General features: G+C 41.6%; 1 long non-coding RNA gene across 1 annotated transcript; it reads left to right on the forward strand.

Annotated features, from left to right (window-relative positions):
* The first annotated feature begins 13,348 nt into the window (after nucleotides 1-13,348).
* Nucleotides 13,349-47,240, forward strand: LOC138765876 (uncharacterized). The gene is made up of 3 exons (XR_011358639.1): nucleotides 13,349-13,609; nucleotides 32,919-32,997; nucleotides 47,171-47,240. It is a non-coding gene; the product is annotated as an uncharacterized lncRNA (long non-coding RNA).
* Nucleotides 47,241-72,089: the final 24,849 nt, after the last annotated feature.

The following is a 72,089-nucleotide window of genomic DNA, read 5'->3' on the forward strand; positions in this document are numbered from 1 at the left end:
GGAACATAGCCTTAAAGGGGTAATCCAGAGAGAATTTTTTTTTTCAAATCAACTGGTGTCAAAAAGTTAAACAGATTTGTAAACTTCAGCCTTCCAGTACTTATCAGCTGCTGTATGCCCTGTGGGAAGTGGAGTTTTTTCATTTTCATTCTTTCTGACATGGTGCTCTCTGCTGCCACCTGTGTCTGTGTCAGGAACTGCCCAGAGCAGTAGCAAATTCCTACAGAAACCTCCTACAATCCCTGACACGGACAGAGATGGCAGCTGAGAGCACTGTGTCACACTGGTAAAATACACACTTATTGCAGGGCATACAGCAGCAGAGAAGTACTGGAATAATTGAGATTTTTAAAAAGATGTAGTTTACAAATTTGTATAACTTTCTGGCACAATTTGATTTAAAACATGTTTTTCTCTTTGGAGTACCCTCTACACTACTGCACTAGTCTGTATATATCAGTGTAGGTAATTCATGCTAATAAAACAAATTTATGGAAATAAAGGAAAATAATTACAGTAATACCTCGGTTTTCGAACGCTTTGGAACTCAAACTGCTTGGTATTCGAACGACAATTTACCCAGAAGTAGTGTTTGGAATTCGAACTTTGCTTGGTTTTCGAATGTTTTTCGAAGGTTTTTGCGAGCGTGGATGGTGGGTTGTACCTGGCGAGTTAAGCAGTGGTGAGGCTTCACATACAGTACAGTGCTATATAAGACTGCTGGAGTGCATATACAGTGCAGTAGTAGTACAGGCAGTGCACCACCATCTCCCATACATTACAGTGCTTAGATGGGGGGGACGCTATACAGTAAAGGATGGGTGAGGAGTTGGTGACTACTGTAATATAATTGCTGGTTCTGATGAACATTTCTTATGTTTAATGTCCTGTACAGTATAGTGCTGTTCTGTACTGTACTATACTGTAGTGATTATACTGAGCACTTATCAGTGTAATAAATGAGTTTTGTAGGTAATTATTGGTGAGTGCTGGAACCAATTAATCACATTTACATTATTTCCTATGGGAAGACACTGCTCGGTTTTCAAACTGCTCCGTACCCAAACTGCCTTCCGGAACCAATTAAGTTCGAGAACCGAGGTACCACTGTATTCTAAAATAAACGTTGGCTCTAAAATTTTCATAGTCAATATAAGGATCTTATTCATTGAATAACAGAGGCATAGCTTACAGAGGTGACCCATATAGGAGGTTGTTCCTTTTAACCAACTGTGCCTGGAAATTACCCAAATGCAGCATCTAAGGGTGCATTTACACAGACATACTTAGATTGTTGAAGCCAAAGCCAGGAACAGACTATAAACAGAGAACAGGTCATAAAGGAAAAACTGAGGTTTCTCCTCTTTTCAAATCCTTTCCTGGCTTTGGCTTCAAAAATCTGTCAGATAAATCTGTCAGTGTAAAAGCACTATAACATTTCTTCACAATTCTTTAGGCCACAGTCTCTTGCTATGAAGTCTGTCATATAAACACAGACCACAGGGGCACCAGTCCTGTGGAGAGTCACTGAGATGCATTTGAAGTAAATTAAGGCCGTTCTCTATATTTAATAAGGAGGAGACTAAGCTAGCCTTGTAGCCTGTCTGAAAGCATCCCAACAGGGTACCACCGCATTTCCCCGAAAATAAATCGCCCTCCTAAAATAAGACACCCCTAGTACCCTACCCTCTAGCGTAAAGTAAGGCATTCTCCGAAAATAAGACACCCCCTACCCTAAACCAGGGCACCTCCAGAAAGTAAGCCCCCCCCTGAAAGTAAGGCCGCCCGTTGCCACCCAGGACTCACCTAATCCCCTTGTGGATCTTCACTGCTGGCGCCACAGGCAGCTTGGTCCATGCTCCACGCGTCCCGATGCACAATGCTGCTGCACGTTCCTGCTGCACGCTGCCGCCCGTCCCGCCTGCACTTCTTACTGCATGCCGCCCGTCTGCCTGCACTTCTTGCTGCCTGCCGCCTGTCCTGCCGGCACGTTTTGCTGCACGTCGCCACCCGTCCAACAAGAATGAGTATTCCGGGTAGGTCCGGGGGGGGGGGATGTCTTATTTCTCTCTCCCCAGCCGGGGGAAGAGAAATAAGACATACCCTGAAAATAAGACATAGAGCCTGTTTTTGAGTAAAAATTAACATAAGGCGCTGTCTTATTTTTGGAGAAACACGGTAGAGCTTCCTTTCAATTGCACAGTTTTCCCCAACAAAGGTATGCTTTTTCTCTATTATTGTAATCACTCACAGATATCATTATTACATTCACACATTAATATTGTTATTATTTTTATTATACATTAGCAGCAATAAAATCTGTGGTTATGAATGCAACTTTTTCAAACTAGTCTTCATAAATAAACTCCACTGGGGATCATGTATAAAGTCTATTGCCGAGGAAGGACCATGGAGCGGTAAAATGGAAAAGATTGGTAGCCATGGACGACAGCACTCCTCTTATTTGCTCTTGTTCTGTGCGTGACCCCTGATGTGTTTAAGCAATGTGATTAGGTTATTAAGTCAATATTGTGCAATAAAGCGGCCACTTGATCATCTACAATTTGAAGATTGCGAGCCGTTTCTTACGATGACTCACTTTAAGCACACATGCTAAGTCCTTAATAAATGCATATTATGGCATTAAGAAATCTTTTACAAGCGATCAAACCATTGATAGAAATGTAAATGAAATACTCCAGAGCTATATTATATGATGTCCCCTAAAGGACAAGTATTTAATGATTGCTGAAGCAGGTCTCAAGTGTTTTATGTCAGAGCACATCTTCAAGCTGGGATAATAGGACAGATTTTTATTTTCCATTGTCTTAAGATGCAAGTGACAAAAACTGGAATGTATTTTATATTAAAAGGAAATAAGCTTTAAAAAAGGAAGGATTCTAAGGGATGCAGTACCATTGTTTTACCTTTAGTAGACTTCAATCTTTTCCCCAATGTCAAATGCTCTTTGAAGCAGAGCTGAGTTTGTCATTGAATTATTACTTTTTCATTATGGAAATTTACTAAGTTCAGCTTTTTAGCCTCACAGAAATTCTACTCAGGGCCAACGTCAGCACAGGGCTTACCTGGACAAGTGTAGGGGCCCAGGGAGGGAGAGGGGCCCGGTGCTCTTATGTTTAGCCTGCCCACTGTATTGCAGGGTGAGCAACCTGAACATCAGAAGGACCTGCACAGAGAGAGAAAAGGGTGAAGGACCTGATCACATGACCCACAGGTTCTCAACCTTACAGTGTGGAGAGCAACCCAACAAAGAGGAAGAGGGAGAAAACTGAGCCTTAAGTGCTGTGTGTTAGTGATTGAGTGTGTCAGTGTTAGTCAGTCAATTTCTGTGTCAGTCAGTCATTCATTATCAGTGTGGGTCAGTCAGTGACTGTGCCAATAATGTGTGTTTGTGTATGTTAGTGGTGTCTCAAATGAATGTGCATAGTGTGTGGATGATGGATGCATAGTAGATGAATGAGGGACCCGCTGGGGCTCAGAAACCTGGAGCTGGCCCTGAATCCACATATACTGTACATATCCATCTCTATATATCTACAGTAGTTATCTCTCCCTTGTCACATATTGACTGATATTAAATGAGCACTCTCATTATAAAAAACCTTTGAAATGTTATGCAATGTGTTTTTATCTGAGATCATCGGCTGATCTTTGGTTTAGGTTTGGACCTAAAATCGCTGGTCTCACATGGCTATGTAGTATATCGATGGGCTGCCAGCGATTCCCCAAACACCTGACAGCTTACCTCTTCCGGCTCCCGGTCTTTTCTCCTGTGTTCTGCAGCTTCCCGGCGGCTGCTGCTACCGCAGGGACCGGGTAGCTGCGGAACACTGAAAGGAAAAACGGGAGTGGGGAGAGGTAAGGTGTCAGCTGTTAGGGCAAGGGCTGCATGGACATTGATAACAATGTCCATGCAGCCCTTGCTGCCCGATTATCGCACCAATAGGTCCAGTTAACGAGCACTGATCTAGTAGTCGGCCCGTGTAATAGTACCCTCAACCTTTGTCAGATTATATTTGACAGCTATTTTTAGAATTCTCCAGAATCCTTTGCTCGGACCCACTTCTGTGTTCTCTTAGCTGTATGCTTCGGGCCGTTGTCTTGCTGGAAAGTGAATCTTTGGCCAGTATGAAACCCAGAGCACTCTGGATCAGGTTTTTTTTAAAAATATCTTCATGTTCCAGCCTCTGCCCCCCCCCCCCTTTCCCAAAAGCACAATGCTGCCACTGACATGGTTCACTGTAGGGATAATAGAATCAATGGAGCCGCGTCACAGAGGGGAGTGTTTCATCACACTGGGGTCTGGTCCATCTCCAGTGCGTTAGGCTGTGCCGGTGCCCACAAATAGACTGGTGCCGTGCGCGAGAATCGGGCTGTGGTTCAAAAAAGGACCACGGCACCTGCATCCCCGCACTGAGGCCAGTCCAAATTTTGGTTTTATCCAACCAGCAAATCATGTTTCTTACAGTCTTAGATTCCATCACTAGGCTCATGTCATGACTGGATCCAGCTTTTCCAGGCGCTCGGAGTGGAGCGGCATGCAGTTCAAAGGCAGGTGGCTTTGCTTGTACTGCAAGTTTGCTTATATATTCCCTAATATTTTTATATATATTATATTTTTTTAATCATAATACTCCAAAACCCATTTTCTCTACTATAAACCCTTAATAAATGCAAATTATAGTATTAAGTCCTTTGCAGGCTTTAATAGAAATTTTCATTAAATTGTTCAAACGGAGTTATATTCTGACAATCATTGCTGAGGCTGGGCAGAAGTGTTTATGAGGAAGGTCTGCAAGCTGTGATAATAATACAGATTGAAGCACTAAAGAGGAAATATAGATTGTATTAAAGAAAATGCTGCTAGTGAATATATATATATATATATATATATATATATACACTCACCGGCCACTTTATTAGGTACACCATGCTAGTAACGGGTTGGACCCCCTTTTGCCTTCAGAACTGCCTCAGTTCTTCATGGCATAGATTCAACAAGGTGCTGGAAGCATTCCTCAGAGATTTGGGTCCATATTGACATGATGGCATCACACAGTTGCTGCAGATTTGTTGGCTGCACATCCATGATGCGAATCTCCCGTTCCACCACATCCCAAAGATGCTCTATTGGATTGAGATCTGGTGACTGTGGAGGCCATTTGAGTACAGTGAATTCATTGTCATGTTCAAGCAGAAATCGAGACTCATCAGACCAGGCAACGTTTTTCCAATCTTTTACTGTCCAATTTCGATGAGCTTGTGCAAATTGTAGCCTCAGTTTCCTGTTCTTAGCTGAAAGGAGTGGCACCCGGTGTGGTCTTCTGCTGCTGTAGCCCATCTGCCTCAAAGTTCGACGTACTGTGCGTTCAGAGATGCTCTTCTGCCTACCTTGGTTGTAACGGTTGGCTATTTGAGTCACTGTTGCCTTTCTATCAGCTCGAACCAGTCTGCCCATTCTTCTCTGACCTCTGGCATCAAAAAGGCATTTCCGCCCACAGAACTGCCGCTCACTGGATGTTTTTTCTTTTTCGGACCATTCTCTGTAAACCCTAGAAATGGTTGTGCGTGAAAATCTCAGTAGATCAGCAGTTTCTGAAATACTCAGACCAGCCTTTCTGGCACCAAGAACCATGCCACGTTCAAAGGCACTCAAACCACCTTTCTTCCCCATACTGATGCTCGGTTTGAACTGCAGGAGATTGTCTTGACCATGTCTACATGCCTAAATGCACTGAGTTGCCGCCATGTGATTGGCTGATTAGAAATTAAGTGGTAACGTGCAGTTGGACAGGTGTACCTATATATATATACTGTATACTTCTAATCACTGAATTCAGTTTCATTTAGTCCTTTTACCACAGGTATATAAAATCAAGCTTCTACCAATGCAGTCTCCCTTTACAAGCATTTGTGAAAGCATATGTCATCCTAAAGGGCTTCCTGAGTTCCAGTACATTAGTAGGATTAAAGGGGTTGTCCAGCAAAAATCTTTTTCTTTCAAATCAACTGGTGTCAAAAAGTTATATAGATTTGTAATTTACTTCTATAAAAATTCTTCAGTCTTCCCATACTTATTAGCTACTAAATGTCCTGCAGGAAATGTTTTATTTTCAGTCTGACACAGTGCTCCCTGCTGACATCTCTGGCTGAGACAGGAACTGTCCAGAGCAGGAGAGGTTTTTTTTATGGGGATTCATAGAGACAGAGTTCCTGTCTCGGCCAGAGATGTCAGCAGAGAGCACTGTGTCAGACTGAAAATAAAACAACATTTCCTGCAGGACATATGGTAGCTATCAAGTATGGGAAGATTTAAGATTTTTAACAGCATGAAATTACAAATGTATATAACTTTCTGACTTTCTGATTTGAAAGAAAAACAGAACCAAAATAAACAAACTGAGCTCAGGAAACAGTGGGGTACAGAGTCAGGAACACAATGAGGAAACACGCCTAGGTCAGGGTACACAGAAAACATAAAGGAGAAATGCTGGCAATGTAGGGCAAATCCCAAACAATCACTGGCGTCTGCTAGGTGCAGTTTAAAGCGACTCAGTACCCACAATCTGCCCCCCCCCCCCCTTCCAAATCGTACCTTTAGATAGCTGCTTTAAAGATCTGTCCTGGGGTCCGTTCGGCAGGTGATGCAGTTATTGTCCTAAAAAATAACTTTTAAACTTGCAGCCCTGTGTCAAACTGATGTGGCCTAGAGTGTCTGAGCCCTGGGCCTGCAAAGCTTCTCCGTCGTCCCTTCTCCCTGCCCTGCTCCTCATTTAGAATGTCCCGGGTAGGATTTCTCCTAATGATTACTTAGGGATCCAGCACATGTGCAGTGTTCTGACAAGTAATGAATAGGAGAAATCCTGCCCAGGGGCATTCCTATTAATGGGGAGGGTGGGGAGGAGGGACGTAGGGGCGTTGCAGGCCTAGGGCACGAACACTCTAGGCCACGCCAATTTGACACAGGGCTGCAAGTTTAAAAGTTGTCTTTTAGGACAATAACTGCATCACCTGCCGAACGGACCCCAGGACTGATCTTAGATTAAAAGCAGCTATCTGACAGTACAAGTGGTTTATTTATTTATTTATTTATTTATTTTTGGGGGGGGGGGCAGATTGTGGGTACAGAGTCGCTTTCAATTTCACACCAGTACTCTGCAGACAGCGGGGCCAGTTGTGATTGGCCTGACGCTCCTACAGTATGATTGTCCATCCAGGCCCTCAATCACTGGGATTGGCTAAAACAGTGCTGTCCCACCTTCTAATTAGCCGTATGATCAGCACCAGCAGAACACATGGATACAGCGATGTCACCTGCCTCCGTCAACGCGATGGAGGAAAAGCGGCCACTTCTGGAGCTCAGACAGATGAGCTCCTGACAGTTCTATTATGTAGTTACATTGATCTCTGCAGCATCAAATCTGCTGGTAAATGTAGAAACTGTAGTTGGAGACACCAAACCTTTTACCGCCCCTAAAATTAAATAAAACGGTTTAAATAAGATTTCCCAATATGGACTTGTCCTGGTCAGACCTTGATTGTCTTTTACTTTCATGGAAGATTATGACCCGCTGTGCCGCTCTGCCTCTGGTGCCTGGAAAAGCTAGATCCAGTCCTGGGAGTCCCAGGACTTGTTTCAACTTTTCCAGCCACTTCAAAAACAGCAGGTTGATAAGCAGATTGTTGAGCTTACATAGCAATTTGCTTTGTTTGTACTGTACATTTGCTCATCTCTACTGCTGAGCGTAGCAGGTCTGGTATAAGCGGTTAACCTTGAAGAAGTTGGAGGGGCCCTGATTTATAGACCTGGGGAAGATGTGACCCCTATAGCAATGCCACTGATGAGGAGGACTTACACAGCATTAGGAAGGTTGTTTTAAAGCGACTATGTACCCAAAATCTGCCCCCCCCCCCCCCCAAACCGCTTGTACCTTTGGATAGCTGCTTTTATTACAAGATCTGTCCTGGGGTCCGTTCAGCAGGTAATGCACTTATTGTCCTAAAAAAATACTTTTAAACTTGAATCCCGTTCCAAACGGGAGTATCTGTGCCCTAACTTTGCGCAACCTCTCTGTCCCTCCTCCCCACCCTCTTCATCATTAGGAATGCTCCAGGCAGATTGCCTCCTATTCCCCACCTGTGTCAGCCCGGCACATGGGCTGGATCGTTAAGGACCTGCAATGTTCAGCATGGAGAAAATGTTTCAGTAGCATTCCTAATGCTGAAGAGGGTGGGGAGGAGGAACGGAGGGGAGGTGCAAAGTTAGGGCACAGATACTCCCTTTTGGCACAGGCATGAAATTTAAAAGTATTTTTTTTAGGACAATAACTGCATCACCTGCCGAACGGACCCCAGGACAGATCTTGGATTAAAAGCAGCTATCTGAAGGTACAAGTGGTTTGGGGGGGTCAGATTGTGGGTATAGAGTCGCTTTAATGTTGTGACTTATCAGTATATAGTGTATAAAGCACTGTGGAAACTTGTGTTTGACTGAATATTAAAATTTCATTTTGACCTATAAGTCAGAAATACTTTGAAAGGAAAATAGATGGCAACGAGTTTTCGGTAGGTGTTTTATCAGAGGTTTCAGCCAGAAAATGGAAATGTAATAACGTTCCAACTTGTTCTGAGCAAATCAGTTGATTACACGTCTGTCATAGACGGAGGGAAAAACACTACAATATGATTAGGGAAGTATTTCTGCGCCGATTACATACAGAGTTGAACCTCCATTTATGAACTAGTGTGACCTGAATCCAGGCAGCTAAGAGGTAATGTTCCACTCTCAGCTAAACAAAAGGACAAAATGGCCCCACACTCCACATGACGTTAACACAGCACTCTCTGATGCCCACACAATGCAGTCTCTTCAGAAAAACACTGGCCGTGATTGCGTGTTCTCTGTTGAGTAAAAGCCGGAATTAAGGCAACCAACGTTTCAGTGCGAATTATATAAAGTAAATAAAAAGAATGTTCCGACTTTGTATTTAGAATAGTAGTATTGTGAGAATTAATGATACAAGTCATGGAGCTAATGTAGTTCCTTGCGAGAAACCTGTTGATACTATGTATATATCTCGGCGGTGTAGCTTTCTTTCCAGCAGGTTCTCTCTGATGTGAATGTCTCTAGAAGAACCACAAGTTTGATTTACAATTGATAGCGAACAGTGTGGGATCTAGGAATTTTGTCAGTTGCCTGAAGTTAAGTAGGTGTTTTACTGAAAAGCCTCTAGCTAATCACACTGTCTATAGAGAGCACGGAGGGAATGCTAAACATAGTCAAAATGGGGGATACTCGCTAACATTGTCAGCAAAGGAACTGATTTTTCCTTGATTCTTATTTCTAAAGACTTAAATATAAATGACAATAGTTTGGTATAAACCCCCGCAGGAAAACAATTGGAACAAAAAGGATATTTCCTACAAAGCGATTGGCTTTTAAACTGTATAAAATAAACCGAGCTGTTTATCCTTGAGCTCTGTGGTTATTGATTTAGCTTTTTTTTTATTGTTATACTTGTATGTATGAAAAATAATTTGTGTCTTGTTATAAAGAATCTTTTTACTGACTTAAAAAAGTTAAGTATTACACCAAGATTGGATACAGTGCTACATTTCTCAGTATACATTACAGTTACATATAGGGTGAGCTTTAGAGTTTAGTCTCCATTGTTGAGGGTAGAAAAACGACAAAGGATCTGTTCACATCACAGTTGCCAAATTCAATTTGAATATACTGTACATTAGTAATAACAAAATATACACTGCAGATATACAGTATGCATCTGTATACCTTTAACATTGTATGTTTCCTTTATACTCTTTGGCATTATGTTGTTTTAAAGGGATTCCCCAGAAACCAGAAAGTTTTCAAATCAGCTGGTGTCAGAAACGTATACAAATTTGTAAACTACTTCTATTTTCTAATACAGCTGTATGTTCTGCAGGAAGTAGTATATTATTTCCTGTGTGTCAGGGGGCCCTTTACTGCCACCTCTGTCCATGTCAGGAACTGTCCAGAGCAGTAGAAAATCCCCATACAAAACCTCTCCTGCTCTGGACAGTTCCTGACATGGACAGAGGTGGCAGCAGTGTGTCATACTGGAAAGAATACACCAATTCCTGCGGGCCATACAGCAGCTGATAAGTACTGGAAGACTTGATATTTTTAAAAAGAGGTAATTTGCTAAACTTTCTGTATAACCCCTTTAAACCAAGCCAGAAACTTCCTACAACTCCCAAACTGCTGTCTACAGATGAATATCTTCCCCTTCCCCTTTTTAAATCCCTAGTAAGGTTTCTAATAGGGGTATTATGGTATCAGAATATTGTATTTAAAGGGGTTTTCCAGTCGAAATAGACTGATAAGCTATCTACATGATATCTCATCATATACTGATTGGCAGGGTGCCATTCAGCTGTTCGTTGCTCCAAAAAAGTTGATCTGCCGTTAAAGGTCGCCATCGCTACACAGAGAACAGAGACAAACTCTGTGTACTGTGTAATGCGGATTGATGTGGGTGCCCATTTTGCCCTTAATATAAAAAATCATTCATAGTTCTAATCTCCATCCATTAGGGCAGATGTTATAGCCTTAATACATGCAACCATCTTAGGGACATCTGAGAGACGCAGGTTATCAAAACTGGATTTCTCAGCTCCGTCTTTTACATTACAGTGAAAGAAATATTGGTAACTAGTGTGAACAGCATCACACACTAAAGTTACTTCCAAATTACTAAAAATATGGCTTAATGAGATACAGGCATTTCTATATATTTAACCTATAACTGCTTTTCTTTCTAGGTTTGGAAAATTCTTAGAAAAGGTTCCTCATGTTATTGATTTCCATTAATTTGCTGCGTGAAAATCAAACAATAGGTGAAAAAATATTTCTAGACACCTGTAATGTTGTAATAAAGCCCCCGTCTCCTACTGAGCCAAGTCAAGAATTGAGGGTAAACGTTAGAACCAACTTTGTCAGACAAAAAAAAAAGATGGTTATAAAAGCAGCACGATTACATAATTGATTTCTTTTCAACCACCATTCAATGGGACAGACGTCAATGGCAATTAAACAGAATTGGTGACACACATTGCTAGTTCAATGGAAAGCAGAAATGGAAACTGGGCTGCTTGCAAGAGATGTATCTGTAAAATAGACTCACAGTGAATAGTTCCTTTTCTGTAAATTCTTACTAAAGTTTGGTTTATATAGATACAGTGTCGCTCTGGGGTACCTTGGGCATACCAGTGAATTTAATTTTAGGTGCCCACCCTACATATACCAGATATAACCAGCGTCAAACCTTTCACATTACTACAGCGACTTTGCACAGAGCTGTGTATGAGACCAGCGATGCTAGCTCACTGCTAGTAACTTGTCAGTCACTCTATGCAAACAGCATAGTGTGCCACTTAACTTTCTTGAAAGTAGAAGTGTCATGAAACTAACCAACCTCAGGCAGGCAGGGGCGTGCAGGAACATAATAAAAAAAAGTATACTTACCTGTCTTAGTGCCCATGTAGTGCTTTCTTAAAGATATCTGACAGATGCCGACCTTCTTCAGCTCCTTCAACTGCAAAGTCACATACTCGGCCAATAGATCACCCACTCAGCCTATCAATGACTGGGATGGGAAACCGCTTCAGTCAAAGACTGGCTGAATGGCAATCCATCAGCTGCTCCGTGACATTGCAGCTGGAGAAGCCATGGCTAAGATGTACACCGAACTCGGGCAAAAATGACTTCTGTCCACTGTGAGAAAGACCCGGGAGCAGCGCCAAGGGGCACAGGGACTGGTAAGTATACTTTCTTTATTATCTTCACGCATCCCCCTGCCTGCCTGTCATTTGTTAGTTTCAAAAGACTTCTCCTTTAGGAAATCTGTCAGTCCCCAGCAGGTTTAGGTATGGGAGGGGGAGCTAAAATTAGTGAACATAATGTGTAGATACATATTATATACAAATATGCACACATCATACAGTACAGATATAAAAAATGCCATGAACATCAAATCCTTAGGGATTTAATCAAATCCCTGATATTATCATTTCCCTGCAACATATATATGATATATATTTATGGTGGTGTCCATGTTGCTATGATATTCTGTGATTGGTGTGACCCTATCACTTAAAAAAAACTTTTGACAAACTTTGCAGATGTAGGTATAAACCTTGCGATGCATGTTTTTTCTTCAAGATTTGAGTGCCCCTTTAAACCAGGGATATGCCCATACATGCAGGAGTTCTACTATCCACTGCTCCGTCCTACTTCCACTCACTGTGCAGGGGATCTGTGTAGCAGGCAGATGTCCAGCTTTATGACTCTGCAATATGTAATGGATCCCCAACTCCCAAGCATAATAAGTTATACCAAAGATTGCAAAATAAAGACACAACACATTGTAATCAGGTGTCAAAGGGGCCCAATTTTATTGAAAATTACATGACACTTAATATGGCAGACCCCCGACTCACAAAGAGTCACCCTCCAGCACTCAGGCGAGGAAAAAACCCCTGTGGGGGAAACCTCGTGGGAGCCATGGCTGGAGAGTTGCCCCTCCCCTGGGCTTAGAGGGTTATACCATACTATAAATATAATAAACTGGATATGATAGAGAAATGGCTGTAGTATCTGTGACCTTATTGATGTCAGATCCAGGTCCACTTCTCAAGAAGGTGGAGACTCGATGAAGGAATAGTCTTAAAAAGACCACCCCTTTCTTTTCCCCTGCTAGAACCTCCAAACTACATCAAGGGTAGGGGGCAGTAAAGTCTACAAGCTCAAGGTCCTCTGGCGCATCCAAGATGGCACTGATCAGGGCGCGGTGCATTGCTTTATGGAACCTTCTTTATGACATAAGCGCTTGTCATCACAGTGCACGGTTGCCATGGTTACTGCAGGTAAACACATCTGAAGCATTAACCCATTAATGACTGGTGATGCCCTTTACTGCAGAGATCACTAAACACACTTGTGACCAAGAAAACAGCTTATGGTTAGGCCGCAGTAAGAACACTAAATAATATAATTTGATGTGGCCCATAGCAACCAATCACAGCTCAGCTTTAGTTTCTCAAGTTACTCTGGTAAAATAAAAGCTGAACTGTAATTGGTTGCCATGCATAACTTAGACAGTCTAACTTACCCATAGCAACCAATCAGAGCTCAGCTTTAATTTGTAAGAGCTTATTAAGATATGAAAGGTGAGCTGTGATTGGTTGCTATTGGCGAATCAGACTGTGTTGTGATAAAGCTGCTCCATTGCTGTAAAGTTTATGATTATGAGTGAAAACACATGACATCAAGCTTCCCCATAATGCTTTGCAGTCAGCCCTTCCTCCATACCTTCCAACTTTTTGGAGGGACACTTGTGGTTTACAGACATTTCTATACACTACAATTCCCAGCATTTCTGGTCACTCAGTTTAGCATTCACTGGTATACAGATATATACAGTGGACTTGGTAACATGAAGGAGACGGCTGACAATCTCATGTAATTGTTGTGCTGAGAGGGCGGCCAAAGAGTATTATAAATGAAGCTGTTGAAATGAATAGACAAGGAGGGAATCCCTACCAGGTAATTTATAATACAATTTGGTTGGTGAACTCCTAAGTCTCTCAATAATTTCACCAATCAAAATGCATGTTATAAACGCAAAAGATACACACATTGTGTGAACACAGCCTTCTCCCAGAAACAGCTCCACTCCTGTCTATAGGGTAGCTCTACCTTAATTATATCCAATAGCCGCCAGCCTCCTGCAGCTCCTCCAGCTGCAACATCACGTACTCTGCTTATGGATCCGCTGCTCAGCCAATCAATGACTGGGGATGGACACTGCTGCAATCATTGACTGGCTGAGCAGGCTTGAGAAAGGCTACTGTGTATAGCTGAAACGTCGCATAAGGTGTGAATAAAAGTCACAGATATTTTCACTTCCAAGTACTGTCTTCTTCAATTTCATTGGATTATCCTGGACATTGAGCCCAGTCTGGCGTGCACTATTCTAATTTTTTCTACTCGTGCTGGTGCTGCTATACTGCATAAGTGGCTGAGCAGGCAATCCATCAGCCCAGTTTGTGTCATTGCTGCAAAGAGAGCTGGGGCCGAGACATACACGGAACCCAGTCGAAAATGACTAAAAATGACTTCCAACGGCTGTAGGAGAGAGAGCGGCACAGGGGCACGGGGACTAGTGAGTATAGTTTCTTTATTAACTTCCCGCACCCCACTGCCTGCCTGTCATTTGTTAGTTTCACAAGACTTCTCCTTTAACCCTTAGGGGACACAGCCAGTTTTCATTTTTGCGCTTTAGTTTTTTCCTCCTTGTGTGTATAAGGCCATAGCGCCTGCATTTGTCCACCTAGAGACCCAAATAAGACCTTATTTTTTGCGCAACTAATTGTACTTTGCTATGGCAGATGTAATTTTTGCCTAAAATGTGCGGGGAAACCAGAAAAAAATAATATGTGTGGTGAAATTGAAAAAAAAAAGATTTTTTTTTTTTTTTTTGGGGGGGGGGGGGGCGGGGGAGGTTGTTTTTACTCCGTTCGCCCTAGGGTAAAACTGACTTGTTATATATGTTCCTTAAGTTGTTACGATTACAACGATAACATGTATAACTTTTATTTGATTTTGATTTGATGGCTTGTAACAAAATTTAAACCTTTTAAAGAAAATATATGTTCCTTAAAATCGCTCTATTCCCCGGCTTATAGCGCTTTTATCCTTTGGTCTATGGGGCTGTGTCAGGTGTCATTTTTTGCGCCATGATGTGATCTTTCTATCGGTACCTTGATTGCGCATTTACGACTTTTTTATCGCTTTTTATTACAATTATTCTGGATTTGATGCGACCAAAAATGCGCAATTTTGCACTTTGGAATTTTTTTACGCTTATGCCGTTTACCGTGTGAGATCAGTAATGTGATAAATTAATAGTTCGGGCGATTACTCACGCGGCGATAGCAAACATGTTTATTTATGTATTTATTTATTTATTTTTATTTATAAAATGGGGAAAGGGGGTGATTCACACTTTTATTAGGGGAGGGGGCTTTGTGTTATTAAAAATAAATTTTTCTTTTACTTTACACATATACTAGAAGCCCGCCTGGGGGACTTCTAGTATATGCACTCTGATCTCTCATAGAGATCCATGCAGTATAGTTATACTGCATGAATCCATGAGATTAGTGTTCTATTGCTTTTTGGCTGCTGCAGCCGAAAGCAATAGAATGCCGAGCGGGATCAGCGCCATTACGGCGCAGACCCCGGCCCGGGATGAATGCGGGGATGCCCCCCCCCCCCCCACACGCAATCGCGCCCCGGGGGGCGATCCCCCCACTAGACCACCAGGTATGGAGATGAGCAAGTATTTAGAAGCAGCTGTCAACTTTGACAGCTGTTTCTAAGTACTTAATTAGTGGGCACGGCGATCGGACCGTGCCCGCTAATAGCCGCGATCCCGGGCTACATGCGGCACCCGGGATCGCGGCAGTTCAGAGGGGGGTTGCCATGCGTTCAGTAACGTCCTGGTGCAGCTATGGGTTAAAGGGAATCTGTCAGATGTAAAGCATGTTCCCAATGGCTGACACTGTTAGAATACACATGGTACCTTAAAGCAACTCTGTACCCACAATCTGACCCCACCCAAACCGCTTGTACCTTCGGATAGCTACTTTTAATCCAAGATCTGTCCTGGGGTCCGTTCGGCAGGTGATGCAGTTATTGTCCTAAAAAACAACTTTTAAATTGGCAGATTGTGTATGCATTAGGCTGGCACAACCTCTCTCCCTCTACTCCCTATTGTCTCCTATTCATCAGCTGTGTGAATACTGAACATGGGCTGGAACGTTAAGGCACCTGTGCAATGTTCAGACAGGAGAAAATGTTTCAGTGGCATTCCTAATGATGAAGGTGGGGAGGAGAGACGGAGGGGTGGTGCAAAGTTAGGGCACAGATACTGTAAACCCTGGCCATTGGGCACGGGGCTACAAGTTTAAAAGTTGTTTTTTAGGACAATAACTGCATCACCTGCCGAACGGACCCCAGGACAAATCATGGATTAAAAGCAGCTATCCGAAGGTACAAGTGGTTTGGAGGGGTCAGATTGTGGGTACAGGGTCGCTTTAAATATATTTGTCTGTGCTTCTTTAGCATAGAAAATGATTTTATTCTCTGGTACAAAGACTCAAGACTTTACAAGCTACTCCTCCCTCCCTGCTTAATTGACACCTGGAAGCTGAGTCCTCAGCAGGTTTAGGTATGGGAGGGGGAGTTACAAGTGAGTGCACATAATATGTACATACATATTATATACAAATATGCATAATACATACACAGATATAAAGAAATGCACATTACCTACATTCATACATACTGTAGTACACACACCATAAACAGATATAAAGAAGTTACTTATATTCATACATAGTGTACACACACACACACACACACACACACACAGAATACACACATCTAAACAAATGCACATTACATATACACATAGATAATACACACACATATGCACCATACACACAGACTCACACAATATATACTGTACATACTTCATGTCCACACACGCATATTTACCTCTGGTACAGGAGAGCACCAGGTACAGCTCACATGCTGTCAGATTTTCAGCCCCAGGGCCACACTGGGCAGGCTGCAGCCCCTCTCCCTCCTCTCCTCCTGTGTCCTGACTGCCAGCAGCAGCAAATAGAGGCAGCCTGAGAGGAGAGGTGGTGGAGGATTCCAGGGGAAAGGAGAGGGGCTTCTCTAAATCTGCATGCTTCTGCTTGTGACCCCAGTCACTCCCTGCCCCTATATATTATGATGAAACCCAAGGTTACTAGATAGAGACAGTAAGTGACCGGGTGAAAGGCATGTGCAGCAGTGTTGGGGATTATATATCATCCTGGAGCTGCTAGACAGGGAGGCGCACCTCCTGTTTAGGGGCCCACTAAAGGGTAAGGCCCACCGGGGGATTCCCCTGCTCCCCTGTGGGTCAGCCCAAGCCTGTATAGTAAAGTCACCCAAACTTAAAGGAGATGTCAGGCGTGCACTATTCGAATCTTTGATCATTTGGCTGGTGCTGTTACAACTTTCATATTGTTTAAACTTTTTTCTCGTATAGAAAGTACTTTAGTTATACTGTACCATTGTGTGTATGTTTGTATGTATTTGAGAAATGTCTAGTTGGAGAAGATTATGTGCATTCAAGAAGTGAGAAGGTAATATTTAATGGAGAAGTCTGGCCATTTTTTAAATCTGACAGGCGGCAGGGGGGAATTTGATAACCAGTAGGAACTTACCTTTCCCTGTGCCCTCAGTGAGCGGCGGGATTGGCCTTGGGACCCCCACCAGGGGATCTCCGGCGCTCAGCCAGTCAGTGACTGAGGTGGGACGCCGCTCCAGTCACTTATTGGCTGAGCGGCCACTCTATCAGCCGGGACAGGCATTTTACCCCCAAGTCGTGATGTCATCACAACTCAAGAGAAAATGCCTTGTGGCAGGGGTCCCAAAGCCGGTCCCACCGCTCACTGCGGGCACAGAGAAAGGTAAGTTCTTACTGCTTATCAAATTCACCCCTGTCGGCTGCCAGATTTTAAAAATGGCCGCACTTCTCCTTCAAGCTTCCTATATGGAGATTTGTGGTGGGATGATACAATTAAGTATGCCCAATGTTGTTGTATAGTCATTTTTTTATGTTTTCTCCTAATTATTTTATTTTGTGAGAAATTTTTAACATTTTTAAATTCATTAAATCTTCTCAGAAATAAGCTGCTGTAATTGGAGAGCGGACACGTGTAATAACATGTCTGTTCCGTTAATTGTGTTTTTCTCCTTGTGCTGTTTAAATAACTTTAAACTTTAAATCTATTACATGAGATCACTTTTGTGTTTTTGTTTTTTTGTTAATTCATTTTAAATTACGCCTTTAATTTTTGCTTTAATTCCTTTGGAAACTAGTAACACATTATCATCGCTTCATTTCACTGCTTAATTGTTGATAGTTAAAAAGATCTGTGAACCGATTTGGCAGAAGCTGTGTCCTTATGTGGTGCATACTTTTTTATTTCAATATGCTTTTTTTTTTTTTTTTTACTGTATTCATATTGGCAATTTCTTCTTCTTGGATAGCGAAACACATGAATCCATCCAACACTGCAGCAAAAAGTTAGGTTTGCATTGCAGTAATAGGATGTAAAACTAAAAAAGGTATATTCTGCAAAGCAGTTATGGAATGGGGATTTCCCTGGGAGGGTAAAGTGGTCCGCATAACCATTTCCTGCGCATCAGCACGTCACCAAGTTGTAATCCACTGGGATCCGGGCCAAGCAGTGGCATTTAAATTTGAATATTTTTTAGAAAATATTTTTTTCTCCTAGAGAAATCTGTTTAGTTTGGTCTGGAGAGACCCTTTTTATATGATGGAGCTTTTGAACTGTGGAGGCTCAGACTTCCTGCAAACTGGGATATTCTTCAGCCAATAAAATCCTTCACATTCTTACCCTCAGTTCCTTTTTGTCATTCCTGCGACTTTAAGTTAAAGGGGTTCCACATCTTAACAAACCCATTTTTAAATTACTATGCCTTGTGATCATTGATTCAGAAACCCCTGACTTTAAAGCGACTCTGTACCTACAATCTGACCCCCCCCCCCTAAACCGCTTGTATCTTCGGATAGCTGCCTTTAATCCAAGATCTGTCCTGGGGTCTGTTCGGCAGGTGATGCAGTTATTGTCCTAAAAAATCAACTCTTAAACTGGCAGCCCTGTGCCCAGCGGCCAGGGCTTAGATTGTGTATGCATTAGGCTGGCACAACCTCTTTGTCCCTTCTCCCTGCCCTCATCATTAGGAATGCTTCAAGCAGATTTTCTACTATTCATCAGCTGTGTCAGCACAGCACATGGGCTGGATTGTTAAGGCACCTGTGCAATGTTTAGACAGGAGAAAATGTTCTAGGGGAATTCCTAATGATGAAGAGGGTGGGGAGGAGAGACAGAGGGGTGGTGCAAAGTTAGGGCACAGATATTCTAGGCCACGGACAGATACTGTAAGCCCCGGCCATTGGGCACGGGGCTGTAAGTTTAAAAGTTGTTTTTTAGGACAATAACTGCATCACCTGCTGAACGGATCCCAGGACAGATCTTGGATTAAAAGCAGCTATCTGATGGTACAAGTGCTTTGGGGGGGGGGGGGGGGGGGGACAGATTGTGGGTACAGAGTCGCTTTAACCAAGGTTCAGATTTACATATTCCATGGCCACTGGCAGTCCAAATAAAACAGGGTTGGGCCAGGTGTTCTAGAGTTAGACTATCTTGTTGGTGGCCCTCCACTCTGACTCCCCTGTAAAAATCCATTTTGTAAAATCCACTCTGCTCTATTTGGGCATATAGTAGTATACAGTGATATGATTTGTTTGTTCAAGAAAGATCTTTCGTTAACGAACAAATTGAGCGAATACCAAAATACTCGAGTCCTTGTTTCACGAGTCGAGCAATTTTCAAAGACTCAAATGCTCGACTAGAGTAACGAGCCGCATTGAAATCAATGGGAGACTTGAGCATTTTACTAGGTGCCTGCTAGTCAAGAGCGGAGAGTGCCTGGTTAACATGGGGAGTTTCAACTTTTTTGGTTTCTTCAGGAAATTTTAAAATAAATTTATAAAAATTAGAAGAAAAAAATATATAATAGCCTTATGCAAAACACATTACAAGTGAGACTCATTTTTTGTATATTATGTTAAAAAAGTGTCCACAACTGGAAAGGTTGTAGACATACCTAGTCAACAGCGTTGTACTTGGGGACCAAACTAATATCTTTTTTGACAATCCAAAAATTTTATGTATGGTATAATACAGTCAAAAGTTATTATCCATTTCGATTATCTATTTATGAATTACAACAAATGTACATTACAAATATCAATTATAAAAGATTAAAACAAATGTAAAGAATAATTATTCCCATATTCCCATAATACAGACTAGAGTGATCACACACAGTGTCATTAAGGTACACTTTATATGCATCAATGAGAAAGTGACTGCCATCATTTTGGACTTGTACCGTGCATTCCTTCACATGTGGTCAAAGCGGCAGAGCAGACATACAACAGATCCGTCTCTGTTTATGTAATATCCCTTAGGACAGTGTCATGTTATATTGGGACTGTGCTTAAGTGGAGCATACTGCTCATACTGAATGTATTGCAGTGTCAATCTACCATCTACCAATCTACCATCTCTTCCATTACATCGTCCTACTTCCTGGAACTAAACATGTACTAGACTTATCTATCCATCTTTCCTCCCGCTATAATGTGCAAAATCAAATATTTTTTTCTTTTTTTCTCACTATTACATAGGTAATCGCATCGAGCAAAATACGGGTGATCTATTAAACTGCCTGTATTTGCGGCCTGTGACTAGGTTCATTTACACTATGTAAAAACAGTGGCCGTATTTCATAACAACGGCCGCTGTGCAGACAAAGGCTGTTATTTTTCAAATAACGGATGTTTTTTTCACAACAATGGCTGTTGTTATGAAATACAGCCGTTGTTTTTACACAGTGTAAACCCTAGCCTGTATTTGCAGCATGGCCTTAAGGCTGCGTTCACACATAACAGATCCGCAGTTAATCACTTGCTGCGAATTTTCAGCGAGACCTGCTGCGGATCCTTGCCCTGTTCAGTCTATAGGCAGACAAACTTGCAGCAGGTGGCACATCCTGCTGCGAGTTTGTCCGCAGCCCGGCCCGTTAACCTCCCAGCCGCCGGAGCCTATACTTCACCTGGTCCCCGCTCCGGCTTGCTTCGGGGCTCCCGGCACATCCTGATCGGACAATCAGTGCGCTGCAGCGCACTGATTGGCTGAGCGGGACGTGAAGACACCGGGAGCCCCGAAGCAAGCCGGAGCTGGGACCAGGTGAAGTATAGGCTCCGGTGGCCGGAGGGTTAACGGGGCGGGCTGCGGACAAACTGCTGCGAGTTTGTCTGCCCATAGACTGTACATGGCAGCCTTAAAGAAGATTTTTTTTAATTCTCCTGCAAAAGTCTGCTTCTATTGATTTCAAAGCGAGCTTTCAGGCGGAATTGTTCTGAAAGTGACGTCACTACTTTTATCAATGTAATTTTTGAAAGCGAAATGCTTTTTTAAACATTCCCCACTGAGGTCAATAGAAAGCAGAAAATGCATGTTTCTTGGGCCATTGTTTGTGCCAGTGTGACCTTCCTGATACGACCCTTGGCTGACTATATTGGCTGGTTATTGATAGCATTGAGCAGACCTGTCAACCAGTTGGGCAATGTTCTCTGAATGTTGCAAAACCTGAACAGTTTGTGGGTGGTGGGGAGATGTTTGCCCTGGATTCCTATATTTTGCCTGCAGGCATAAAACTTAACTTTTATTCAATGGTCTGATAAAATATTAAATGTGCTTAAAACAAAACAATAAAGTGCAAATGTTAGGTAAAATAGCGTATGGTCAGAAATTTACCTCCGGAGGGATGAGCAGTTAGCGCTATGATACTGTGATCATGGAAACGATCGGTAGTTAATTAGAAGCACCGCTGCCATTGGTGCTAGAATAGTGAACTTAACGTTCTATCAAAACTACAGGACGTGGCAGACAAGCGATAAGCATACAACATGCTTGCTGCCTAAAACCACCACTTAATTACTTCCTTATGCTGCGTTTACACAGAAAGATTTATCTGACAGATTTTGGAAGCCAAAGCCAGGAATGGATTTGAAAAGAGGATAGATCCCAGTCTTTCCTTTATGACCTGATCCCTGTTTATAGTCTGTTCCTGGTTTTGGCTTCAAAGATCTGTCAGATAAATCTGTCTGTGTAAACGCAGCATTAGTCTCCCTCACTGACTTAGTGTTGAGAGATGCAGCCGCATCCCAGCCAGGATCGCGCTGCATGGCTCAATCAATGTGATTTAGTATACTCATTCTTATAACCCCATCCCGTGGTACATGCTCATACTCTAGATTAAAAATGCACTGTTGCCTAGTCTGACATGTTTTGCCAACAACTCGTTGGCTTTCTCAAAGTTATTGGCAATCCAAGATAAGATTGCCCCACCTAAACCTGAACAGTTTGACAGGTCTGCTCAACACAAATAGTTAATCTGTTTAGAAGTGAGCAACTCCTCAAATGGGATCCATTGGGTTCCACTGAGCTGTCTTAAATGCATGCAACACTGAGATGGTATCTTTAAAAGGGCCTTTAACACAGATGTGAATGAAAATTTTTGACAAATCTTTTTTATTTTTTTTTATTTTTTAATACTCTAGCCTTCAACCCCTTCTCAACATATGATGTACTGCTACATCACATATTAGACAGGGAAGTATGAAGCATGTTTAAAGCAGATAACCAAAATAAGAGTAAATTACAGTACAGTTTTGTAGTAGTGTTAGGGGGGATATATACTGGAGAGAGAGAGAGAGAGAGAGAGAGAGAGAGAGAGAAATAGCATATTTGGTAGTGCTGCATGTGGAATTGTCTGTACTTTTAAAATACAACAGTTATCCTATACATGCTATATGCTGTAAATAAATATAAGGAAATAAAATACCCAATGCAATTTTGGGCCGTAAAATAAATCAAAACTACAGTATATAAATTTTAGTATGGTTGCATTTGTACTGACCCACAGAATAAATGTATTGTGTCAATTAACTATATTTTTTTTTCCTTCAATTTCACTAAACAATTGTTTTTCTGGTTTGTCAATAGATTATATACTGTAGTAAAACAAAGGGTGCCAATAAAACTGCAACTTGTCCCTCAAAGAGTATGCCCCCATATGACTGTTGATGAAAAGTAAAAACATTATAGGTGACAACTAAACCACACTGTGAACACAGCCTTAGGATGAAAGATGATAATGAAAATAATATAACGAGAAGTAATCTAGTAGCAAAAGTGCAAAGCAGAGCACCTTTTTATCTGCATAAAGCACCAATGCGGTGATAGCTCTCAGTGCTGACAGCAGGAACTGGGCATGTTTTGAAAGCTCAATACACAATTCAACAAGTCCCTTGTCGCCTCGTCTCTGGGGAAATAATTAATGGAGTTTTAATTCAACTGTTGATAATTCTCTAAATTATTAAACTCTTTGCCTGTTTAAAATTCTTAGTGTCCAACTTACTGCACCGACTTGTGGAACTAAAAGTACATCTGAAACTTTAAAATTGCAATTAATAATGAACTAACTGGAAGCCCAGTTCCTTACCACAGATCTGTAGCTATGGTTTTTCTGTATTAAAAGTTAGATTTTGTTACTGTAATGTGAAGTGACCTTATGTGTAACAGAGTCATGCAAGTACCATAGTGTATCTAGTAAAGAAAAAAAAAATATGAGCAAATAAGCATGACCATCTTAGAGCTTTTTGGCTGTCACATACACTTCCCTAACAAATGACCTGGGTGCGACTAGAAGGGCTTGATTTTTCTCCACTCACTCAATTGTGTTCATACCTTTTGGATCTACAGGTATGTTGCAAAGTGAGCATCACACCTTAAAGGGGAACTCCAGGTACAGGTTAAAAAAAAAAAAACCTGCTGCAAAAGCATAAAGCAATGCTTACCTGTCTATGCCAATGGTGAAATTACCAACAATTTGTTTTGTGGCTGTACTTCCTGGTTGAACAGTTGTACACAGTACTACTGCTCAACCAGTAAGTACAGCCACACGCTGCAGGGGTCCCGATCGGTCAGTGACAGGAGATGCTCCTGTCACTTACAGTTTAACTCCGCGGTCGCGCCACTATTGTGTCGTTTAAGGGGTTATTGGGGCTTGGCTGCTGATAGCAGCCGGTCCTCACCCGTTAAGAAGCGAGCTCAGCTCCTGAGCTTGCTTCATAGTGCGGCCCCCCAGCTAGGCGTACATGTACGCCCTGTTGCGTTAAGGCCCAGGCGACGGAGGCGTACATGTACCGCCGTCGTTAAGGGGTTAAGACAGTCCACAAATTTCAAAATTGCTCTGCCACCAATTTTGTCACAAACCACTGTATGTCCATGTATCCGCCCACAGTGAGCTCATAGACTTATATCGTCCAAATTTATTAGTGACTACATCATTCTGTTTACCGAAGGTGTTTTGAGACTCTTAAATGAGGCTTTATGGGCCCTTTTTTGCACATTGTAATAAGGGAGCATTCCACCACAGCAGTTTTTTTAAGCATTGCTTTTATTTACACATAAAGTAGGTTCCAATTTATACTTTTACTTATATCTATAGCCGACAACCTCCTAGGTCTGTCAACTGTCTTTGCTGCCACTAATAATTATCTGGGAAGTAAATTGCCTGTCATTGAGCATCTCGTTGCAATGATCATATTACTATGATATTCACAACATGACGTGACACAAATTTAAATAAAGCCTTATCAAAGTGTCTCAACCCAGACTTGACACCTGGCATTTTAACTACTTGTGTGCTATAGTCTTTAGTAATATAATAATAAACTAGCTTTACTTTCAGATACAAAGGCATAATATGGTAAGTAATACTAAATCTTTACATTTCTACAGGCTCCCTCAATATAATCGGCAGTCTGCATTTATATAGAAATTTTGCGTAAGGTATCTGAAAAAAAAAAGAGCATGCTTACCTAGTCCCTCTATTTTAGAGATATCCCACCTGGAAGTATTTCTTGTAGGGAAATGTATCTTTGTATATGGTATAATACAATGTTTACATGTGGTGAAATATTTTCAGTGCTGCTATGGCCACAAACCCATAGGAAATCCAATAGTTTTATATGGAGATCTAAGAGAGGGGAGTCCCTAAGATTCTGTGGTGGAGAGATGCAGGAACCCTGCGTGCCTCTGTACAGTCTCATACTCTAAGGGTAAATTCACACAGGTGGATCTGCTGCATGTTTAACGATCGCGATAAATCTGCAGATTAAAATGCTGCGAGAATGTTTGTCTTGTAAGTCAATTGCAAACTTAACTCCCAGCGTGTTTGTAACGTTTGGTTTGGTCATTGTGAATTTACTCTAAGGGTACAAACCCACTTGACGTATTTGCTGCGTGAATCAGTCTTAAAAATAAGCAGGCAAAACGCAGGTTGGCTTTATACAATTGTTCTGCGTTAAAATACGCAATTGCGTATTTTTGAAGCGTGAAGCTTGTTGTTAGCAAAGCATCAGTTGTTAACAACCTGTGCGAAAAACGCATGTAGCTTCACGCTTCAAAAATACGCGATTGCGTATTTTAACAACTGATGCTTTGCTAACAACAAGCTTCACGCTTCAAAAATACGCAATTGCGTATTTTAACGCAGAACAATTGTATAAAGCCAACCTGCGTTTTGCCTGCTTATTTTTAAGACTGATTCACGCAGCAAATACGTCAAGTGGGTTTGTACCTTAAAGCAGTGTTTCTCAACTACAGTCCTCAAGACCCACCAACAGGTCATGTTTTGAGGATTTCACAGGTGATCTAATTATAGTCAGTGCACCAGTAACTGCTACAGCTGTTTGTTATATGGAATATCCGCAAAACATGACCTGTTGGTGGGTCTCCAGTGAGTTGAGAAACACTGCTCTTAAGGGTCAGTTCAGACGTACAGACTCGCAGTGTAAATCTGGCTGCGAGTCTGGCAGGTCCTGGCAACGGAACGACCGCTGCGTGTATGCAATTTTGCCGGCCCCTTAACCCCTTTGGCTCCTGCTGCTGCCACCGCCCGCTGTGTCTGTATACATTACCTGTCCTCGCTGCACGGGGTCCCAGCGTACTGCTCTCCCGCCTGGCCAATCAGTGGCTGCGGCAGGGCAACACACTGATTGGCCGGGCGGTAGAGCAGTACGCCGGGACCCCGTGCAGCGAGGAGAGGTAATGTATACAGACACAGCGGGCGGCGGCAGCAGTGGGAGCCGAAGGGGTTAAGGGGCCGGCAGAATTACATACACGCAGCGGTCGTTGTGACAGTGAACTGCCAGGACCTGACAGGCTTGCAGTGAGATTTACGCTGCAAGTCTGTACGTCTGAACTGACCCTAAGGGTTAAATTCCATTTTCCATAATAGAAGTATTAGAGCATTATAAATTCATAGGGCATCTGTTTAAAATATACTGTACCTTTTACTTGATATGCAATAAAAGCAATGATACAAAGACACTATAATTAACAAACAATCTCCCAAAATGACCTTTAGAACAGGAACTAATAATGCATGAACAGGCATTATGTACAGTGTTATCTAGGAATAAAGCGGTATTATACTTATAGGCCCTGGAAGAATCTCCTCAGTAAGCTCTTTCTTGTGTATTGTTCCCTAAAATTTTCCAGCCAGCTACTACATGCCCCGACTAGCTCAAACCCCACTATGTATATACCTTCAGGGAAGCCTAATTGGCCAGGAAAGACCAGGAACATTCCTTAGGATAGGCTGATAGAAGCAGTCTGAGATATCTAGTTCAGGGATGGGTGTACATAAACATCACAAAGTGCCAATATAGTTTACAGTTAACAGTAGAGAGTACAGTACAGTAGAGAGTATCTGAGACTAGTGTAATAACTCTAGAGACTAGATAAGATGACAAAGGGCACCTTATTTTTCAGTTCTATATACCTCTCAAGGTATCCCCTTTTTTCATCTACTCAATTGTTTGAGACAATTATTGATTTTTTTTAACTATAATTTTTCTAATTTTTTAACAAAAATAGACACATTATGGTAATACATTAAGCACAGGGAAACAAAAAAGAATTGGGAAATGGCAATGCCTAAAAAAACACAGCCCAGAACGGCCGATAATTGGTCCGTGTAAAAGCGAAATGGCTGCTTGTCAGCTTTTGTGCAACAGTTAAATCCATCATTATTAGGCACACATATCTCTGTGTAAACAGGAGATATGTAGCCAATAACAATGAATGTGTGCCGTACCCGCTAATTAGGACAGTTTTTAAACGCAGCTGTCAAACACTACAGCTGCATTTAAATGCCCTGCACAGCCCCATCCCTGCAATGCGATTGTGGAGAGGGAATCCCTTTTCTTAACCGGTCGGGCCTCAGCATCGGAATGATGCTGATCCCGGCTCAGTAATCGATAGATCTGGGCTGATCTAATCAATCAGTGCTGTATAATGTGCTGTATATTGTATACTACACTGATCTCTGGAAAAAAATAAACATACTTGTTATTGCCACTTGCATATTCACTCGAACTATTAAATTATCACATTCCTGATCGTGCATGGTAAACGGTGTAAGTGCAAAAAAAATTCCAAAGTGCATTTTTGGGCGCATCAAATCCAGAAAAATTTTAATAAAAAGCGTTGAAAAAGTCGCAAAAGTTACATTTAAAGTACCGATAGAAAGTACAGATCACGGCGCAAAAAATGACCCCTCATACAGCCCCATAGACCAAAGGGTAACAGCGTTAAAAGGATGGTAGAAGGGCAATTTTAAGGAACATTTAATTTTTTTTAAAAGGTTATAATTTTTTAAAAGCTGTTAAATAAAATAAAAGTTATACAAGTTTCATATAATTGTAATCATACTGACTTGAGTAACATAACATAACAAGTAGGTATTGGTCAACAAATCCTTATTATAAATACAGTCCTTAACCCCTTAGTGACCGCCGATACGGCTTTCTACGGCGGTCACTAATGGTCCTTATTCTGCTGCCATCAGCTTTTTACGGCGATGGCAGAGAATAAGGCTGCGGGGCCGGGACGGCCCCCACCCCATCCCCCCGGCTACCGGAGGTAGCTGTGGGGTTGGGGCAGTGTGTGGGGTCCGTCCCGGCCCCCCCCCTTACCGACGATCGCCGCTATTAACGTTATAGCGGCGACCGTCGGTAAAGGAGATTACCGGTGCCGCCGCCACCTTTCATCTCCCCCCGCCGTGAATCTACGGCGGGGGGAGATGAAATAAGTGTCCCCCAGACCTCAGATCAGCCCCCCCTAGTGCCCCAATAACTAACCCCCCTCCCCCGGCAGCCATCATTTCCAAGATGGCCGCCGCCATCGCTGTGAACCGACTAATGTCGGTTCACAGCGATGTAAAAGTTAAAATGAATGAAAGCCCCATGCTCTCCGCCACCGGAGGTAGCGGAGAGCATGGGGCAGTCATCGGGGACCCCCCTGTTTGGTCCCGGTACAAGCGATCAGCGGTATATACTATATACCGCTGATCGCTTGTGCCATGTGCATCCAGGCACTTTTTATCCCCTGTCACCATGAATGATTGGTGACAGGGGATAAAAAGTGATGTCCCCCCACCCCCCAAGTCGCCCCCCACCCCCCCTGTCACCCCCGTCCCCCAGTCACCCCCCCCCTTCCCCATATACTCACCGGATCCACGGAGCTCCTTCCTCCTCGACGTCCTGGCTGGTTATGAAGTGCGCATGCGCTTCACAACCAGCCAACTCTGAAAATTTAAAGTGACAGAGACCAATTTGGTCTCTGTCACTGAACTATGATTACTGAGATAGAAAATATCACAGTAATCATAGTAATACAGTGAACATGAATGTATAAAGTACAAAAAGTGACAAACATACAAAAAAATAAAACACACACTTTTTATTATAGTAATAATTGCAGTTTACTCCCAAATTACCCCTAACCCCTCCCCAGATTACCCGTAACCACCGCACGTTGCCCGTAACCACCGCACGTTGCCCGTAACCACCACAAATTGCCAGTGACCCCCTCCCGATTGCCCGTAACCACCCCAAATTACATGTACCCACCCCAGATTACCTATAAGCACTTCAGTTTATCAGTAACAATCCCAGATTGTCTGTAACCCTTCCAGGTTGCACATAACCCCCCAGGTTCCCCGTAATCATGCCAGATTACATGTAACCCCCCCCAGATTGCACGTAACCACCGCGCGTTGCCTCTGACCACGCCACGATGCCTCTGACCACGCCACGATGCCTCTGACCACCACACGTCGCCTCTGACCACCGCACGTCGCCTCTGACCACCGCACGTCGCCTCTGACCACCGCACGTCGCCTCTGACCACCGCACGTCGCCTCTGACCACGCCACGGCGCCTCTGACCACCCCAAATTGCCAATGACCCCCTCCAGATTGCGGTGCCCATGCCAGGTAACAGGTATCCACCCCAGATTGCCTATAAGAACTTCAGTTTATCCGTAACCACCCCACATTGCCTGTAACCACCCCACATTGCCCGTAACCACCCCACGTTGCCCGTAACCTTCCCAGATTGTCAGTAAGCACTGCAGGTTGCCCGTAACCACCCCACGTTGCCCGTAACCACCCCAGATTGTCTGTAAGCACTGCAGGTTGCCCGTAACCACCCCACGTTGCCCGTAACCACCCAGATTGTCTGTAAGCACTGCAGGTTGCCCGTAACCACCCCACGTTGCCCGTATCCACCCCAGATTGTCTGTAAGCACTGCAGGTTGCCCGTAACCACCCCACGTTTCCTGTAACCATCCCAGATTGTCTGTAAGCACAGCAGATTGCCCGTAACCAGCCCACGTTGCCTGTAACCAGCCCACGTTGCCTGTAACCAGCCCACGTTGCCTGTAACCAGCCCACGTTGCCTGTAACCAGCCCACATTGCCTGTAACCACCCCACGTTGCCGTAACCACAGCAGGTTGCCCGTGACCACCACACGTTGCCCATAACCACCCCTCGTTGCCCGTAACCACCCCACGTTGCCTGTAACCACCCCAGGTTGCCGTAACCACAGCAGGTTGCCCGTGACCACCCCATGTTGTCCGTAACCACCCCAGATTACCTGTAACCACCTCAGGTTGCCCATAACCACCCCTGGTTGCCCGTAACCACCCCACATTACCTGTAATCTCATTTTTTTTATTTTATTTTAGTAACTGCGCTATTCTAATAACCATTACTAGCTGCAATTTTGCTCCTGTAAATTGGCGCTCCTTCCCTTCTGAGCCCTGCTGTGTGCCCATACAGTGGTTTATGCCCACATATGGGGTACCGTTGTACTCAGGAGAACCTGCGTTACAGATTTTGGGGTACGTTTTCTCTCCTGTTCCTCGTCAAATTGAGAAATTTCAAACTAAACCAACATATTATTGGAAAAATTAGAGTTTTTCATTTTTACTGGCCAATTTTGAATACTTTCCTCAAACACCTGTGGGGTCAAAATGCTCACCACACCCCAAAATAAATTCTTTGAGGGGTGCACTTTCTAAAATGGGGTGACTTATTGGGAGATTTTACTCTGCGGACACTACAGGGGCTCTGCAAACGCACCTGGCGCTCGGAAACTTCTTCAGCAAAATCTGCATTGAAAAAGCTAATTGGCGCTCCTTTCCTTCTGAGCCCTCCTGTGTGCCCATGCAGTGGTTTATGCCCACATATGAGGTACCTTTTCACTTAGGAGAACCTGCGTTACAAATCTTGGGGTACTTTTTTCCTCTTGTTCCTCATAAAATTGAGAAATTTCAAACTAAAAGAACATAATATTGGAAAAATTTGAGTTTTTCATTTTTACTGTCTACTTTTGAATACTTTCCTCTAATACCTGTGGGGTCAAAATGGTCACCACACACCAAGATGAATACTTTGAGGGGTGCACTTTCCAAAATGGAGTGACTTATGGCGAGATTTTACTCCGCTGGCACTACAGGGGCACTGCAAACGCACCTGGCGCTCGGAAACTTCTGCAGCAAAATCTGCATTGAAAAAGCTAATTGGCGCTCCTTCCCTTCTGAGCCCTCCTGTGTGCCCATGCAGTGGTTTATGCCCACATATGGGGTACCATTGTACTCAGGAGAACCTGCGTTACAAATTTTGGGGTACTTTTTTCCTCTTGTTCCTCGTGAAATTGAGAAACTTCAAACTAAACGAACATATTATTGGAAGAATTCGAGTTTTTCATTTTTACTGTCTTCTTTTGAATACTTTCCTGTAATACCTGTGGGGTCAAAATGGTCACCACACACCAAGATGAATTCTTTGAGGGGTGTACTTTCCAAAATGGGGTGACTTATGGGGGGTTTTCTCTCTGCTGACACTACAGGGGCACTGCAAACGCACCTGGCGCTCAGAAACTTCTTCAGCAAAATTTGCATTGGAAAAGCTAATTGGCGCTCCCTTCCTTCTGAGCCCTGCTGTGTGCCCATACAGTGGTTTACGCCCACATATGGGGTACCGTTGTACTCAAGAGAACCTGCATTACAAATTTTGGGGTGCTTTTTGTCTCATATTCCTTTTGAAAATGAGAAACTTTAATCTAAACGTATATATTATTGGAAAATTAAAATTTTCAATTTTTTTACTGCCTAATTGTGAATACTTTCCTCCAGCCCCTGTAGGGTTAAAATGCTCATTATACCCCTAGATTAATTCTTTAAGGTGTGTAGTTTCCAAAATGGGGTCACTTATGGGGGTTTTCAGGATACCAGACTTCTAAATCCATTTAAAAAAAGAACTGGTCCCTAAAAAAATCAGTTTCACGAAAATGTGATAATTTGCTGATACATTTCTAAGCCCCATAACACCCTAAAAAAGTAAAATATGTTTGCCAAATTATGCCAGAATAAAGAAGACATATTGGTAATGTGACTTAGTAACTAATTTATGTGCTATGACTTTCTTTTTTTAGAAGCAGAGAATTTCAAAGTTCATAAAATGCAAATTTTTTCAATTTTTCATGATATTTTGATGTTTTTCACAAAAAACACACAAAATAGTGACCAAATTTTGCCACTAACATAAAGTGCCATATGTCACGAAAAAACAATCTCAGAATCGCTAGCATACGTTAAAGCATCACTGAGCTATAAGAGCATAAAGTGAGACAGGTCAGATTTTGAAAAATTAGCCTGGTCATTAAGGCCCAAACTAGCTGCAGCACGAAGGGGTTAAAATAACTATTCTTTTTTTTTTTCTTGTATTTCAACATGCTTTTTATTTCTCTTGCCCCACCAAGAACAAAGTATGTGATATGTCTTACATGCAATAGATATCACAGGAAAACATCTTGTATTATCAATCATAAGTAAGATAGCACAATGCCTTTTTGCTCATATTCATAAATATATATATTTTTTATTTTTTTTTGCACAAAGTTTTATCATGCACATTTCCAGTCTTTGTGGATCTGAAAAGCTTAGTTGCTTCGGTTTATTGTTTGCAGAAGTTTTTATCTTTAGAATGATGTATAGCCAAAGAAACCTCAGTAAAGTTTCTTATCTTCTGCAGTCTAGGGTTGTGCAATAATATTCAGTGCCACAGCTGTAATTGTAATATATTACTAAAACTTATTATCCTGGATGTCTTTTACCCAGGTTAAGTACCTACACTTGTTGCATAAGCCACACTTAAAATTTACCTGTTGTTACATTTTTTAAAGTCTAAATCAACAGATGTGATATAAAGCAAGTTTGCAATTTACATTTATTATTATTATATATATTTTTTTTGTTATCATGCTTTAACAAATCTATACTTACTTAAAATCCAGGTCCAGTCTCCTGGAGGCGGCTTTTCAGTCTTGTGTTGGTTAAAAAAAAACAGAGACTAAACACAGGAAGCCAGGTCTTCTGCACTCTCACAGAGAAGGTAGTCATTTGGTTGATAGAAGCATTGAGCCGTGCCTCCCTGTACCGGCCGGGACTTCATGTGTTTAGTTTCTTTTTTTTAACCAGCACAAGACTAAACAGGTGCCTTCAGGAGACTGGACCTGGATACAAGTAAGTACTGCATAAAACGTTATATAATGCTGAGGCAATAGAGTAAAAAAAACAACAACACATATATATATATATATATATATATATATATTATATTTACTGCTGGTCCCTCACAACTCCTGTTGTATCTCCCGTTCAGCTTCTTCTGGTCCTTTGATGCTCATGATTTCTATATCTCTTTATCTTCCAGGATCAGAACCCCTAATGCCTAAGGAGAAGGGACTGGAAAGGATGAACTGGAGCTACAATGGAATTTTCTTTTTAAAAAGGTTTTTATATGTTGCTAGGGGGGCTGCCAAAAGAAAAAAAAAAACAAGCTATACTCACCTACCCCGGTGCCCTGCAGCTCCCAATCTAGAGATGTCGGGTTCCCACTTTTAGCTATGATGTATCAGGACATACCTGCTTAGCCAATCCCTGGCCACAGAGGTCATTCTATTATATTATTTTACAACCCCAAGAGGCAGCAGTTTGTTTTGTAATTAAATTGGAAATTTGCTTTGAGCTATGTTCTCGGAGTTATAGAGTGCATGTTTTATATGCACAAAAGGGTCAGTTTTTCCAGGAAAACAATGAGTCATCTGATAATCACAACATATCCTTTCCAGCCATCTGACATTGTGTCAGAACTATACAAATCCACATACCTAAATCCCCCAGCTTTATGCTTTTATAGTTTTGAATTCACATTGCTAATACGGCTTTGAAGTTTTTACGCGTAATGAAAGCTGCAGGGGCACCTCGATTTTATGTTTGATATCTTCTTTAGGATCTTAGAGTTGTAAAACAGGATCTGACCCTCAGTCTTGTGGCTATTGATTTTGCTGGAGTACTTTGAGTACTTTAAAGATTTGGTTTTAGATTTTATATTGCTTGAAGTTGAAACATGCTTTGACTTTAAAAATGTATTTCAAATCTATGTCATAGGTTTTGGATATGCTGTATATTGGACAGCACCTGTCGAGACGTTCCTAAATTCTGTTTAAGAACCGTAGCTTGCATCAGCATTATAAGGCTGGGTTCACATTACGTATATTTCAGTCAGTATTGTGGTCCTCATATTGCAACCAAAACCAGGAGTGGATTAAAAACACAGAAAGGATCTGTTCACACAATGGTGAAATTGAGTGGATGGCCGCCATATAACAGTAAATAACTGCCATTATTTCAATATAACAGCCGTTGTTTTAAAATAACAGCAAATATTTGCCATTAAATGGCGGCCATCCACTCAATTTCAACATTGTGTGAACAGATCCTTTCTGTGTTTTTAATCCACTCCTGGTTTTGGTTGCAATATGAGAACCACAATACTGACTGAAATATACGTAGTGTGAACCCAGCCTTATATTGTTATCAGTCATCAGTCCTTATGGATTCTAGTTCCCTTCACTTAGTCTCCCAGCATTTCCTCATATTATATCCTAAGTGTCATATAGGTTTTGTGTACAATACAGACGATCATGTCCCAAGGACACTAGAAGTGATCAATGTGGAGGAAATTTATTACAAAAATGATAGAATATAAAGTGGCTCACTGGTTAGCATTGTTATCTCACAACAATGTGCTTTAAGACGGGATAGCAAGATGATAAAGATCCTCTTACTTATGTTGTCCTTTCATCAACCATACACGTTAAACCCCAGTGTTCAAGAAAGCCCTGATAGAACAATTATTAGAGGTGTATGGGTCTAAAAGTTGGTGTTGAAGAAGGTGTTGGTGAATTGGTAAATGTTTGGGAATTTCTGAACAAGTTAAGGCTGGAAACACATGGCATTTTTTTTTGGAAAACTGAATACAAATGGGATGGGAAATAAAACGGGAGAACTTGTACTTCTCTTTTTTGTTGGATCTTCTTCTAGTTTTGGGCACAGAAACAGCAGTGGCAGTTTTCCAAAAAACTGTAGTGTGTGTCTCCAGCTTAAAGGGTAGTCCAGGCCTAGAAACACATGATTGCTTTCTTCCAGAAACAGCACCACTCTTGTCTCCAGTTTGAGTGTGTTTTTGCAACTCAGTTCCATGGAAGTGAATAAGTGTAATTGCAAAACCTCACGAAAACTGAAGACAAGAGTCATTCTGCCTCTTAAGGCTATATTCACACTGCGTATGAATCCGTCCGTTTGATCGTACGCCGCCATACATGTGCGGCTGAAACTACATAGTACAAAGTACAGTTATGTTTCCCTAGCTTGTTTCGAAGCGATCTGAGGCAGGTCATTTACTTGGAAATCTTCGCCCAGCCCCGTAAACCACACAGAACCTTTTGGATTGAAAAATCAATTTGGCTGAAATAAGTACTTCGTACGGGACCGCATGGAAATCCACTCTCGTGAGTTTCAACATTTCCGTCCTCAAACGTATATCGTATACTTTCAAGCGACGGATTCATACGCAGTGTGAACATAGCCTAAAGAAAGACATTTTTTTTTCTAATCCTGGACAACCCCTTTAAGTTTATGTCATATTAATTTACCCATCTCTATAAGTAAATTTTATTAAAGGGGTTATCCAGTGTTCGAAAAACATGGCCACTTTCTTCCAGAGACTGCATCTCTGTTGTCTTCTCCAGTTCAGGTGGGGTTTTCAATTAAGCTCCATCCACTTCAATAGAACTGAGTTGCAAGAGTCCATCTGTCTCTAGAAGAAAGTGCCTACAGTATGTTTTCCTAACTCTGGATAACCCCTTTAGTTTAGACTTGAGGCACTTCTTCTACCCTCAGTTTAACTCAAAACTAAGTGATTTTTCGTTTCCAATAATTAACGATAAACGATTGCAAAGAAGAGCTTTTGGGAACAACCAGACATCATTCACCATAATACACTAAACGATTATTGTTAGTTATAACCAATCGCAATTATGATATCGCAATTACGACCATAATTCCAAACATTCGTATACTCTAGTATAAGAACGATCTTAATTACGAAAAAACAATGTGTACATACATTGAAAAATTCGCAAACGATTAGATGATAACAGTGATTTTATGGTCAACTCAAAAGATGCTATCAACGACATACGAACAAATTATCGTTAGTCATTTGATCATTGCTTGCATACACCTGGAAAGATCATTGCTTAAATTTGATCAATATAACGATTTTTCGCACAATAATCTTCCTGTGTAATAGGGCTTTAAGAGTGTCAGGAGTTTGGAAATTGAATTACAGCTGACAGATTCCCTTTAAGCCTCTGAATGTATACGAGATTGCATTTGATAACAAAAAGTTGAGAGGTAATTAACACAGAGAATTTTTTAACAGAGAATATTTTAACAATATTTTAAAAAATAAATGTTTGGGACTAAGTTAAACATCCACAAGCAATTCATTTTAGGGTCACATGACACAATTTAGAAGATTGTTAAAATCATCCTATTGAATATAACATATCCAATATTTATTTATTGTATTTGATTTCATTCATATCATTTATTTGTGAACCTTCAGTATATAGCTTTGAGCATTACACAAGTCCATCACTGCACAATGACGTACGGAAGAACTAAAGCTGTGCCACCGGGCATTTTATGAGTCATCTTGCTCCAGCCATGACACAGTAGCGACATGAGTGGGTCACATCTGTGGGGTCATTAAAGAAATATTTATGGGCTGCTCATAGGACCATAAAACTAAAAAATGTTATAGAGAATATGTCTGATACATTATTGTGATATCGGCATCATTTTATAGTTAGTGCATTCTGTTGTAACACTGACAAAAAACTGGGCTAGAAAAAGAAAAAAGAAAAAAAACTATTGAGCTGAAACACACACACACACACTCTCTCTCTCTATAATTTCAGCTAATATATGTTTTTAGGGTATTCACCCCATGGGCATTCACCCCATAGTGTACAGGTGGCAAACCTTTTTGCGATTGTCAAATTCATCTAGATGTGCTTTGAAATTTCTACCATAACGTCCCCTTGTGTAAATTTACCCTTATAGTAGAAGCACACACAGCATCCACAGCACTTGCACCTGCAAACTTGTATTAACAATCAATTTGCTGTAACTGCGGTGAACGGTTCCTGCCAACATCTATAATAGGAAGAACAATTCTCATGCAGAAAATAAAATGTGAGCTATCATAGGACCAGTGTTCAGAAGCACATGTAGACATTATTCCTGTTACATTTCCATTAACCACATGATATTTCGTTTTTTTTGTATGAACATTAAGAAATCCATTGACGTGACCTCCACACAACATGTGATACTGTATGTAACACTGCAAATTAGTGTAAGGATTTAGGATATCAGCATACATTTATATGATGTGTTAAGGCACCATGCCAGAGGCAAGGTCAAATCCAAGGAGACTGCAAATGTCTCGGAGGAAATTTCCTCTGAACTCTGAAATGATGACGTCAATACTCATTGTATATAAATATATTATAAGAATGTGTGCAAGAATAATTCCAGCTTTTATAATCCCTTGAACAAAACTCAGGTTTATCTTAGTATTTAGTATTTTTACTATATATCATATTCTTGAAGTGATTTTATATTTATTATTGCTCTATATTACTGTTTATTGATCTGAACTATAGTATATAAAATGCACAAAAAATATGGGGCCATAGAAATGAATAGGTTGGCATTTTTTCCACAGACAGAGTACACAGGTAAGTGGACAGAATACATGGGTGGGTAAAAGGGGCCATACTGTCAAAGAGGTATTCCACCATAATGGCCCCTTTACACAGGCAGTAATATAAATTGTAAAAGTGTCAGTAGAAGAAAAGATTCCTGAAAAGATTCGACTCCATGCCTCTGTTGGAAAAGTTTTCCAGTGTTTTTTTTCTGATGAATCTATGGTGCAGCCAAGGGCAAGACATGGCTACATCTGCCACGGGCAGGGGTGCAGCTAGGATTCATGGGGCCCCATAGCAACAAACTGTATTGGGCCCCTTAAATTCTGTACCGCCCCATCCCATACTCACATGACCCAACGCAGTCCTGCTGTGTTTCGTTCTCCCAGTGACGTCAATGGAGTGCCGGGGAGCTGGTAAAATGGAACACTGTGGGACTGCGCCAGGTCAAGTGAGTATGTGCATGGGGGGGGGGCTCTTGTGGCTGGAGGTGCAGTACTTCTTCTGGCCACAAGAGAGACTGTCAGGGAGCCAGTGGGTGCTGTGAGCCCTAGCTATCATAGAGACAGTCCACATTTTGCTGGGCCCCCTGCCGCACGTAGTTGCATGGTCTGCCTACATGGTAACTATGCCATTGGCCATGAGTAGAGATGAGCGAACCTCGAGCATGCTCGAGTCGATCCGAACCCGAACTTTCGGCATTTGATTAGCGGTGGCTGCTGAAGTTGGATAAAGCCTTAAGGCTATGTGGAAATCATGGAAATAGTCATTGGCTGTATCCATGTTTTTCAGACAACCTTAGAGCTTTATCCAAGTTCAGCAGCCCCCGCTAATCAAATACAGAACGTTCGAGTTCGGATCGACTCGAACCCAAGCCCGGTTCGCTCATCTCTAGCCATGAGTCAAGATACAGTAAGCATCTTGCTTCAGATGGCAGATTGCTGGGTCCCCACTGCACTGTTTTTCCCTGACACAGCTTTACATCATTGTTGACTGTGAGCAGTGCTGTGATGAAAAGGAAAGCTGTTTTACTTTTCATTTCCCTCTTTGAGACTGTGCTGCCTGCACTTGTACACATGGTCTCCAAAAGGGAAGAAGAGTGAGAGCAGAAAGGAGGTAAGTATAAATTTAGGGGGGAGATTATCTACCTAGTGGGAGGTCAATTACAAGGGAGCAACTATCTAGTGGGGGACAACTCTCTACATACTAGGTGACAACTAAGGGGGCAACTATGCTCGGGGGCAACCACCTACCTGACTGGGACAGCCAACTGTCTACCTACTGGGGGACACTTACCTACATACTGCGGGCACCTACCTACCAAGGGAATCATTACTGTTTAGAATACTACAGATGAGGGAAAGGTGAGGATGGTGTTGTAAAATTGCAGAGCCTAACATCTTTGTCTGACAAAGACTAGTCATGGCTAGAGGAAAAAAAATATGGGTCCTGACTTTTAAACACCAATCTCATTATTCTTTATTAATACTCCTCAGTTCCAAATTATGCACAATAGAACCCGGGACCTGGATGGAAGAGAGGGTCAGAGAGACAATGTGAGTCCTAAAGCTAGCCCCCCCCCCCCCCCCCCCCCCCCCCCCCCCCCCCCCCTGAAGACTGTACCTGTCTTCTTGCCAGCCACACCAGTGACGACTGGGTGACATTGACTTCACAAAGTAAGTGAAACACAGAACAAGACAAGAAAGACAAACACAATGAAGACTAGTCAGGCAGATACAGGTCGAACCAGAGAAGAACCTGTCAATCACCACACAGCATGTACAAGAATCAGACAGAGTTCAGACTAGTACAAGAAAAACATACAGTTCAGGCACTGAATCTTGGCCAAAAGCCCAGTCTCTGCCATACTTTATGGGCAGAGGACTGGTCTGAGGTCTGAACAGAATACCAATTGATGTTAATCACCCAACTCACCCAAATGCCTGCAGCCCTGTATAGTAGGCCCCTGGAACACAATTCTCTAAACTTACATAGGTAGGTTAATGAGTGATAGTATAATATAGTAGAAGAGACAGATATACATTGACTACCATATGCTGTCTTCATGTGTATTTATCCTTCACTCATTTTTCTTGTTATGTTCTCTTCTTCCTAAGTCAAAAATCTTGTGTTAAAATTTTGCTGCTTATAGACTCTCAGTGCGCTTTCACAGTCCTGGCTGGCTGCAAACTTGTCTGCTCTATGTGGGTCTTACGGGATTCAGCATGTGACGTCACAGTTATTGCTTTCAATGCATTTCCACAGTCACAGCTTCCTTTATCAGGGAATTCCCTGTCATAAGACCCCATTGCAGTTAATCCCATGCAAAGTGGAAATTGATGAGGCTCCATCTTTAAAAGTGGCTTTTAAATACAAAAAAAGTTGGAGTTCCACTGTCGGATTCCCGCGTCATAATATCAATATAGCAGAGCTTTATGTTTTGTTTGTGGGAAAATCCTAGCTTCATTTAATAAGGCCTCTAGACTATAAAACTAAGGACATGATAGTATAGAAGATTTATATATGTAAAGAAATAAATATAATTGGTTGCAAAGGGATTGATTTGTTTGAGCACATGGATAAAGGATCTCCCAGGTTCATATTATAAGAATCTGACACACTTCCCTCTTGGGATTCACTAAAATATGTGCAGCACTGCTCGTTCTGTATAATTTGAGCAAGTAAAACATCCGACACAAAGAGTTAATAAAATGCCGCAGGTGTGAGTGGGATCGGCCGTACTTGGTAGATGGTAAAAAGTATAGAAACAGACAGCAGCAAAAATCTGTTTAATTAAAGAGAAAATCTGCTAAATTTTTGTATAAAACATTCACATATATATAATGAACTAGCAGTCCAAACATGTATCTGTGAGTAAGATCTTAAAGGGGTATTCTAACTTCAACAAATTATCCCTTATCCCTAAGACACCCACTAATCCTAACTATAAAGTAAAATTGTAGCCCTGAGTAAACAGAGCAGGCCACACATGGTCACCACTTCATTCATTCTCTATGGGCCTTCTGAACATTGCTGAGCGCTATGTTCATTGACTTTTGGAAGGTCTATAGGGAATAAATGGAGCAGTGGCCAGATATATGCAGTGGCTATGTTCATTTGGGGGGCACAGTTTACCCACATTCTCAGGATCGGAAGGGATCCCAACAATCAGACCCCCATGATTTGCAATTTCTTCCTTATCCTTTGGACCTAAATTATATTTCTATTTTGTGTATCAAGTATTATAGTAGAATGAAAACTTTTTGACCACACCATGCTGAGTTCTGAAATGATCTTACCTTCTATCTGTATAATTCTTTTTTATGGTAGAATACTCACTGGGAACTAAATTGCTTTTTGTTTACTCTGGATTACATTTTTTGCTTTAATAGAAGATAAAAGCAGCGTTCGTATATTTTTTAGGTTTACAACATTCCCTTTTTCTTACCATTCATATAGTGTAGTTTATCGTGATTAATAACTGCCCCTGGCGATTGTCCTTCAAACACAAACACATATAAACTCACCATATGAGATAAAGGAAAGCTGTGGGGTCTAAACTTCTAGGTAGCCTACTCCTAAAATACACAAACAGCATGTTCTCAGGCAGCCTGATAAGCCTGATGTAACTTGATTATACTCAAGATATTTGATATTACAAGACATGCTTATTCTTTCCTTTTTATCTAATAACTCCACAGATTTTAATAGATGAATATGGGTGACATATTATTTATTACAAGTCAACCAGATTTTCTCCTTGTTAATGCGTTCATGTTTCTACAGTAATAAAATAGTTCTGGATGTAAATTGAAAATTTACTATTTGAAACTTTTGGAAGTTCAGACTTTAAAGCGACTCTGTACCTACAATCTGCATCCCCTTCCCGCAAACCGCTTGTACTGTCGGATAACTGCTTTTTATCGAAGATCTGTCCTGGTGTCCGTTCGGCAGGTGATGCAGTTATTGCCCTAAAAAACAACTTTTAAACTTGCAGCCCTGTGTGAAATTGGCGTGGCCTAGAGTGTCTGTGCCCTAGGCCTGCACAGCATCTATGTCCCCCCTACTCCCCGGACCCCTCTATGAACTCCCCTTGTGCCGCCATGTCGTACAAAGTACATCATGGGACGCAAAGGGGTTAATGTAGAAGTCAAAACATTTTATTAAAGTATTGTAATGCCCCCCAAAAGTTAAACAAATCACAAATCAAGCATATTTATAGTACATGGTTTATAGCATGGTAAGCTGCATGTGGTTTCAAGTAACCATGGCCAAGGAAAGTCCATTGTAAGCTGAAAATATTTTAACTTTCAGCCATAGTAATTTGAGGATCGCTGTAGCTGAACACGGACACCATGCTATATAATCCAAAAAACACTATAGGTAACGTGAAGCAGCAAGTTAAAAAGCACTCTCTGAATAAAACTATTTTTGAGTACTGTAATTTGTGTTTATTAAGAGTTATTTAGAGTTTAAATTAATATTTTATTTTTTTTTGCTTTTTTTGACATATAAAAGCAGAAACGAGTTGGTTGGTGGGGAGAAAATTCTTTTAACTGAGTCAATCAAAGGTACTTTGTAACTTTTTAAAAGACTTCATCTAAATTCATATAGTAGTTTTGTGATATATTGAATGTGACTGGTGCTATGTATCTTTTTTTCTACCATACCAATTGTTCAAGTGAAAAAGTCGATGGCTGTTTTACATTTACCAGCTTTTGAACTTTTTTTTCAACTTATATATTTGTTGCTTAACTACATAGATTGGCTATATTCACACAACGTCAAAAGTAGACAAAAGGCAGCCAATTCACAATTTAAAATAACGTCCGTTTTTGCGGTGGTTTAACTGACTGCAACTGCAATGAATTGAAGTCAATGGAAAGACGGACGTCTAATGCACAGAATGTATTGAATAACGGACGTTTTTACCGCGGACATCAAAATAATGATCATGATCATTATTTTCGGACATCTTTTGCAAACAGTGGACATTTTTATTAGTTGTTCACACACAGTTTTTCTTTTGTCACCATTCTTTCTTCGTTTTTACTATTAAATTCAATAGACTTTTCAATGAAGCCACACCCAAAGGGCAATTAGTAATTCTAAACTAGAATAATGTACCAACAGTCGTCATTGCACTAAAGGAAGGCCAGACAGCTAAATGACGTCTGTTATTTTAAACTCAAAATGACGGACGTCATTTTAAACGGAGCTGAAAAAACGTTGTGTGAACATAGCCATTAGCTGTTACAGTCAGTCATTAGCAAAGTAGTACAGGAGACACAGACAGTGAACCCTAGGCTTAGCCCACTGTCCCTGCCTACTTGCCATAATCTGCCCTAAATGGCAGCGAGCAACTGGACAACCGTCCCTATACTGGATAAGGGATACACAAAATGTAGACAAGACGAACAACACAAAAAAGGCAGTGTAAACAGTCCGGGTTGGCAACAAACAGGCAGCGCAGTACAAAACATGATACAAATAGCGAAGTCAAGGTCTGGCAAAGAAGTCAGGGTGGGCAGCAAACAGGGAAGGTCAAGTAACATAGTAAGGTCAGAAAAAAAGGTAATAGTGAGATATAGAGAGCAGGCAAGAGACTAGCAGACTAACTCAATAACTGGCAACCTAGTGAGGGCAGGCACACACTATATAGTGAACCAGAAGTCCAGCCCAAGGCCCGATTGGACTGACCTCTCTGATTTACAGAAATACACATGAGCCGATGGAGACGATGGAGGATCACCTGCTAATAAACCCCAGGTTAACTCCACCATTGCCAGAGCATAATCTAAGCAGGTGAGGCTGAACGACCCAGACCAAAACAAGCCAGTGTTCAAGCAGAACTATGAACACTGCAAAATGAACACACAACCAAGAAAATCAGCGTCTTCTCGGCCACACAGGCACAGACCTGACATTACCCATAAATAATGGAATAAGAAATAGAAAAAAAACAGATCCAGGAGCGATACCTCAGGAGGATAAGAAAAAAACTGTAGAAATGAGGCTCATCTATTAATTCCTTAGGCTTTGTGCTCATAACTCCTTGAAGAATCAGGGGTAAAGTGAAAATCATGATCTGTGTTAGCCAATGGCTATATTGGATGCCAGGATCCATGTTGGCAATAGGACATAAAAGAGACTATCTGTTTCAAACAGAGGGGCCTGTATACAATGATTAAAAAAACCTTTTGGTACTTGCAATGGTGAACACTGCCCCCCAAAATACATCCAGAAGCATATGGTAGAGATAAAAGTAATCTATTATACATAGCATGCACTTTTTTCCTGATGAAGGGGAAAAAACTTCCGATACGCGTCATATCCTTGTGCTATGTAGAATAAATTACTCTTATCTCTACCATAGGATTATACCTATCCTAAGATAATAAGAAAGGAATCACTAAAAGGGCAGACTGGACGGACCAGGTGGGCTTTTTCTGCCGACAATCTTCTATGTTTCTATACACTTCTGGATGTATTTTTTAATCATAAATAATGAAGTAGGGACACTAGATTAGGCTGGGTTCACATTCTGAAAAATTAAAAGAAAAAAATGTACCTGCAGCTGTGGAATTGTTTAACCGCATTCAGGCGTATTGAGTACATGTGGGCGCAACAGGAAAACCGAATAGAGACCTATGGGCAATGGGAATATGGGCAAACTGGGATTCCTATTGAGATACCTCCCGGACTGCTTAGTCTCTTCTTGTTAAGTAGGTACAGATGCTTACTTCTCATAGTATACTTCACTGTTCAGTTTTTGGTCCTTCTCTTCTGTGGCTCTTGTTCGTCTTTAGTCTTGTCTTTGTTCGTCTTGGTTTTCCCCCCGTTGTCTATTTATATTGTAGTTTGAAGGTCCACAACTGGGTTTAGAGCTATCTTACCATTTAGTTAGCAATGTTATACCTTACATCTAACTGGGAAATCTGTTATGTGCTCAGTCTTTACTGACTTACTAGTCTCCTTGGGGTCTCCCAATGCCTTGTGGACATGTCATATTAGGAGCTCTGTTGTCTGTATTAACCTTGCTGGACCCTTCCCCTGTTCTTGAGATATTTCTGTGTTAGAGATTGGCTAATGTTGTCCGAATGTGTTATGTTATTTTTTTTCTTTTGTTCTAAAAATTGAAAATAAACAATTATATAAAAAAAAATGGCCATAAAATAGGTCAAAAAGAAGTTTTTTTTTGTTAGTGTGCTTATTGTACAAGAAAAACCTGTGCAAACTGCTCATATCAACTAGGGATGACTTTTTAAAAGTTTGATTTGGCAGGTTTGTGGAGCAAAGTTCAGGTTTGTCCACGTCAGCACTAATTGGCTGATGGGGAGCGAGGGGAGCCGGGAGCTTCACTGCAGCTGCGGCGCCAAGCAGGTAATGTATGCTTGGGGCCGGGGCTGTGGGATGCGAGGGGGGGGGGGCAGAGAGCCCGGCTTAAATATCCGGAGTGGAGTGAAAATTTCATTTGCTGCAAACTTGCAGCGTGAAATTTGCTGCGGATCCGGTGTGTGTGAAGGTACCCTAAAACAGCTAAACAATTGTAGGCGTTTATCTGTTCTAGTGCGGTTCAGTAAGTCTGCTCATCACGGCTTACCTGTCCACACTCCCCCGGTGTCCTAATAAGGGTCACTGATGTCCCCCGCTAAGCGCAGCCACCTCCACTTCTGAGACAGGACAGGACGGGATAAAATAACCCAAGACGACAGTGACAGCCAACTCAGCCAGTCACTGGCGCTGTCAGATCTCAGTCAATAATTGGATGAGCAGGCTGTTACTGCGATTGGCAGGGGACACCAGAGACCCAAAGGAGGACACCGGTTGGAGCACAGACAGGTAAGCTTAGGCTCTTTTTTCTCTATGCATAATTAAAGTGTATTATAATGTGCATCTGCTATCTTAGACTAGGATTGTTACGAACTTTACAAAAAGTTTGGTTCAGTAATGAACCAAATTTTTTGCAAGATTTGGAACTAATCTCGGTTTGTGAAGTCCGCTTCACTCATCTACTCACTTCGTTTTCAGTTCTGCAAAGTGTTCAGTTCCGATAAGGCCGTGACTGGTTGCTGTGAGTGGTTTACATCAGTTTGATTATTCTGAGCTAATGTGCACACTGAACATTGCTATCTTATAAGACTTAATAAAACACATCATTAGATTAAAAAAAGAACTTTTTAAAATTATTGTATGAGCTAAGTGTCAAACAGCCAAACAGCCAGAGCATTAAACTACTGAACTGACAATGGTTTTTGGAGTTCACTGCACTCTAATGAATAATGATTAGTGTTATTATGAGTCCTGTTACTGGTGAATGTTTAGTCTGTAATATATGGTCTGCGCATGAATGTGAGATTTATAGTTGCCTTAATTAAAAAAATAGATATATCTATCTTATTGGATAAGACAGCATTAAACCACCATCCCAATCTGGTAGCCCTTTTTGTAATGCTGTTAAATAAGCAAAATAAGCATGTAAATTGAAAGCAAAACACCATAATCTGGTTTCTCATCATGTGCCAGATATTTAAATGGTTCTGTGGGTTAATGAAAAAAAATGTACATCCCTCTTACTATCCTTTGTCCCGAATAATCCTTTTCTTAGCTCTGGCTCAGATAGTTGTAAACAGAAACTTCATAAAAGCTTTGTGTGTGTCGGTAGATATAAGCTCAGATTATGTTTGTCCATCCTGGGTTGGTTTATTCAAAATCAAAGTGCAGTATACAAGAGGGTCTGAATACGGCACTACACACCATCCAACGGAGGACTACATGCACACTTTTGATAGGCATATAAAAAATCGTAAACTCTTTTGGGGTGGTGCTCTATGTAGAAACAGTCCAGTCAAATATAGTATCCAGTAGAAAATACAGACATGGCACTCACCCTTACGAAGTCTTCATGATTTCTTTATTTGGTCAAACAAACAACATCTTAGTGATCAGGTCTGAGAGAGGACGCCCTGAGCACTAACAGCGACAGCTGTTTCCTGCCTTTCGGCACCTCGCCACGGCTGCGTATAGACGTCATACGTACTCTTCGTTCTTAAATAACACAACTAGTCATTAGCATAAACATAGAGATAATTATAGTGCAATTAAAACCATTTTAAAAACACCTATATGAAAGCATTCAATTAATTTCTATCATTAAGTCCTGCTGGTCCAGTTGCCTCAAAATGTGCTATTAGATACGCTTCTCGTCTAAGAAGAAGAGCATGTCTATCTCCTCCTCCTTCAGGGGGACAGACACGCTCAAGTCCAGCAAACTTCAGGCAGTTCTTATCACCATTATGTATTGTGTGAATATGGTCTATAAACCTTGTGGATCCCTTTCTCGTGATCAGGGAATAGAAATGTTCTTTTATTCTGTAGTATAATTTCCTTTTAGTTTTCCCTATATAGTATCTTTGACAAGGGCAAATTAATACATATACTACATAATCCGAATGGCATGTTATTAGTTGCCTTATCTCCCATCTTTTGCCCCCCAGCGTGATATTGTTAACCGCAAGATTATGATTACATACTCCACACTGAAAACTTTTATTTCCTTTAGGTACTGCTTTTTCATGCCATGTTAATTGATGTTGTATGTGGGCTTTGTTCACATTATCCCCAATCGTACGTTTTTTTCTATGGGTAATCAGGGGTTTTCGTAGAGCGACTTCTCTTAGAGTAGGATCACTTTCTAATAGATACCAATTTTTATAGATAGCATGTTTAATAAATTCATTAAGTGGAGTGTTTTTAAAAGAAAAAGAAAAACATTTTTCTTCTGTCTTTTGTTTTTGTTTTTTTAATAAGTCCCTTCTATCTATCTTTTCTGTTTTATCCATAGCTTTTTTCAAGACTTCCTCTGGGTAACCCCGTTCTCTAAATCTATTTAGTAAATCTTCTGCCTGTACAAGGTACGTATTGTAGTCACTATTTATCCTTTTAATTCTTAATAGTTGTCCATATGGTATAGCCTCTTTGACACTATTGGGATGTGAGCTGTTGTAATGTAAGAGAACATTACGTGATGTAGGCTTTCTGAAGCCTTCTGTGTGCACAGTATTATTTTTAATTTTAACTGTCACATCCAAAAATTCAAGAGTGTCCCCTCCATACTGTCCTGTGAAATACATATTCATTTGATTATGTTCATTTAGATGTCTCATAAAGTCACCAAATTCCAATTCTGTTCCTTCCCATATAATGCATACATCATCCATGAAACGAGCATAGAATTTTATTTTATTTATAAAGGGATTAGTGAAAGAAAAAATATACCGTTTTTCAAAGATGGCTAAAAATAAATTGGCGTAAGAGCATGCCACCGGCGTGCCCATCGCTGTCCCGGTTTGTTGATTATACCATTCATTTTGAAATCTGAAATTGTTATTGGACAGTATGAAGAGGAGAGAATCACAAATGAATTTCCTGAATTTTTCTGACTTTTCTGTGCTCTTGAGAAATTCATCGATCGCCTGTACACCCGCATCATGAGCGCTGTTAGCGCTCAGGGCGTCCTCTCTCAGACCTTATCACTAAGATGTTGTTTGTTTGACCAAATAAAGAAATCATGAAGACTTTGTAAGGGTGAGTGCCATATTTTCTACTGGATACTATTATTCAAAATCAAAATGAAGATTAAATATCAGCACAAGAAAGACAAAAACAAAAAACTGCGCTGAGCCATAAGGATTTGGCTGGGTTCACACTACGTATATTTCAGTCAGTATTGTTTTCCTCATATTGCAACCAAAACCAGGAGTGGATTAAAAACACAGAAAGGATCTGTTCACACAATGTTGAAATTGAGTGGATGGCCACCATATAACAGTAAATAACGGCCATTATTTCAATACAACAGCCATTGTTTTAAAATAACAGCAAATATTTGCCATTAAATGGCGGCCATCCACTCAATTTCAACATTGTGTGAACAGATCCTTTCTGTGTTTTTAATCCACTCCTGGTTTTGGTTGCAATACTGACTGAAATATACTGACTGAAATATATGTAGTGTGAACGCAGCCTACAACAGTTAGAAAAGGGGCTAAATAGGATGAACAAAACATGATGTTAATTTGTCCTGCAACAAAATTTCTTATCGTTCTTGAGGGTGCAAGACATGTATGTTTGAAATGGTAAAGACTATCTTAATTTCTGCTCAGTAGTTTTCTTAAAGGAGAAGTCTGGCCAAATTTATAATTACACTGTGGGCAGGAGGTGGGAGGAACATACTAAAGAACCTTTGCTTACTAGTTCTCATGCCCTCGCAGTGCTGCATCACGGGGCTTCTTCCCAATGTCATCTTCCCTCCTTTTCACGACTTGGGACATACCTGCTCAGCCAGTCCACCTGTCTGCCGAGTCTAGAAGTAGATGGAGATGGAAAATCACGGCTGCGATCCAAAAGCGGGACAGGGTACTGCAAAGGCACAGGGATCAATAAGTATCAGTAAGTATAGGTCCTTTAAAAGGTTTAGTGGCATAAAAGTAGAATTCCTCCTGCTCCAAAAATAGTAGTCATATCAAAAAAATTTTGAAATCATGTAAAAAAAACATATATAAAAAAAGACATTGATGTCAGGAAAAGGCAATCCAACACGTTTCTATGCTCCTTAGTCATGGCCTAAGTCTTTATAATGTCTCCCCCCCCCGCCCGCCCATTGTGAATATTTTTTAATTTCACCTTTCAGCTCTTTTCAATAATTTTAAATAAATTAGATTTAGTGTCTGTACAATATTTTCCATATCCATTTTGTATATAACTGACATGTGTGTAATGGCAAACAGTTAAACTTTTGAACTTTTCAAAACTTTTCAAACTAGTTGTCAAAAGAAAAACACCACCGTTGTTTTTAGTGCAAAGGCAGGAATGGATTCAAAGAGAGTTAAAAGTATAAAGGAAGATTTCTATTTATCCTTCCTGTACTTACATGTTTGGCTTTTCCACAAAGAACCACATCAAAATCTACTGTGGAGTTTTTCTTAAAAAAAAAAAGGAAATAAATGCTGCTTGGAACCATTCTAAGCCCTTAAAAACTTCATTTTTGTTATTTTAGTATTTTGTATATAAAACTGATATCATTCACACATTATACATGTTGATTTGTTGAGAACTAAAACATTTTCTGATTGGGGATATTTCCAGGGATAAGAATAGAGACATTTTCAGAAAAAGTGACCCGAGTCCAATTCTTCGAGCTGCACATATTTGAGGATAGAGCCAATTTCTCTTTCCAAACACTTTCAATGGGAACACTTTATCTTAAATAGAGCATTTATCTTAAATTCTGACTTTGATAGAACTTCTACCAGCTAAACGAAAACGTCTTTCTGACTAAAATGATCTATTATTGTAGGAGACATTTAAATGAAAATAATGCAGCTCTGATAAATGGATATGAATATTGTACTATTACTGAACTTTCTAAAGATTGTTTTTTATTACTTTCAGCATTCGGGAGCAATTTTATTCCTCCTGCTAAACTCTTCAAGAATTGCTTCCAGATTCATAAAGTAAGTTTAGCAATTACTAATAAAGGCTTTTCACATCGTTATTTACAAGAGTTCTGATAATAAACAGGAATTTGTTAATTTTAAAGAACTTTGACAATTGAGCTGAAGTTCCAAAGTGGTTATCTCGCTGATTCAAATATTGGCAGAAGTAAATCTGCCTTCCTTTCCCAGGGGCGCTGATATTTCCGCTTGTTTTAATTCATGAAGAATGGTGAAAAGAGGTGAAGGAAAACATCAAATGATAAAAGTTATTGGTAATCTGTTAGTTCCATACCAGATACAGAGCTGCAGACATATGGGCTGATAGGTAGTGGGGTAATAAAACAAATCATATGTTTGGCTTTGTTGATGGCAAGTTGTTATGAAAGCATGTTTCTCCTTCGAAGTGCTACAGTGGTGCCACAGAGCCACATCATGCACACCATATCCCTCCCTAACCCCATCATCATACCTGGCACAATGGAAGTACAGAGCTCCGATTCCAGCACTGAGCCATGTACCTCAACGAGTCAAGACAGTGAGAAATGTGGGGAGAGGCATGCATGCTGCAGCTCAGCTCCGCCTCTGTAGCATTTGAGCTTCTAAGAAATAACATGCTTTTTTAACCCCTAGACAACCCTGGGCGTACCCGTACGCCCTGGGCCGCCTAGGGGACTCCAGAGCAGTGCCGCGCGGCGGCCCTGCTCTGAAGCGCCACAATCCCGGGTGCCGCTTGTAGAGGCTATTAATGGGCACGGTCCAATCACTGTGCACGCTAATCAAGCTTTTAGATGCAGCTGTCAAAGTTGACAGCTGCATCTGAAAACTTACTGCAGCCGTTCCCTGGTGTCTAGTGGGGCGGATGGCCCCCCGCGACAGGTTCGCAGAGGGGCGATCTTTGCTTCTGACCTGGGCCTGGGTCTACGCCGTAATGGCGCTGATCCCGGCTTGCCACTCTATTGTTGCTGCTGCAGCCGAAAACAATCGAGTGCCGATCTCATTGATCTATGCAGTATTACTATACTGCATACATCTCAATGAGAGATCAGTGTACTTATACTAGAAGTCCCCCAGGGGGGCTTCTAGTATAGGTGTAAAAAAAAAGTGTTATTAATAAAAAGCCCCCTCTCCTAATAAAAGTTTAAATCACCCCCTTTTCCCACGTTATAAATAAAAATAAATAAATAAACATGTTTTGTATTGCTGCATGCCTAATCACCCAAAATATAAATAATTTAATTCCTGATCTCGCACGGTAAATGGCGTAAGCGCCAAAAAAAACCGAGTGCAAAATTGCACATTTTTGGTCGCATCAAATCCAGAAAAATTTTAATAAAAAGCGATTTAAAAGTCTCATATGCGCAATCAAGGTACCAATAGAAAGAACACATCATGGCGCAAAAAATAACACCTCATACAGTCCCATTGACTAAAGGATAAAAGCGCTATAAGCATGGTAATAGAGCGATATTAAGGACCATATATTTGTTAACAATAGTTTGAATTTTTTAAAAGCCATCAAATAAAATAAAAGTTATACATGTTACATATCTTTGTAATTGTATCGACTTGAGCAACATATATAACAAGACAGTTTTACGGGGTAAAAACAATAAAACCCCAAATAAAAAGAATACTTTTTTTTCCCATTTTCACCACACTTTGAATTTTTTTCTGGTTTTGCATTATAATTTATGCAAAGATTCAGCCTGTCGTTGCAAAGTTCAATTAGTGGCACAAAAAGTAAGGGCTCATGTGGGTTTCTAGGTGAAAAAAGTGCTATGACCTTTTAAGCACAATGAGGAAAAAACGCAAAAATTGAAATTGGCCGGGTCCTCTAAGGGTTAACTTAGTAAACAGCCATCAGCAAAGCTGAAGTGATGATTTGTCCTATTACCCAATCACCTTTCCCATGTCTGCAGCTTCATATGGTATGGGCCTAACAGATTCCCTTTAAAGGGGTTATACAGGATTAGACAAACACGTCTACAATCTTGTCCTTGGTTCTTTGCAGTATTGCAGCTCAGTTCTCTTGGAGGGAATGGGGCAGGTGTAATGCTGTTTTTGGAAGAAAGCAGTCATGTTTTTCTAGTCTTGGATAACCTCCAATGATAAAATAAGGAAATTAGGCACTAGAATGAACCAAACTTATTTAAAATTATCATATACATTTTTTAAACGTTTAAAGTGACTCTTTACCCACAATCTAACCCACCCAAACCATCATCAGATAGCTGCTTTTACTCCAAGATCTGTCCTGTGGTCCGTTTGGAAGGTGATGCAGTTATGGTCCTAAAAAACAACTTTTAAACTTGCAGCCCTGTGCCAAATTGGTGTGGCCTAGAGCAGTGCTTCCCAACCTTTTCCACCTCGGGGCACCCCTTGGAAAAAAAAAATTCCTCGGGGCACCCCTACTTAATAATGTTCTACAAAATAAGAAAACCGTCATACAGTGACTCACAGGTGACGTCTTCTTTGATCTGAGGCGTCACTTTCCCTTTTCCTCTCCATCCAGTCCAGTCCTCCATGATGATTTCTTCCAGCTACTTTTCATCTCTTCAGAACCTGCGAGACAAACAATTTAGGCTCCGCACATCTCTAGTAACTTCCTTTCCTTTCTCCCTCCTGTATGCTCCCAAAGTAACTGCGCTGTTTGGTGTTATGTGCAGTAAAGCGAGTAGGAATGTGGGATGCCCCCTATATGTAGGATCTCCTGCTGTGCCCCCATGAACTAATAATGCCCCCAGAGGTGGCCCCATGAACTAATAATGCCCCCAAAGATTCCCCCATAAACTAATGCCCCCAGAGGTGCCCCCCATGAGCTAATAATGCCCCCAGAGGTTCCCCCATGAACTAATAATGCCCCCCAGAGGTCCCCCCATGAGCTAATAATGCCCCCATAGGTCCCCCATAAACTAATAATGCCCCCAGAGGTGCCCCCCATGAACTAATAATGCCCCCAGAGGTGCCCCCCATGAACTAATAATGCCCCCAGATGTCCCCCCATAAACTAATAATGCCCCCAGAGGTTCCTCCCATGAACTAATAATGCCCCCAGAGGTGCCCCCATATACTAATAATGCCCCCAGAGGTTGCTCTTATGAACTAATAATGCCCCCAGAAGTGCCCCCATGAACTAATAATGCCCCCAGAGGTGCCCCCATGAACTAATAATGCCCCCAGAGGTGCCCCCATGAACTAATAATGCCCCCAGAGGTGCCCCCATGTACAAATAATGCCCCCAGAGGTGCCCCCATGTACAAATAATGCCCCCAGAGGTGCCCCCATGAACTAATAATGCCCCCAGAGGTGCCCCCATGAACTAATAATGCCCCCAGAGGTGCCCCCATGAGCTAATAATGCCCCCAGAGGTGCCCCCCATGAACTAATAATGCCCCCAGAGGTGACCCCCATGAGCTAATAATGCCCCCAGAGGTGCCCCCCATGAACTAATAATGCCCCCTGCTCTGCCCCTAAAAAAAAAACAAAACATCCTACTCACCTAATCCGCACTGTGGCTGCAAGCAGAAGCTCTCCTCCTCCTCTTCTGGCTCCATCTTGCGAGCCGCGGGACGGGACGTCCGGCAGGCGTGATGACGTCACATCATCACGCTTGCTGGAGAGGTCACGTCCCAACGTCCCATAGGCTGCTGGTATGAAGTGCCGGCAGCCTATGGGAGGGAATGTAGGAGCAGGATGCTGACACTTCCTGCTCCTACATTATGCTCACTTTAATGTTCCGCCCGCTCACTGTGCGGGCGGAACATCAAAGTGTTCTGTGCATCCCGAGAAGCTGCACAGCCGCAGCTTCTCGGGATGCTTAAAGTGACAGCGCACATTTCCCACCGGGATCCCGCGGCACCCCTGGCGGGTTCTCCCGGCATGCCAGTGTGCCGCGGTTGGGAAACGCTGGCCTAGAGTACCCATGCCCTCGGATTGCGACACCCCTCCGTTTCTCCTTCCCGCCCTCCTCATTAGGAATGCCCCTAGAACAATTTTTCCTATTAATTACCTGTCAGAACACTGTACATAGGCCTTAACCATCCAGCACATGTGCAGTGTTCAGAGAGGTGATGAATAGGAGGAATTGTTCTAGAGGAATTCCCAATGATAAGGAGGTTGGGGCGGAGGGACGGAGCGGTGTCGCAATCTTAAGGCATGGGCACTCTAGGCCACACCAATTTGACACAGAGCTGCTAGTTTAAAAGTTGGTTTTTTTAGGACAATAACCTACCGAATGGACCCCCGGACAGATCTTGGATTAAAAGCAGCTATCCGAAGGTACAAGTGGTTTGGAGGGGTCAGATTGTGGGTTCAGAGTCGCTTTAATCCATTCCACAACTAGCTAGTTGTGGCATTCAGGACTCTCCCCTAAAGACATTCTTACCATTGCATCTGTTTTATTTTTACACTGACATAACTGTATGCGGGGAAAGCATTTATATTTAATTAGATTTTGCAAACTATTCTTTTTTATACCTTGTATTCAGGTTAAATGTAAAGTTAAATGTTAATGTAAAGTGTCACAGAACGGCTGGTATCGGTGAAGTTCAGCCCAGCCAGTACTGCAGTACCGACTGGATGAACTTAACCTCTTAAGGACCCATGCCGTACGGGTGCATCATGGAATCCTGTCACTTAAGGACCCATGCTGTACCCGTACGACATGGAGTCCGCCGGTGCTTTGAAGTGAGCTTAGGAGCTGAGCTCACTTCAAAGCATGTGGGGACCGACTGCTATATGCAGCCAGTTCCTCACTGTTATTGACGGGCCACCACGATAACGCGGCCGCCAGCCATTAACCCCTGTAGCGCTGTGATCGCGGCACTTACATCAGTGGCAGGAGCTGTGCTCCTGTCGGTGACCGATCAGGACCCCCGCAGCGTGACTGCGGGGGTTCCAATCATTGTATCTGACTGCCGGAGGTCTCTTACCTTTCTCCCAGCAGTCATATCGGATATTACTATATAGAGTCTGCAAAGGCAGGCTCTACGCAATGATCGCAGATTACACTGATCAATGCTATGCTATGGCACAGCAATTATCAGTGTAAGAAATCCAATGTAAAAATGTTAAAGTCCCCTAAGGGGACATAAAAAGTGTGAAATTAAAAATAAAAAAAGTTTTAAAAAACACACCATAGCCCCTCCCCCAATAAAAGTTTAAATCACCCCCCTTTCCCATTTTATAAATAAAACACATAAAAATAATATAATAATATTATAAACATATAATATACCATAGCGTGTGAAATCGCCCGATCTAATAAAATAAATTAATATTGTTCCCGCACAGGGAACGGTGTAAACAAAAAGCAGGGAAAAAATGCCAGGATTATTTTTATTACATTTTATTTAAAATAAAATCAATACAAATTTATCGATTATGTCTCATCTACAAAAATATGGTATTAATAAAAACTAGAGATCATGGCGCAAAAAATTAAACCCCATACAGCCACGTACATGGAAAAAATAGAAATGCAAATGCAGTGAGTCAAAAAAGGGCCATTGTAAAAAAAAAAAGTCTTTTACTATTAATAAAAATAGTAAAACGTAAGAAAAGCTATGGAAAATGCATATCGCTGTATTTATTCTGTGTCAGTTTTACTAACAGATTACGTAAACATGGAACCCCCCCACAATTTGCAGAATTGTATTTTCCCCCCAATTTCACCCCATAAATAATATTTTGGGGGTTCCGTCATTCATAGTATGGCAGAACAAAAGGCGCCTTTACAAAGTACACCTGTTCCTTAAAAAAACAAGCCCTTTCAAGTAGCTTGAAAAATAAAATAATTATAGCTCTTAGAAGACGAGAAGGAAAAAACAAAAACGCTAACTTGAAAATTGTCCCGATCCTTAAGGCCATTTTGGGCTCTGTCCTTAAGGGGTTAATTTGTGCTGAATTGGGATGTGGGCACATCAGTGAGCGCCCGCATCCCAATTCACCATAGCACGCAATGAAGATTTTATACTATATTTATACACTTCGTCCGGGGTTCCCTCTGACTTCGGCGGCAATATGCAACAACAGCCATACTAAAGATAGGTTGTGTGAACATAGCCTAAGGCTATGTTCACAACGTCTTTTCATCTCCGTTTAAAACGACGTCCGTCATTTTGTGTCTAACATAACGGACGATATAACGGACCTCCCCTAAGTGCACTGACACGTGTTTGTACATTATTCTAGTTTGGGATTACTATTGGACTTTGGATGTGGTTTAATTGAAAAGTCCATTGAATTTAACAGTAAAAACGGAGACAGAACGGTGACATAAGAAAAACTGTGTGTGAACTACAAATAAAAAACGTTCGCTGTTTGCAAAAGATGCCCGAAAATAATGATTACGTTCATTATTTTGACGCCCGCTGCAAAAACGTCCGTTATTCAATACGCTGTGTGCATTGGACATCCGTCTTCCCATTGACTTTAATGCATTGCATTGCAGTCAGTTAAATCTCGGCAAAAACAGACGTTATTTTAAATATGAAAATCGGCCGCCTTTTTAATAATTTTGACGTTGTGTGAACATAGCCTAATTGTGTAAAAAAGTGAGTGAATTGTTTGTAACACATTATGCATTACTGTATCTGGCCAGGATTTTGTCATGGTATATCTTACGTATGCTTCTATTTTGAATTTGATATGTATTATACCTATAGAAAACCCCCAAATCTGTAAAGGAGAAGTCTAGCGAAATTTTTTTTTAAAAAAAAGTATTGTATTACCCCCCAAAAGTTTTAAAAATCACCAATATAAACTTAGTACGGGAAATGTTTATAAAGCGCTTTTTCCCCTGCACTTACTACTGCATCAAGGCTTCACTTCCTGGATAAAATGGTGATGTCATGACCCGACTCCGACAGTTGTGCGGGCTGTGGCTGCTGGAGAGGATGATGGCAGAGAGATGCTCAGTGTCCCTCCAATGCCCTGTGTCCCTCAGTGTCCCCCTGCCATCATCCTCCCCAGCAGCCACAGCCCGCACAGCTCTGGGAGTTGGGAACGTGACATCACCATTTTATCCAGGAAGTGAAGCCTTGATGCAGTAGTAAGTGCAGGGAAAAAAAGCAATTTATAAGCATTTCCCCTAATAAGTGTATATTGGGGATTTGTATAACTTTTGGGGGGGTAATACAATACTTTAATAAAAAACTTTTGACGGACTTCTATTTGTAATTCTCTTTCCTTTATTCGCATACATTAGGCAAAGTGTGTACAATTGTCTGTGTACATCCTATGTATTAGCATTTGTTTTTGCATTTAATTGTGTTCTTAGTAATTGCCGAGTAAAACACTGATGTAGGCTGGGTTCACACACATTATATATCAGGCAGTATTGTGGTCCTCACATTGCAACCAAAACCAGGAGTGGATTGAAAACACAGAAAGGCTCTGTTCACACAATGTTGAAATTGAGTGGATGGCCGTCATTTGCAAATATTTGCTGCTATTTTAAAACAACGGCTGTTGTATTGAAATAATGGCCGTTATTTACTGTTATATGGTGGCCATCCACTCAATTTCAACATTGTATGAACAGAGCCTTTCTGTGTTTTCAATCCACTCCTGGTTTTGGTTGCAATATGAGGACCACAATACTGACTGAAATATACGTAGTGTGAACCCAACCGTATAGTGTATGGGCACAAAGCTTTTAGCTGATATGTAAATGACTTTACTTAAAATGAATAAAATAACCCAAGAACAATCTCTTTTACCCAGTTGATAATGCTAATTCATAGAATAAATGCTGACTTTATGTCCTGAATGGACTTCCATTAATAACATTCAGGAACTTCCCAGAATTGCCATCTGAATGCTAAGTGAAATTTTTATTATGTATTGAAATTAGTGTTCTTTAAGTTTTTCTATGTAGTTGTCGGCTATTCTTAGAAATGGAAAACATTGTACAGACTGCATTTTCGTACAGTAAATATATGTAAAGCCTATACCTGATACATCAATGACCTAGATATAAGTGCTTGCTTAACCCCTTGCCTCTTCAGCCTGTTTTGGCCTTAAAGGGGAACTCCAAGTAGAGGTTAAAAAAAAATTAAACTTCTGCAGAAGCATATAGCATTACTTACCTCTCTATACCAGTTTTGAAACAACCAAAAATCGATTTGTTTGGGGGGGTTGTTCTGTATTGTGTTTCTGTCCTTCCTGGTTGAGCAGTTCCCAGAATGCAATGCTTTCCCTCAGCTAATTACAGTCCCCCACTGATCACAATCAGTAAAATTAGTGCTGCACCTGCTTCTGGCCATTCAGAGATAGTGGATCACTCGGGGGATTGGGGGATCCAGCCAAGCCTCCTGTGAGATCACGCCCTGCCCCCTGTCTGCATCATCAGCCTGTCCTCAGCAAACACACACAATGTGAGACAGAGGCATGGAATATTTGTCTCCTAAGGGGAGAGAACAGAGTGAGCAGGAGACAATGTGAATTGACACAGAGGCCATTTTTTTCACTTCCTGGACTTCTATCAGCTACCAGTGTGGCAGAACCGTACAGATACAGTAATACATTGTATAGACACATCTATATAACTTTTTATGGATTTTAATAGAAAACAAGTTTTTCTTATCCGGAGTTCCCCTTTAATGCTCAGGGCCGATTCTTCAAATCTGACCTGTGTCTCTTTATGTAGTGATAACTCCGATGCTTTTTTCGTGACATATTCCTTTTTATGTTTGTGGTATATTTTGGTTGATACACTCAGTAGTTTTTTGTAAAAATTTGCACAAAAATTTGAAAAATTTACACTTCTTTATATTAAAAATTCTTTTTTCCTAAGAAAGATAGTCATGCCAAATGAACTAATTATTAATGCAACATCTACAACATGTCTGCTTTATGGTGACGTCACTTGGTGAACGTCCTTTTACTTGTTAGGATGTTAGAGGGCTTCGAAATTTTGCAGCGATTTTTGAAGTGGATTTGTGGGACCTGTATGTTAGTTACCCCCATAAATCCCATAAATTGGCGGAATTCGGTGGCGGAATTCTCTGCCGCAGAATCCCGCCAGCCTCCGTGTCATAATGACAGTCTATGGGGGGCACGCGTGCCTCCTCTCCCCGCACTGAAGAATGAACATGTTCATTCTTCAGCGCAGAGAGAGGAGGAGCACAAGCCTCCCATAGACTCCCATTATGACACGGAGGCTGTTTTGCGCTGTGTGAATGTAGCCTTAGGGTCCGATTAGACTATTAATGTAAACGAGCGCCGATCTGCTCGTTTACTGAGAATTTTATACAGCTCGATTATCGTTTAGTAAGGGCTGCACAGACATCTTTAGCAATGTCCCTGCTTCCCTTGCCTTCTGCTTGCTTCACGGCACCGCACACTGCAGCTTTTCTGAGCTAACAGGCTAGCAGGCCAATCACTGGCCAAGGTGGTTCCGGCCAATGATTGGCTCAGTGGCCTGTCAGCTTTGAGAAGCTGCAGTGTTCTGTGCCGGGAAGCAAGCAGAGGGCAGGAGAAGACCGGAAGCATCTACAGATAATGTATGAACAGTTTATTCACTTCCCTATTACACATAGCAATGCACGGTTGGCGGCAGATGATTTTAGGTCTACTCTAGACCTAAAGAAACAAACAGCTCAAGATCGTGTAGGTAAACTTGCCTGTTTTTTTCTCTCTTTTTTACATCTTCCCCAGTCATATAAAAAATATCTTTAACTTTAGAAAACCCCTTTAAGTGCTAGGCCATCTATGGTTTCCATATAGCATTAGCGGCTTAAGAGCATTGCTTGAAGTAAGGCCTGTCCTGCATCTCACCCCAGGCCCAGTGTATCCTGGCCTAACAATGACATAGCTCCCCTGTCAGTAAACAAAGCACCACTATGTTTTTTTATACCAGGTGGATAAAGAAAATGAAAAATCCAAAGAGGTATGACTTTATAGATTTTATTAGAGTACATAAAAGAAAAGTCCATAAACCTCTAGGATGAACACATGAAAACAGAGACCTTGCCAATACAACTTCCCAGCAAGATAACTAGCAAGCTATTTGCCTACAGACAGTAACTTGCTTTTGACCTGAAAAGTACAAAGGAAAATTGATTTACTCCTGAATGGTACATCCCTTGCAGATTGTTATCATATTACATTAAAATGTGCTTTTGGGGGATTTACTGCATAATGACCTTTTTAGCCAAAATGTTATTTAGTTTTGACCCTTATTGAGGTCTTCCTTCTTCTACAAATAGATCAGGATTATGAGTTTTGATCATTTAAGAGAGATTGTGAATAGGTTTAGAGTAGCTTCACACGTACCGACTAGGTCCTGGCAGATCACTTTCACTACATACACACAGCGGTCTGAACGAGTGCTGCGTGTATGTAATTCTGCCGGCTGCTTAACCCCTTCAGCTGCCGCCCGGCCCTGCTGCTGCCGCCACCCGCTGTGTCTTTATACATTACCTGTCCTCGCTGCACGAGGTCCCAGTGTACTGCTCTCCCGCCTGGCCAATCAGTGTGTTGCCCTGCTGCAGCCAATAATTGGCCGGGCGGGAGAGCAGTATGCCGGGACCCCGTGCAGCAAGGACAGGTAATGTATACAGAGCGGAGCGGGAGCCGGGCGGCAGCTGAAGGGGTTAAGGGGCCGGCAGAATTACATACATGCAGCGGTCGTTCAGACCACTGTGTGTATGTAGTAAAAGTGATCCGCCGGGACCTAGCCAACTCGCAGCGTTATTAACGCTGCAAGTCGGTACGTGTGAAGCTACCTTTAAAGGGGTTGTCCACCGAAAATCTTCTTCTTTCAAATCATCCGATGTCAGAAAGTTATATAGATTTGTAATTTACTTCTATTTAAAAAATCTCAAGTTTTCCCATACTTATCAGCTGCTGTATACCCTGCAGGAAATTGGAATCCCCATAGAAAACCTCTCCTGCTCTGGACAGTTCCTGTCTCAGCCAGAGATGTCAGCAGAGAGCACAGTGTCAGACTGAAAATAAAACACCACCTCCTGCAGGAGATACAGCAGCTAATAAGTATGGGAAGACTTGAGATTTTTTAATTGAAGTAAATTACAAATCTATATATACTTTCTGACACCAGTTGATTTGAAAGATTTTCACTGGGCAACCTCTTTAATTTGCTAACGAATCTTATTGAGCTGACGGAAGAGAACCACTAGGGCCAGACGTATATGTGATAGTGTATATACAGGAATCACATTAATTTCAGATTGAACAGTTATACTTCTACTGGGCACTGTCATGTAAAAAAGTCTACTTATACTGGGCACTGTGAAAGACATGTGAAAAGATTTAATTGGTGCTCAGGCCCCCTCCGATCGTTGACGTTTCACTTCTGCCTTTTCCATTTCGCTGCAGGAAACAATTCTCAAATGAAGTCTTTGGAGTCTGTCTCCTCCGGCAAGTTGGAGATTGCAGTGAGCCAAGGTGTGAATTGCTTAGCCAACAATCAATGGGATACCCCAGACTCCAACCATCAAAACTTTTGACATATTTCTAGGACATATCTATATATTTTTTTTTAAATTACAGGTGCACATTAGCTATTATCTGTTATTGTTATTGACTACTTTGGCTTTGATACAGTGGATATTTGTTTTGGCATGTATAGCTATCCATGTTTATTCAATAGGTGGAAATTTTGTTCTGATTAAATGCATAAAATAGGATCATAACCATTATTTTATGCAGCCACCACCAGGAGGGGCTTACTTAAAGGGGTTATCCAGCGCTACAAAAACATGGCCACTTTTCCCCCTACTGTTGTCGCCAGTTCAGGTGCGGTTTGCAATTAAGCTCCATTTACTTCAATGCAACTTTCAAAACCCCACCCAAAGTGGAGACAACATTAGGGGGAAAGTAGTCATGTTTTTGTAGCGCTGGATAACCCCTTTAAGATTTATAGAGCTACCATTTAGGGTAGCTTCACATGTACCGGATTCGCAGTGGATTTTACACTGCGAGTTTGCAGCAAAATCGTCTGTGAATCCTGGTAGTTTGAAGTCCAATGGGGTTTTTGTCAGTTCAAAGCGTGTTTGTCATAGTAAAAAAAAAAAAATACATACCATAGGCACATATTGAAAGTTTTAATTTGTTGTAAGCTAGTTGTTCAGACCCCCAATGATCATGCTCGGAGAAATGAGCGTGCGGTGGAGTCGCTTTTCTTTGATTTGTGCACAAGATAGGAGACAGGCCCATAGACTTTCTATTGAAGCCTGTCTCCTGTTGCGTGGGCAGTGAGTGAATGCAATTAGTGCATACTTCTTCCCTCTCGTTTCATCAGTCAGTATCTCTACCGCTGAGCATCGCACTGCCGGATTACAGACACCAGGGAGAGTGCTTACAGCCAGCTTACATTTCTTACTGTGGCATACTAAAAGGGGTTGGCCACTTTGTAGTAAAATTGTTTTGTAGTATAAGTGTATTCACGTTACTTACTGACAGCAGCCCCCTATGTACCTCACAGAGCTAAAATCAGATTCCTCTCCTACAGGCTGTGCTATTCTGCTCCGTGGTGAGTCTGTCCATAAGATGGCCGACATGGAGGAGCATGTGACCAGGACCCCCCTCCAGTGTCCTTCATAGGCATATGCAGGCTCAGTGGTGGACACTGGGGGTTGGGGCATGGTCACATTATGGCCATCTTATGGACAGACTCGCCACAGAGCAGGGCAGCACAGCCTGGAGGAGGGGAGTCTGATTTAATTCTATGAAGCAGAAAGGGAGCTGCTGTCAGTATACACAGTGAGTATACTTAATAAGGCTATGTTAAAAAAACGTAAGAGACCGGTCGTTCTGTGACCCGGCTGGGTCACTGAATGGGCGGTCTCTGAAATGATCATTCCGGCCGGTACTGATGATCTTTCCTGCCGTGCCCGCATCAGAACTCTCCACTGCACACTTTTGAGCATGCGGCCGCAAATGCTCGCTCAATAGTGTGCACTGACATGATTTTCTATGGCCACTATTCACTGAATAGCGGACGCAGAAAACTGACATGTGCAGCCGGGACCCCGCTCTGAACGGCGCTGATCCCGGCTGACATGTGCAGCCGGGCAGTGCCTCTATTAGCCGGCGCGCGTCCTGTTGCCGCGCCGGCTAATTAGGCCTCTAAGTGCAGCTGTCAAACCTGACAGCTGCAGTTAGATGCTGTGCTCTCCCTGTCCCTGGTGTCTAGTGGGACGGATCTCCCCCCCGCGATGCGATCGCGGGGGGGGGGGGGGGGGAGATCCGTTCTTTTGCCCGTGCCGGGCCTCAGCGTCGGAATGACGCTGATCCCGGCTCGGCAATAGATTGCTAAGGCCTGCAGCAAGCCATAGCAATCTATGACCGTTCTGATGGATCTTTGCTGTGTATATACACAGCATTGATCTCTATGAGAGATCAGTGCTGTTTGTATACAAGTCCCCCAGGGGGGCTTCCAGTTAAAGTAAAAATAAAAGTAAAAAAATTTTTTATTAATAAAAAATCCCCTCCCCCATTAAAAGTCCAAATCACCCCCCTTTTCCCATTTTATAAATATAAATAAATAAACAAATAAATAAACATATTTAGTATTGCCAAGCGCGTAATCACCCGAACTATTAATTAATCACATTCCTGATCTCGCACGGTAAACGGCGAAAGCGCAAAACAATTCCAAAGTGCAAAATTGCGCATTTTTGGTCGCATCAAATCCAAAAAAAATGTAATAAAAATGTCGTATATGCGCAATCTAGGTACCGATAGAAAGAACACATCATGGCGCAAAAAATGACATCTCACACAGCCCCATAGACCAAAGGATAAAAGCGCTATAAGCCTGGGAATAGAGCGATTTTAAGGAACATATATTTGTTAACAATGGTTTGAATTTTTTACAGGCCATCAGATACAAGAAAAGTTATACATGTTATATATTGTTGTAATCGTAACGACTTGAGGAACATATATAACAAGTCAGTTTTACCCCAGGGCGAATGACGTAAATGCAAAACTCCCTGAAATCAAAACAAATTCCTTTTTTTTTCAATTTGACAGCGCAAATGATTTTTTTCCAGTTTCGCAGCATATGTTATGGAAAAATAATGCCTGTCATTGCAAAGTACAATTGGTTTCGCAAAAAATCAGGGCTCATGTGGGTCTCTATGTGAAAAAATGCAAGTGCTATGGCCTTTAAAACGTAAAGTGGAAAAAGCAAAAGTGCAAAAACGAAAATTGGCTTTGACCTTAAGGGGTTAAAGATGCCCCTCCTGTATCCCTCTTTACTTTGACATGACCAAATTATATGAAAAAATTCAGCTTCCTTCATCCTACATATGAGACATGAATTTTCTTCATTCCTTTTGATTTTATATAGGAACTTTGGGGAATATTATAATCTCTGATTAATATTAAACTGTACTCAATATTAAACTGTACTCAGTATTAAACGATGACTTAAACTCAGTGACAGATTCTTAATATTAGAAATATTTTTTTCTATTTCTCTCAGGTTCCTTAACAATTTAGTTTTTTCTAAACTTGCATTCTTTTATTTCCCCTTTTTCCACCTCATATTCTTATTGACTCCTATATATAAAAGAGTTTTTCTTCTTCTTAATTGTTCTATTAATTATTAAATCCATTACGCCCAAGGCTTTTTACCATTGAATTTTATAGGAACTTGAATTTATTTATTTATTTATATATTTTATGAGTCCCAACCTGTTGTACTCCCATCACATATTCTCACTTAAATTAAGTTCGGTATCGACCAGTTCTTCATTCCTCCATCCTGACAGACATCAGTTATGAGTTGGGTTCCAGTATACTGCAGTGTACCGTTCCCAACCACCACTGGGCTTTTTGCATAATTATTGGGAAACTAAATTAAAGATATTTTACTACTTTTCAGTGGTCTATCATGCTTTACTTCTAACGTAATCTGTCTGCTCTGTTATGTTCAGTAGCCTGACTTCCTGCCTAGTGTGCATCCTGTAATGGATATCCTGCTCTTATTGTACACTTGAGAAGGCAGCCAAGTCTATCTCTGTCCCACTACTCCATCTTGCCTTTCTGGTAGAGTGCAGCAGGAGATGTGTTATGTATAGAGATGAGCGAACCTGGAGCATGCTTGAGTCGATCCGAACCCGAACTTTCGGCATTTGATTAGCGGTGGCTGCTGAACTTGGATAAAGCCCTAAGGCTACGTGGAAATCATGGATATAGTCATTGGCTGTATCCATGTTTTCCAGACAACCTTAGAGCTTTATCCAAGTTCAGCAGCCCCAGCTAATCAAATGCAGAATATTCGGGTTCGGATAGACTCGAACCCAAACCCAGTTTGCTTATCTCTAGTTACGTATGCCATATAGAATTAACCATAGCAAACTCTTGAGACAATACAAAGTTTCATTGAAACTCGAATGGAATCTAAACACTCTAGTGTGATTATATTGCCCCCCCCATTTTTGTCTCTTTACCTACCGTTTCTTTGTATTCCTTTTCCCTATTTTTGTTCTTTTTTCAGTTCTTTCTTTTCTCCAATGTGTAATCTAGTGTTCCCATTTCACCAGCCATTCTGTGACCCAGCTGTTTCACAGAACGGCCAGTGTCAGAGGAGATCATCCCGGTCGGTACTGCAGTACTAGCCAGATAATCTTCCTTTGGGCTCAATTGTGATGCGGACGCATCTGTGTGTGCCTGCATACCAATTCACCTTAACCGACAATTGAGCATGCGTCCGGAGCCGCACGCTTCATTGTGTGGCTCGTCAGGCTTGTGCGACTGCTATGGATCCCGGCCAGAGTGTACACTATGGGGGAGATTTATCAAAGGGTGTAAAATTTAGACTGGTGCAAACTACCCACAGCAACCAATCACAGCTCAGCTTTAAGCAGTGCTGAAAGGAAAGAGGAACTGTGATTGGTTGCTGTGAGCAGTTTGCACCAGTCTAAATTTTACACCCTTTGATAAATCTCCCCCCTATGTGTATACACTCCAGCCGGGATTCTCTCAGCCTGCAGTGCACCTAAGTTTTAAATTAATCACATTCATTGTTGCGAATTGCAACAATGGCCATGATTAATTCAAAACTTACATTGTGTGAACATGGCCTAAAATAGATTAACAAAAATCCTTCTGTTTATCTATTCATCTAAATTGATAGATTAGAGAAAGAGAGAGAGATGAAGCAACTGTGTCTCCTTTCCCCTATACTACCCAGGAGAGGCTTCTGTTTCCCCGCTCTTGGTGGCTTTAGGATGTAACTCAAAATGTGCTGCATACAAATGGATGTTCATGTAATATAAACCTATTACAAACAAGCTTAGATTATTGAACAGGGTTAAATCTTTCTCAGCCAGAGCCCCCCTTTACACATTTTTTTTTTTTCAATAAAAAAACTAATTTATTAGATTAAAATTTTTGAACAGGGAAATGTGTTATGTGGTAACAAAAGTAAGCTAAAATTGCCATACAGTTGACTGTTAGAGTATTTGCTGTGGTTACATAGTTACATAGTTACATAGTTAATACGGTTGAAAAAAGACACATGTCCATCAAGTTCAACCAAGGAGGGGATGGATACAGGGAAGGGGGAGGGGTGATAGGTTCTATACATATGCATTTATATTATTTTGCTCTAAGAACTTGTCTAGCCCTGTTTTGAAGCCCTCTACTGTTTTTGCTGTGACCAGATCCTGTGGTAGACTGTTCCACAGATTCACAGTTCTCATGGTAAAGAAGGCTTGTCGCCTCCGGAGATTGAACCTTTTTTTCTCCAGGCGGAGGCAGTGCCCTCTTGTCCTTTGAGGGGGTTTTACCTGGAACATCTTTTCCCCATATCTCTTGTAGGGGCCATTTATATATTTAAATAAGTTAATCATATCTCCCCTTAAACGTCTCTTCTCCAGACTAAACAAATGTAATTCTTTTAATCTCTCCTCATAACTAAGATGCTCCATTCCCCTTATTAGTTTAGTTGCCCGTCTTTGTACCCTCTCCAGCTCTAGAACATCTTTTTTATGAATCGGATTCCAAAACTGGACGGCATACTCCAGATGAGGACGCACCAAAGCTTTATAAAGCGGTAATATTATATCCCTGTCCCGTGATTCCATGCCTGTTTTAATGCATGACAATATCCTGCTGGCCTTAGAAGCAGCTGACTGACATTGTGTGCTGTTCTGTAGTCTATTATCTACAAGTATACCCAGATCCTTCTCCATCAGCGACTCTCCCAGAGTAACTCCCCCCAGGACATATGATGCATGCGGGTTATTAGTACCCAGGTGCATAACTTTACATTTATCCACATTGAACCTCATTTGCCAAGTTGATGCCCAAACACTCAGTGTGTCTAAGTCATCCTGTAACATCTGCACATCCTCCATAGACTGTACTGTACTACAAAGCTTGGTGTCATCTGCAAAGATAGAAACATTGCTGTTAATTCCATTCTCAATATCATTAATAAACAAGTTAAACAGAAGAGGGCCCAGTACTGACCCTTGGGGTACGCCACTTATTACCGGGGACCATTCGGAGTAGGAATCATTGACCACCACTCTCTGGGTACGATTATTAAGCCAGTTTTCAATCCAGTTACACATTAAATTTTCCAAACCGATAGAATTTAACTTACCCATCAGACGTCCATGAGGAACTGTGTCAAACGCTTTTGCAAAATCCAGGTACACGATATCCACAGCCGCGCCGCCATCCAGGCTTCTACTTACCTCTTCATAGAAACATATCAGGTTGGTTTGACAGCTTCTGTCCTTAGTAAAGCCATGCTGGTTATCACTTATAATACTATTAGCCACTACATATTCCTGGATGTAGTCCCTTATAAGCCCCTCAAATAGTTTCCCCACAATGGACGTTAAGCTTACGGGTCTATAGTTACCTGGGGAAGTTCGAGAGCCCTTTTTGAAGATCGGCATTACATTTGCCTTACGCCAGTCCCTTGGCACAATACCAGTAAGCAAAGAATCACGGAATATTTCATACAAGGGTAGTGAAATTACAGAACTGAGTTCCCTAAGAACTCTGGGGTGCAATCCATCAGGCCCTGGAGCTTTGGTTACATTGAGTTTGTTTAATTTATCTTGGACCATATCTATAGTAAACCAGTTCAGTACATTACATGTGTTAGCAGCACTGGCCCCACCCACCTTAGTACTGGCCCCACCCACCACAGCTCCATCCTCTTTTGTATATACAGAACTGAAGAACTTATTAAGTAACTCAGCTTTCTCCTGATCCCCAGTTATTAATTCCCCTTCACCATTATTTAGGGGTCCTACATGCTCTGACCTTGTTTTTTTTGCATTAATATATTTGAAGAATTTTTTGGGGTTTCTTTTGCTTTCTATAGCTACCTGCCTTTCATTGTGAATTTTTGCTGCTTTTATTACATTTTTACAGGTTTTGTTGACTTCTTTGTAATGTTTAAATGCTACAGCTGACCCCTCTGATTTATATTTTTTGAATGCCCCTTTTTTCTCATTTATAGCCCTTCTAACCTCGGTTGTAAGCCATGTGGGATTGGATTTTAACCGTTTATATTTGTTACCCATAGGAATATATTTGGCAGTACAGTTATTTAATGTGGATTTGAAGATTTCCCATTTATTAGCTGTATCAGTATGTGACAGCAGCCGCCCCCAGTCTATGCCCTGAAGTTCAGCCCTTAACCCAGGAAAATTGGCCCTTTTAAAATTAAGAGTTTTTGCCCTCCCAACATGTTTTTCTTTTCTACACTTTAAGCTAAAAGTCACTATATTGTGGTCACTATTACCCAGGTGTTCATGGACAGTGACATCCCCAACCAGCTCAGCGTTGTTAGAAATAACCAGATCCAACAAGGCATCACTTCTAGTTGGCTCCTCCACAAACTGGCCCAGAAAATTATCCTGCAGGAGGTTAAGAAATTCCCTCCCCTTTGTGGTTTTAGCTGAACCGTGACCCCAATCTATATCTGGGTAGTTGAGGTCCCCCATTACCACTACTGTCCCCTCCCGGGCAGCCCGCTCTATTTGTCTATTTAACTGGCCATCTACCTCCTTAGTAATGTTGGGGGGTCTATAGATTACACCAAGAATAATTTTTTCACTCTTTACCTCCTTCTGTAGTTCTACCCACAATGCTTCCACATCATCACAGTCATCTCCCACTATTGCATCTTTTACACTCACTTTAATATCATTTCTGACATACAGACATACTCCTCCTCCCCTTCTGCCCACCCGGTCCCTTCTGAACAACGTAAATCCCTGAATATTGACAGCCCAGTCATGTGAGGAGTCCAGCCATGTCTCAGTCACACCAACCACATCAATGGACTCCTCCAGAACCAAGGCCTCTAGCTCCCCCATCTTGCTGGCTAGGCTTCTGGCATTAGTAAGCATACACTTTATATTACCATCCTAAATGACTCCTAAATGTCAGCAATGTTCCATTATCATTGCCTGCTCAGGCTTCAGTGGTGAAAGACATTGGGGATCTTCAGTAAGTGAAATTTAGAAAGTTAATTTAATTATCTTAAAATATAAATTGCCAGGTTTCTGTAGCAAAAGCAGTTGCTCATGTATCCGGATTATAAATGCATTGTACTGTATATTAAATTTGCTACTTTATCATCTCATCTACTATGCAGTAAACTCTCAGGTGGTTATACCTTTTCCTGAATATAAATGAAAAGGGATTTAGCCGCTATGCTGTCAAAGGTATTCCTAAATTATTACACATTATTCCCTGGTCTGATTTAGAACCAGGTGATATTCTGGATAACAGCAGACACTTTCTAGGATTTTCTGATGAAGTGAAAGGAAAAAAAAAAAAAGAAAACTGGCAATGTTCCCAGGCTAATGCTGTGACAGAAGGTCCTAATGTCCTTTAATCCTAAATTAGTATTGGGTTGTTTTACAGCAAGATGCAGTGAAATACATCTCAAAGCAGTCCTCACTGGGAGTTTTTGGCTAATTCATGCAGATTTGAATGGTTATTATTGGGCTCAATGAATTGCATTTGTCCTCATGTAAATGCCTGTGTAGTAACCCTAGAGTGGTGTGAGCATGCAAACAGTACTACATGAATTAACCCTTTCCTAATCCCACAATTATTAGATTTTTAGTTACATTTTCTTGGATGCAAACATGGATAGTAAGGCTAGGTTCACACTCTGTATCTGTGCGCCTGTATTGCGGGCGGTAAATCATCGGCCGTTTTTTTCGGTTCATGCGTACGCTGGAAAGTATACGATATACGGCTGCACAGTGCACACTATGTATGAATCTACGGCCCTATTGTAAACGGACCCGTAAAAAATGAACAAGACCATTGTTTGCGGCTGGAAATGCGGCCGTGGATTGACAGGCGGTCCGTACAGAGTACTTCAAAAATAGCCGGCAATGATGCCGCATGCCGATGCCTCTAATAGTTAATATATTAAATTAATAAAACACATTTTCTTTGTAATAAAGTCCCTTTCGTTGTTCAATAATTTAATTGGCTGATCGGCTGAGCGCACATATAATTAGCGGATCCGCAGCACAGTGACTTCATTGTGCTGTCGACCAGCAAAGAGGACACATCGGGGTAAGTATAAAGCTCTCCCCACCCCCTCCCCTGCACTGCACCCCTCCCAGCAAGGAAGGGGGGTCACTTAACCCCTTCCTTGCTGGGATGGGTGCAGTCTGACATCAGTATGGCCCCCAAGGGGTTAAGGGGGATGCAATACATCCTCCCTTAACCCCTTGGGGGCCAGACTGTAAGCAGCAATCTGTAAAGATGCTGCATACTGTAAGGTGCACAACACCGCTCACATTGATGGGTGTTGTGCTCCTGTTTGTGTGTTTTTTGTGTGTTTCTCCCTTTTTGTTTTTTAGATATCGGTATCCTGTGGATTACGTCGGATTCGGTGGACTACGTCGATGACCAGCGGTTGTTTGGTTTGTTTTTTTTAATAAAATGGTCAATGAGGGGTGTGGGGGTGTTTTTATTTGAATAAAAAAATTTTTTTTACTTGTGTCTTCTCTTTATTTCTTTACTTTATAGACTTAGTAGTGGAAGCCGTCTAATAGACGGAATCCATTACTCAGTTGGGGCCTAGTGTTAGCCGGTATAAAATGGCTAACACTAACCCCCCCATTATTACCCCAGTACCCAATGCCACCAGGGGTACTGGGAAGAGCCGGGTGCCAGTGGTCCCGGAGCGTCAAAATTGGCGCTCCTGGACCGGGCAGCAGCAGGCTGGTAAGATTTAGGCTGGGGAGGGCCTAAAACAATGGCTCTTCCCACCCTGGTGTTACCAGGCTGCTGTCGTTTGGTTTTTAACCCGGCTGGTTATAAAAATAGGGGGGACCCTATGCGTTTTTTTTAAATTGTATTTTATGTATTTATTTAAAAAAAAACGCATAGGGTCCCCCCTATTTTTATAACCAGCCGGGTTAAAAACCAAACAGCAGCCTGGTAAAGATTTTATTTGTTATTTTTAGTTGAACCAGATTTCCAAGTAAATGACCGTATGTTTTCAGCCGCATGTCTATTTTTTGTCCCACGGCCGTAGTTTCAGACGCACATTTCCAGCCGCATAAAAAATACAGCCGCACACATACATAGTGTGAACATAGCCTAAGGCTGGGTTCACACACAGTATATTTCAGGCAGTATTTGGTCAGGCAGCAGGCTGGTAAGATTTAGGCTGGGGAGGGCCTAAACCAATGGCTCTTCCCACCCTGGTGTTACCAGGCTGCTGTCGTTTGGTTTTTAACCCGGCTGGTTATAAAAATAGGGGGGACCCTATGCGTTTTTTTTTAAAATAAATAAATAATAAAAAAAAAACGCATAGGGTCCCCCCTATTTTTATAACCAGCCGGGTTAAAAACCAAACGACAGCAGCCTGGTAAGACCAGGGTGGGAAGAGCCATTGTTTTAGGCCCTCCCCAGCCTAAATCTTACCAGCCTGCTGCCGCCCGGTCCAGGAGCGCCAATTTTGACGCTCCGGGACCACTGGCACCCGGCTCTTCCCAGTACCCCTGGTGGCATTGGGTACTGGGGTAATAATAGGGGGTTAGTGTTAGCCATTTTATACCGGCTAACACTAGGCCCCAACTTAGTAATGGATTCCGTCTATTAGACGGCTTCCACTACTAAGTCTATAAAGTAAAAAAATAAAGACAAGACACAAATAAAAACACCCCCACACCCCTCATTGACCATTTTATAAAAAAAAAAACATTAAAAAAACGCTGGTCATCGACGTAGTCCACGGAATCCGACGTAATCCACAGGATACCGATATCTGAAAAACAAAAA

Source organism: Dendropsophus ebraccatus, chromosome 10 (assembly GCF_027789765.1).
Source record: "Dendropsophus ebraccatus isolate aDenEbr1 chromosome 10, aDenEbr1.pat, whole genome shotgun sequence".
Taxonomy (NCBI): Eukaryota; Metazoa; Chordata; class Amphibia; order Anura; family Hylidae; genus Dendropsophus; species Dendropsophus ebraccatus.